General features: G+C 42.1%; 3 protein-coding genes across 5 annotated transcripts; 1 reads left to right on the forward strand and 2 right to left on the reverse strand.

The window, feature by feature from the left end:
- The first annotated feature begins 1,654 nt into the window (after positions 1-1,654).
- On the forward strand, positions 1,655-22,432 carry prmt5 (protein arginine methyltransferase 5). Its single transcript, XM_059016857.1, has 16 exons — positions 1,655-1,855; positions 3,258-3,376; positions 4,540-4,625; positions 5,017-5,151; positions 7,080-7,192; positions 7,414-7,463; positions 8,160-8,323; positions 8,748-8,909; positions 9,644-9,721; positions 9,896-9,954; positions 10,158-10,280; positions 10,539-10,714; positions 12,997-13,200; positions 13,763-13,879; positions 20,217-20,281; positions 21,267-22,432. Exons 1-16 carry the CDS (start codon positions 1,764-1,766, stop codon positions 21,417-21,419), a joined length of 1,896 nt encoding a protein of 631 aa, XP_058872840.1. The 5' UTR covers positions 1,655-1,763; the 3' UTR covers positions 21,420-22,432.
- Positions 22,433-23,878: 1,446 nt separating this feature from the next.
- Positions 23,879-30,126, reverse strand: rem2 (RAS (RAD and GEM)-like GTP binding 2). Of its 2 annotated transcripts, none has more exons than XM_059016858.1 (5): positions 28,933-30,126; positions 27,170-27,502; positions 26,938-27,011; positions 26,642-26,819; positions 23,879-24,867 (listed from the first exon to the last, which is right to left on the reverse strand). In XM_059016858.1, the coding sequence occupies exons 2-5, from the start codon at positions 27,498-27,500 to the stop codon at positions 24,596-24,598; spliced, it is 855 nt and encodes a 284-aa protein (XP_058872841.1). In that variant the 5' UTR covers positions 27,501-27,502; positions 28,933-30,126; the 3' UTR covers positions 23,879-24,595. The 2 variants fall into 2 exon arrangements, with proteins under 2 accessions (XP_058872841.1, XP_033852980.1); XM_033997089.3 differs by having other exon boundaries at positions 28,781-30,125.
- Positions 30,127-43,476: 13,350 nt separating this feature from the next.
- LOC117398052 (transcription factor MafA-like) lies at positions 43,477-53,912 on the reverse strand. 2 transcript variants are annotated; one of them, XM_033997046.2, is made up of 4 exons: positions 53,456-53,912; positions 51,547-52,197; positions 49,046-49,273; positions 43,477-47,835 (listed from the first exon to the last, which is right to left on the reverse strand). In XM_033997046.2, exons 2-4 carry the CDS (start codon positions 52,195-52,197, stop codon positions 47,671-47,673), a joined length of 1,044 nt encoding a protein of 347 aa, XP_033852937.2. In that variant the 5' UTR covers positions 53,456-53,912; the 3' UTR covers positions 43,477-47,670. The 2 variants fall into 2 exon arrangements, with proteins under 2 accessions (XP_033852937.2, XP_058873038.1); XM_059017055.1 differs by having other exon boundaries at positions 51,547-52,200.
- Between the last annotated feature and the right edge of the window lie 18,177 nt (positions 53,913-72,089).

A 72,089-nucleotide genomic window follows, 5' to 3' on the forward strand; every position in this document is an offset into this window, starting at 1 on the left:
GTGACTGTGGCTGAAAGTATCGCCAGGCTCCGGGTTTGACTGCCTCATCTCATCACCCTCTAATTCACGACAGATTGTGACCCTGAAGACAGAACACATCATGTAATAATACACCAGAAATAATACACATACACTGTATGATAAGAAATATTTGTCGTGTCAAAGTGAACAGGATTGTGAGGCACTGTCTGTCTGACTGTCTGTAGCTTTAATGAAACTAAACTCTGCAAGAATATATTAAACTAACACAGCCACCAAAAGTGAATTATATTGTAGTATCAAACTGAACTGGATTGTGGGGCTCTGTCCGTCTGTAGCTTTAAGTTCACAGCACAATGGCGCCTATTTTTTTGTTATTATTAACTCAACAATGACACTCGTGGTCTAACTGGGAACTGCACCACTAAATTAAGTAGTACAGCGCTGCCACCCAGTGTATAAAGTTGGAATTACACCATTCAAATTCAAATTCAAATCTGCTTTATTGGTATGACATGAGTATTGCCAAAGCAATAGTGTTAGATAAATAAACAAGCAAGAAAAAAACAAGAAAAAACATAGAAACACAATAATGTTTTATACATAGTAACATCCCCCCAATTAGCTAAACACTCCTCACCATAATTAACCCCCTTCCTATGTTATAAAAAGAGGCAGCATTTTCATTTCTGTCATGCTATTCTGTATTCACCACCCTTCTCTGTGAATTCGACATGCATCTTTGTAGATTCGCCTGCACTTTTTAAGATGACACTGACAGCACTTTTCCATACTTGCCAACATTTGGAAACTGTTCAGCTGGACGCTCGTCTACGCATCACACACATGGGAGGAGTCATACGCAAAAAAAAAAACACTCATTATCATATAATAGATGTAATAGCAGTGTGGAGTAGTGATTAGGGCTTTGGACTCTTGACCGGAGGGTCGTGGGTTCAATCTCAGGTGGGGGACACTGCTGCTGTACCCTTGAGCAAGGTACTTTACCTTGATTGCTCCAGTAAAAACCCAAATGTATAAATGGGTAATTGTATGTAAAAATAATGTGTGAAAAAACAATGTAATTGTATGTAAAAATCATGTAATATCTTGTAACAATTGTAAGTCGCCCTGGATAAGGGCGTCTGCTAAGAAATAAATAATAATAATAATGACAGTAAACACAGACATAATGAGGCGTTCTTTGTATAACTTATACTATAAGTTAGTGATCTTATCTGCTGATAACGTATACTATAAGTGATCAGCAGATGCGTCAGCCGCACGAAGAGCACAGGGTGTGGTTTTCACTAACTCTACCGTGCAGAATAAATTATTTTTTGTCTATGGGTAAATATCGGGACTTTATGCCTATGCATCGGGACGCGGGACATTTGCTAGGAAATCAGGACTGTCCCGACAACATAGGGACTGTTGGCATGTATGCTTTTGGGGCACCGTATTGCAGTTATACCCATCTCATATAATTACCCTTAGTTGTACCACAATGGGTTACTGTCAAGCTGCCTTTCCTATTAATACTGTGATTGGATAATATAAGAACGGGGAGGGGCAGGTATACTGACAGCAACTCTCCAACGAATGGGTTCTCCAGCTGTCAATCTTCTTTTCCTGGACGCGGATTGGTGGCTTCCCCCATACGGGACCCGGTGCGAGGTGTCTGCCATTTCGGCTCTGGCTCTGGTCCGGTTTACCACGCGAAGGCTCACGCGCTGCTGTTTGAACCTCCTGAGTCGCCGGCTGCGCGTGTGAGTCTGAAGAAGATGGCGTCTAGCGGGAGTCGTGTGTCCAGCGGCCGGGATTTGAGCTCTGTTCCCGAGGTCGGAGACACGCTGGGAGCCATAGCCAGACTCGGGTAAGCTTGAACCTGTAATGCGTTTAAGGTAATTTCGAAAGCGCCAGTATTTAAAAAAAAAAATACAGCGCCGTTGATTTCACAGAGTAACGTTAACATTAGAGACAGAAGGCCCGTCGTAGTGTAAACACATGTGCATCACAAATTCTATGATTATTAGTCTTACTCGTAAGTAGTTTATGTGTCATAGTTTTTTAAAATAAACAAGAACCATTTGAAGGATTTGTGTACAAAATGGGTCACATTTAATCGCCGCTAGATAATCTTCTTATCTGCAATGGTGTTTAAGTTGCATATAAATTACTAGTAACATTGGGTTTATATATTTCTGTACTGTCAGTATCAAGAGATGGAAATAATACTCCCATGTCATAGAAGTTTGATCTCTTCCTGGGTTTATCATGAATTTAAGAAGATACACCAGAGCTTGTTAACATAGTACACTGGCTAATCAAGCGTGTACGCATACTAAAACTAAGAAAATCTGGAATGGGGGGGGGGGGGGATTTCCATTCCTGAATACTATTGTAATGAACTATTACTGTATATGTCTGTTTTAATTATACATAACATTTTATGTATTTATTTTTTCAAACAGGTATTCTATAATATTCGAGATACTGATTAGGGTCCTCCTACATTAGTAATGCATGCGCTTTATTTTAAAAATTAATTGTTTTGATTTATTGTAATATATAATTATCACAGTTTGTTTCTGTAATCATATAACATTGCAGGACTGCAACGTGTTTTTATATTTTCTTGATGCTATTAAGATTATTATTATTATTATTATTATTATTATTATTATTATTATTATTATTATTATTATAAGTATTAAGTATTATTTAATATTGCATAGCAGTTTCGCCCGTTCCAGGTTTTAATACGAGCTTGATAGGTAACAAGCTTAGGTGTGTCTATTAAACTCATAGTAAAAACCAGCAATGGAGCAAGCCTCTATGCAACGGGAGTCATATTTCGATCCATCAATATTAATAATTTGTTTCAAAACAAATGTTTACTTGCTTTAATTATATTAAGTGCTAAAATGTTAACTTGGCAAAGAATGGTCCACATGTGACATTATTTTAAAATAATTCTAATTATAATACTCTATTTATTTGTATTATTGTTATTATACATATTAGCAGTAGAAGTAGTTGTGTTACAGGAGTAGTATAACTACTAATAACAATATTAATTAATAATACAAGCATACTAAAAATACCATTGAGGATTTTTAATTGGCTATTTGAAATATTCAGTGCGATTTATGACTACTGATATTTGAGCATTGGTCTCAGAATCACAGCTACAGTATAACCCTCTTGGGTTTAGTTTCAGTTCTTGCCGCGCCGCACCCTCACTCCTGTCGGCTGTGCCTGTTTTTCTCCCGCAGGTTCGATTTCCTGTGCATGCCGATCTTTCACCCTCGCTTCGGGCGGGAGTTCTGTGATGAGCCGGCTCAGTCTCGACCCGGCGCACACACACGGTCGGATTTGCTGCTGTCTGGACGAGGTGAGCACAGGAAATAACGTTCTTAATGAAGTGACTGTAGCTAGCAATGATTGCACATGACTTCCATGCCATCTATTACAGGTCTCGCATGTGCAGTTTTGAAAGAACCACGTGTTTTAGCCGACGCATGTATTTTCATTTTAAAACATCTGGTACTACAGTAGGTTTCAAAAAAATCTGTTTCTTGGCCTTAGATTCCGTTAGTGTTGCACAACAACTAGTGTTGCGTTTTTTCAAAACTTGTAATCTGGACAATAGTGATCTGGATTTTGATCCTGGATTTTGTGATCGAAATTACTTTTAAGAAAATTGATTTCGTAATCGTAATTATTGTTAATCTGGATAAGTGTAATCCAGCTGTGACATTTTCTGACAAACCGGATCAAAACGATCTAGATAAAAGTAATCTTGATTACAAAATCTGGATCACTGTTATCCAGATTGCAAGTTTTGAAAAACCGGCCCCTGATTTTACCCAGAACATGGCATAGAAACTGAGAACTTTCTTTAACCTAAAGTAATACCAGATATCCAGTTTTAGGACTGCACATTTGAGATCTGTGTAGCTAAAGGAAGTGCAGAGATATAAATAAGACTCCTGTTGCATAGCAGTTTGATCCATGCCTGGTTTCACTGAGTTTGACACACCTGAGCTTGTTACCTATACACACTGTGGTTAATCAAGCTCATAGTAAAACCTAGAATGGGTGAACTGCTTTGCAATAGGAGTCTTATTTCCAGCAGTGTTCTCAATGCATCGATTTAATAAGGTGCTTTGACTGAGTTCAGGAGTTGCTGTTCCGTTCTAGTTTCCTGCCATAAACATATGTAGGCTAGATCAGCAGAAGTGTTGTGGGTTTTTTTTGTTTCAGCGCCATCTAGTGCACAGCTATTGTACTGCCAGCAAAACAAACCTGATTCAGTGGCAGATCACTAGGTGGCGCTGGCTGTTCTATAAAGACACTGACTGATCTAGCCTGCTTTAGTCAGTCACAACTGAAGAGCAGCTCCTGAACTCAGACAAAGCAACACAGACTTATCAACAACAACAAAAGTGTGAGTAATTATAATAATGAGAAGCACTTCATAGAAAGGTAAGGGGACAGCAAGAAAGCTGAATCTGAAGCAACTGCTACAGTAACTTGTTGTTTCTCTTATTCCAGATTGGAACACTCTGATTGTGGGAAAACTCTCCCATTGGATCCAAGCAGATTCTGAGGTGAAAACCATCCGCAAGAATTCAGAAGCGGTGAGTCTTTCTGTCCGTTCCTGGAAAACTAAAGTAACCCACAAAACCAAGGTTTATACCAAAAGCAAAATAAAAACCTGAATATTATGAAATCTACCCACTAGAATTTGTCTGAATGAAATTCAAAAGCATGGCCTTCCTCATGCCATTTATTGGCGTGAGGATGGCCATTCAGTGCCCGGCACTTAGGATTCTCCAGACAAACTCAAAGCAGCTCAGTGCAAGGTACAGCAGATTTACAGAACAATGGTAACTCAATATTATATAAAAGTAGAGTATGCAGGCTGGCAGAGTTTAAATGTCACATTGTTTATTGTCAGCTGCAATCACTTTTAAGGACCCTGGGGAACCCCTAACCTCTTTCTCTCTCTCGCTCTCTCTCTGTTGACAGGCTCTAGTTCAGGAGCTGAACTTCGCTGCCTATCTGGGTCTCCCAGCCTTCATGATCCCGCTGCGACAGGAAAACAATGCCAACCTGGCCCGGATACTGCTCAACCACATTCACACTGGCCACCATTCATCCATGGTAACTGGGAGGAGCCTTGAGGGGGGTGGGAGGTGGGAGTAGTCTTGAGGGGGGTGGGAGGTGGGAGGAGTATTGAGGGTGGTGGGAGGAGTCTAGATTAGGGGTGAGGGGTGGGCGTGTAACTTAAGTGTTACAGAACATCCTGCTGTGTCCCATGTTGTGCGTATCGCAGCGTTCTGTTATTTTTTTTTTTATAAATTGTCATTGCCAGTTATTTAATATTTTCTCCCCAATTTGGAAATGGCCAATTATTTTTAGGCTCAGCTCACTGCTACCACCCCTGCGCTGACTCGGGAGGGTGAAGACGAACCCAGGCTGACCTCCATCAGCCGATCGCTTTTTTTCACACACCATGCAGCCACCCAAGAGCTACAGTGTTGGAGGACAACGCAGCTCTCGGGCAGCTTACAGGCAAGCCCGCAGGCTCCCTGCCAGAATACAGGGGTAGCTGGTGCGCGGTGAGCCAAGGACACCCTGGCCGACCTAACCCTCCCTCTCCACGGGCGGCGCTCGGCCAATTGAGCGCCGCCCCCTGGGAGCTCCCGTCCTCGGTCAGCAAAGGAATAGCCTGGACTCAAACTCGCGACGTCTAGACTATAGAGCGCATCCTGCACTCCACGTGGAGCGCCTTTACTGGATGTGCCACTCGGGAACCCATACAGCGTTCTATTTTTAAACATGCTGCCAACTTTTGTAGTTGCACATCACGGTTTATAAATCAGTCAACCAGGGAATATGTTTCTTAACATTTACTTGTTCGCCAGGAGAGACATTTCTCCAAAGGATCGCAGTGCACCCAGGTCACGCTCCGCCCTCCTGCAACAATGCTGGTTTTCTTTTTGTGCATAAGCATTGTTGCAGGAGGGAACGTGAACTGGATACGTGCCGATGTTTACAAGGAAAAATCTCTCTCCTTGCAAACATTCAGGAGTAAAAATTCCCTAGTTTTATTTTCCCTTTGTGTTAAAAAAAAACAAAACAAAACAAAAAAACAAAACAAACACTGGATACAATTAAGTTAAAGCGATGTGTTCTAAGCACTGCAGCGTGGAACATGTTCACTTCTTTCTGAGCTCTGTGTTCTTCAGAGGGTAGTAGTAGTTTCCACAGAGACATTGGTACATGTTCTACAACACTGATTTTTACGTTGTGAACGGGGGATTTTCAAAAGAAAACGTTTCATGGTAAGCTTGTCTTTGTCTATTTCTACTACCATTATTTATATTGTGTACTGTTTTGCATGTTAACTTTGTTTTTTGTTTATCTGAAATAGTTTATCTGAAATACACAGGAAAATAATGTAACTGTTTATGCAATGTGTAAAAACCGCAGATGTTATGGTTGAAAAACGCTGATTTTGAGATGGTATGCTTTTTAAAAATGCACATTTTTAAAAGGCTAGCGCGACTGCATCTCATTAAATGGTATTAAGATGCAATGCGTGATTCTGCAGCTGTCACTAAATAGACGTTTTTCATAAACTCATGTCTAGTTTATATAGATTACATTCCAAAGTACTGTAATCTATTTGTAATAAATATTTTAGTAACAACCTTTTACTTAACTGCAATGATTATGGGGGGGGGGGGGGGGGGTGGTGGAGCGAAAATGTATTTGAGCAGTACAATCATCCTGTATTTATTCAAACGATTATATACAGCTCTAATACACACTGGGGTTAATCAAGCTTGCATGGGTGAAACTGCTGTGCAATAGGAGTCTTATTTTCATCCCTGAGTTACGCTTACTTAATATGAATTTAAAGAATCGGTAACGTAAAAATCGAGTCTGTCTATACATCTAGAGAAGCGCTTGTCCAATTTGTGATGAAACTTGCTAAGGATCTTCTTTAGCACAAGCTATTGAGAGTAAGAATCTGGGGGTGAATTTGTAGGATATTTTATTTTGTGATTTATTTTTAATTTCAGTTTTGGATCAGTGTTCCACTGATGGCGGCAGAAGATGTGCGTGATGACATCATCGAGAACGAGCCAATCAACCGCAAGGATGACGGAAGTGAAGATGAAAGGACCTGGCAGTGGTGAGTTAGACATCACAGTACACAAGTGTAGTAAAGCACAGAGAAGATGATGAACCAGCCCCTTCTAAAAGTGTAGTGCTTTGGTATCCCCTGGTAAAAGCACAGAGACGTATGTAACACAGGCCAGCCAAAGCGTTTTTATGGAAGAGCCAGTATGTGCAGTTCAGAAAGATGCAAATTAATTTATAGCACACATTTAATGTCTTTTTTTTTTTTTTCAGGTGGCATTCCTTTCGTACTCTGTGTGATTACAACAAACGCATCTGTTTGGGTAATAATGATGAATATTGATGTAATACGAATAATGAGTGTAGATGTGTCATTTATAACAACTAAATACTCAATACTGCTGAGTTTTTAGAAATAGAAAAAAAAATTTAATGTCTTCATTTGAAAACATTGAGAGACTTCTAGTCAATGTGTCATTGATTTTATTACATTTCTTTTTAATATATCTACATAGCTTCAATAGTTCAATAGGCTCCAATAATCTTGCCTACTGTACACTTCAGTTCATTATATAGGTCTCCAAATGTTCAGGTTAGCAGAGAGCTTTCATTTTAAAATAGCTGGTACTACACTAGGTTAAAGAAAGCTTGCTTGTCCTGCCTTCCTGGAAATGTGTTACACTTGCACTTCCTAGTTCACCCCAGCAATGTCTTCTGGGTCACTGGCTGAAAGCATGTTAGTCAGTTAGGGAAGCAGCAGCTGGTTGGCTATTGAAGGGGTGGGGATAAGTTCACCCTCCAGGTGACCAAGTAAGTGCAACACTATCTGAAAGCACGGCTTGTGCAAACAAAGAACTAAGTGTCTACCATGTTTGCTATTTGACTAACGAATGGAAGTGTGCAGCAGGTAAGATTTATGGAATTTTGTCAGCTACAATCACCAAGTAAATAAAATGTTATGATCCATTTTATTTCTTTTTTTTTTAATCGTTTGTTGAATTGAATTCAATTTTCCCCAGCGATCGAGATTGGTGCAGATCTGCCCTCTGAAGCTGTGATTGACAAGTGGCTGGGAGAGCCAATCAAAGCGGCCATCCTGCCCACCAGCATCTTCCTGACCAATAAGAAGGGCTTCCCGGTGCTGTCCAAGCTGCACCAGCGAATCATATTCAGGCTGTTCAAGGTATGCAAATGAATTTGCTCAGAACTTCAATCAGGAACTGGAAGATATTGGAAGTGTCCTTTTTCTTCTAGTTTCTACCTTTGCAGTGTTTCCGATTGAAGTTCTGGATGACCGTCATTACTCTGTCTCTGTACAACAGTTCAATTTTCACATGTCTGTGGGTGTCACTTTCTTTCCTTTCTAGTTGCAGCTGATATCTTAGGCCACTCAGTGTGTCTGTTTGTGTGTCTGTGTGTCTCTCTCTTTCGCTCCAGTTGGAGGCTCAGTTTATCTTCACAGGTTCAAACCTCCATTCTGATAGTCTCTCAGTGTGCGCCAGTCTCACTCAGTGTCTGTCTCTGTTTCTCTCCATTTGGACGCTCAGTTCATCTTCACAGGTTCGAACCTCCACTCTCATAGTCTCACAGTGTCTCTTTCTCTCCAGTTGGACGCTCAGTTTATCTTCACGGGTTCGAATCGTCACTCTGATAAGGAGTTCCGCTCCTACCTGCAGTACCTGCAGTACCTCAATGAGAACCGCCCCGCCCCCAACTCCTATGAGGTCTTCGCTAAGGGCTACGAGGACTACCTGCAGTCTCCACTACAGGTCAGCACCACTCTTTGTGTGATCTGGTGGTTAAAGAAAAGGGCTTGTAACCAGGAGGTCCCTGGTTCAAATCCCTGCTCGCTCACTGACTCATGTGACCCTGAGCAAGTCACTTCACCTCCTTGTGCTCAGTCTTTTGAGTGAGACATTGTTGTAAGTGACTCTGCAGCTGATGCATAGTTCACACACCCTAGTCTCTGTAAGTCGCCTTAGGTAAAGGCGTCTGCTAAATAAACAAATAATAATTGACAGATGAAATGAGAGCCTTATCAGTTCAGATATGATAGACAAAGAGAAGGAGATGTGATCCCTTTTATTGGACTAACTACACAATTAATCACAAACTTTCAAGACAGAGGTCCAGTAAAAGGTATCACCTCTCCTCTTTGTCTATTAATATCAATAACATTTATAGAAAGAGCCAAGTTAATACTGTGATCCATTTTACAAAAGGTACCAGGTTTGTGTGTTGATTTTTTTAACGCTGGAGTGGGTTGTGGTGTTCGGTGCACGGGATGACATCTGTGCTCAGGACAAGATGTACTGGAATTCTGGCTACTTAGCTGTGATTGTGTGATTTGTAATTGCTGATGTGGGAGAATTTATTACTGGCTGTTTGTTTAGAATATTCCCCCAAAACGTCACTATTTTACACCTTAGTTCTGTACTAGTTGCTAATTGTCTGTCTTTTCTCTGTCTGTCTGTGTGTCTCTCTCTCTCTCTCTCTGTCTCAGCCTCTAATGGATAACCTGGAGTCCCAGACATACGAAGTCTTTGAAAAGGATCCCATCAAATACTCCCAGTACCAGCAGGTGAGAAACCAGTATGGACCAGTTAAAAATAAGTAGAACACTTTTTTGATTTCAGTTCCAGTAACAAACTTGTGTTCTTTCATTTTCCTTCCTTTTGTGTCACTTTATCCTTTCCTTTGTCATTTTCTTTCTTTTTTCTTTCTTCTTTTTGTGTCTTCCCCTGTTTTTTCTCAGGCAGTCTACAGATGTCTGCTTGACAGGGTCCCAGATGAACAGAAAGACACCAACACACAGTAAGAGAATCCGTCTCTTCCCTTGTATTTCTAGATTGATTCATTAACGAGCATACAGCTTCAGTATACATCTAGCCTACAACACATGTATCTATGGCAGGCAACTAGAACTGAAGAGCAGCTCCTGAGCTTATTGTCAGTGCTACATAGACTAAAAAAATAAACACAGTAATTGAGTATCTCTCCCTCTCCTCTCCTTCCAGGGTGCTGATGGTTCTGGGGGCTGGTCGGGGCCCCCTGGTCAATGCTTCTCTCCGAGCCGCTAAGCAGGCAGAGCGACGCATCCGAGTGTACGCCGTGGAGAAGAACCCCAACGCTGTCATCACGTGAGTCTGGTTGTCTGTTTGTACGTCCGAGTATCTGCGTCTATCCTGCCGACCTACGCCAAATTACAGGTTTAGGTGTTGTATTTCAGTACAGTACAGTCACCTGTCTGACTGTGTCTAATGTCCATGTTAACAGTATTTAGTGATTTAGATGGGCTCACTTCATTAAAATCACAAACTGTATTAAATTGAAGAAAGAAAAAAAATACTTTGACATGCTTCGGTTACACTCATTGAAGCTCTCTCTCTCTCTCTCAGGCTGGAGAACTGGCGCTTTGAGGAGTGGGGTGACCAGGTGACCGTGGTGTCATGTGACATGCGGGAGTGGGCAGCGCCCGAGAAGGCTGATATCATCGTGAGCGAGCTGCTGGGGTCCTTTGGGGATAATGAGCTGTCTCCGGAGTGCCTGGACGGAGCGCAGCACTTTCTCAAAGGTGAGCTGACCGGCCACTTAAAATCCAAGAGCCAGGTTTCCGTACTAGCGAGAGGAGACTGTACTCCCTAATAATGATTAGGGGCTCACTGGGAATCGATGAATCATTATGCTTTCTTTACACAATATATCGTAATGGAGATCTGTATTGTTTGTATTGTGATACCAGACCACAGCATGTCTCCTTGTAGCTCACCAAGTGCTTCTTGAATGAAGTGGGTTTTAGAATTGATATGAATACATGCTCTCCCTGTCATCTAATTTTTGTCTTAACAGAATGCCCAATTTAAATTACCGTTTGATTTTACTGTGCATCATGCAAGCAGACCATCACATGCATTGTGATGTGTGTTTCATTCTCTTGCACTCTTTACTGTGTCTGTCATACAAAGAGTGCAAGAGAATGAAATACACTCAACTTCAGGGATGGAAATAAGACTCCTATTGCACAGCAGTTTTATTATTATTTGTTTATTTAGCAGACACCTTTATCCAAGGCGACTTACAGAGACTAGGGTGTGTGAACTATGCATCAGCTGCAGAGTCACTTACAAATACTTCTCACCCGAAAGACGGAGCACAAGGAGGTTTAGTGACTTGCTCAGGGTCACACAATGAGTCAGTGGCTGAGGTGGGATTTGAACCGGGGACCTCCTGGATACAAGCCCTTTTCTTTAACCACTGGACCACACTGCCTGTTTTACCCATTCTAGGTTTTACCATGAGCTTGATTAGCCACAGTGTGTATACAGGGTTCTAGACTGCAACTAAAATAGTTGCCAGTGTGACTTAAAAATAATTTTGGCGACAGTATTTTTTGTTATGGGCCGTTGGCTCATAAACCAACATTGGGGAAGAAAAAAAAAAAAAAAACTTAAACACCAACAAGCAGCACCTGTTTGTTTTTTTTGTTCTTTTTTTTTCGCTCATACGCAACACATAAATACACCAACGTCTTAACGTGCAGTGCATGTGTGAGAGACGAGAATTTGTTGATGATGATTCTATTGCACGGCAGCTTATAGACGATGAACCGACGGTTACCTAGTTACGTTAAAACATGTATTGTGAGTTTTGAACTAAAGCAGGGCCAGAAAGCAGAAAACACAGAAGCGCTAGGGACTACGTTATTGCAAAGAGTTATGCCAACCCAGACACCAATAGCCAGGTTCATGCTGCTGAAGAAAATGAAGAAAAAACATTTAGGGAATTAAATGAAGTTCAATGCTACTTACAGATTCTGAATATGAGATGACACTATATCAGGGACACGCAACCCGCGGCCCGTTTTATCATCTGACTGCAACCCAGTGGATTTATCACTTATGAATAGATCGTAAATATTTTGGCTTTGACTTGTTTTTTCTCATTTTTTACACAAAAAGCAACACACTGTTTTAATTTGTACAGCGGAGCTAAAATTAAAAACGGCTTCAGCAAGCAGCTATTTAATTTGCTTTGTATTATTATGCAATGCGTGTGTATGGTAATAGTACAATATTAATTCTTCATTTTTAATTGTTTTGTATTTTTTTTGTGTCTCGTGCAGTACGAAAAAAAATTAACAGTAATTCTACGGGAAATTGCCTATTTATATGCCTATATGTATTGCAGCTAAGGGTTAAACTCTGATTATTCTTTAGTAATCTGTGGCCCGCTATAAACATTAGGTTAAACTAATTTCCTGTATATGCGGCCGGTAATAAGTTTGGTTGCGCACCTTTGTTGTATATTCTTCACTAGCATAAGTTTAGGCTAAATTTGAGCTCAGAGTACAGTTAAGAAAACACTACAAAAAGGAAACAGAGTTCACTTTTAAAACATCAGATATAAAATGACCCCATGAGGGTGAGGAAGTGTTACAGCAACACTTTGAGGACATTTGCAGTGGCAGAATAGCAGACTGGAAGACAGGCAAGGCAGAGCAAGTCCGCATCACAGCATAAATGAACAGTGAGGCAGCAAACATGTAAGTGCAAACATTATGTTTCTGTTTTGTATCATTTTAGTGCTATAACAAGCTTTTTTTTGTAATTTAAGCAGTTGAATATGGAAACAATCGGATCACTCAAAGTGGCACCCAACATTTGGAGTTGGCGCCTAGACTCTTTAGCCTAGGAAATGGATCAAACTGCTATGTCTTATTTCCAGCCCTGTACCAGTTAATGACTTGTGTTGAGTGGCTCCCTCTGCTCAAGTTGAGAGTGTGTTTAATTATTTTACACACTTTTAATGTGTCAGAGGGTCTGGAATGAAATGCACCCCCCTGCTCTGTCTCCCCAGCGGATGGGGTGAGTATCCCCTGTGATTACACCTCATATCTGGCCCCCATCTCCTCCTCCAAGCTCTACAACGAGGTGCGAATGTGCCGGGAGAAGGACCGTGACCCCGAGGCTCAGTTTGAGATGCCCTACGTGGTGCGGCTGCACAACTTTCACCAGCTGGCAGAGCCACAGGCCTGCTTCACATTCCGCCACCCCAACCCAGGTGAGAGAGACACCCCCAAACCCCTTAACCAGACCCTGACAGTACCCCAACACAGGTGACACACCCAAACACTGACTGGTGAGAGACACAGGCCTGCTTCACCTCTGCCACCCCACCCAGGTGAGATACACACCCAAGCTCTGACGGTACCCAACACAGGTGAGACACACACCCAAACCCTGACAGCACCCAACAGAGGTGAGACACACACCCAAACCGACAAGATGAGAGACTCCCAAACACACTTTCTTTGCTGATTCGATAATAACCGCTACTCCTCTTCTCTCTCAGATCTTGTGATTGATAATAACCAGTACACCTCTTCTCTGAAAGATACATACAGCAGAGCAATACACACGCAGAGACACACGCACACACACAAATGCAATGAGACACACACAGACACTGAGATACATGGATTGACAAAGACACACACTGGGACACGCAAACACACACACACAGACACACACACTCTCACTCTCTCTCTCTCTCTCTCTCTCTCTCTCTCAGATCCCATGATTGATAATAAACGGTTCTCTCTTTCTCTGTCTCTTTCTCCCAGATCCAGTGATTGATAATAACCGGTACTGCTCTCTCCGGTTCAATGTCCAGTGCAACACGGTGCTTCATGGTTTTGCTGGGTATTTTGAAACCAATCTCTACAAAGACGTCACGCTGAGTGAGTAAACACAACAGCACTTGAAACCTCCCTGTTATTAACCCTTTCAGGACCAAGCATTTTTCAGTGAGATGCTCCCACAGGACCAGCCGTTTTGTAGCTGTAGTTGACTCTCCTTCCTATAAAAATGCACTAAAAACCTATTTTTTTTACAGTAGCATCTTGGAAATTGTGTCTTTTTTTCAGAACACTGGGGAACATTATAAAGTACTTCAGACACCATATAAACTTTTTTTTGTTTTGTTTTTTTAGTATTATGTATTCTGCTTGGGGCATAAATAGACTGCAGCACAAATCTCAATATCATTTTTCTTTCAAGACTGCTGCAATTATGGACGCAGCGACCTTGAAGGTTAATGGTTACGTTTCTATTTCAGGGAACCAGGGTTATGATAATAACCTAACGTTCCCTATCAAGTACGAAATGTAACCATTACCTAATGAGTAGGAATACCAAAGATGTCGCAAGGCAATTATTGCAGACAACTGGAATGCCTCAAGCTCAGCCACCTTGTGTGTTATCATTAGGAACCCCAGTACAAGTAGCTGGAGCTAAAGAAATTTGAAGGAGAACTCCCCTCTGTTTTATGCTGTAAGGGTCAACCCTGAGGCCCCTTAACACTCTCGTTCCAAAACCAGGGGTTCTATCAGCCGATAGAACCACGTAAAAGTATGCGGAGTAGCCCACACCGCTGCATCGCAAATGTCCTTGACAGATGCACCCTGGAACAAAGCCCACAAAGTCACCATGCTCCTGGTGGAATGGGCAGTGAGTGTCTCTGGAGGGGGCAGGTTCGCTCACTCATTGGCAGTCTTAACTGTGTCTGTAATCCATTTTGTCAGCCTCTGTTTAACAGAGCTTTCCCATGGGACTTGGCCCCATAAGACGAAAAACTGTTCAGACTGCATCCATCTCTGAGTTCTGTCCACATAATACGCTAAAGCCTGCGCTTGGCGAAGTGTATGGAGCTGTCTCTCCTTGTTAGACTAGAAAGGAGGCGGATGAAAAGCCTTAAGCTCCACCATCTGGTTAATGTGGAATGCCAAGATGCCAAGATGGTTTTCGGCAAAAAAGCAGGATTGGTGCAACACGTAACTTTCGACCCTGGCTTCTGCAACAATTAAGCAGGCTTTTGCAATTGAAAATGCTTGCATCTCACCCACACGCTTAGCGAATGTGATAGACAAATATTTCAGCTCAGCTGAATGCAAGGGCTCAAAGAGAGGCTTCATAAGCGCTTCAAGCACCACGATTAAGCCTCCAATGAGGGACAGTGTCCTTCGTAGATGGAGCACCCTTTAAAGATTGCCCCTCCAGGAAGTGAGCTCCTGGGGAAGACTGAATTAGTCTTAGTATGGCAAGCCACAATGGCTGCCAAATAGACCTTTAATATAGAAGAGGATTTCCCCTCATCAAATACGTCCTGTAAAAATTGCAGTATCACTGCCATGGGACAGGTCTTGGGGTCAAAACCCTTGGGCCGGCACCATGTTTTGAAACACACCCCACTTGTACCCATACTGGGAACATGTGGACGCCGCTTTGGCATTCTGTAGGGTGTCTATGACCTTATTACATAACCCTAGATGGCTCAAATGTCGCTGTTCACGGGCCAGACCCAGAGCTACAGGCTCCATGGGTCTGGATGCCACAATGTCCCCCACGCCTGGCTGAGCAGGTCGCAGCATTTCGGCAATCTCCATGGATGACCGCTCACGAGCTGTATCAAGATTGAAAACCACAGTCTCCACGGCCAATAAGGGGCTACTAATAGCACCCTGACCCGGTCCTGCATTATTTTTTCCAAGCACAGCGGGTGCACGGCGAGGGGAGGAAAAGCATACAGAAGCTGCCTCGGCCACTGGTGTGCAAAGGCATCTATTGCCAGCGGGTCCCCGGCTCCTGTTATGGAGAACCAGAGGGGACAATGGGATGAATCCTGGGAAGTCCACTGATCTGTGAGACCGGTGACCTTTCTCCTCCTCTTTTTAGAAAAAGGGGGAGTGAGAGGCAGAGGAAGACCGTGCCATTCGTTCAGCTCTTCTGCTCTCCCTTGGCACAGCGCCCTCGAAGGAGGATGCAGCCATCCCCTTAAGAGATGATGCTAGAGAGCCCTGTCCTGGTCATGGACCGCTCCACGGAGCTGCTAAACACCTGTTTCTCTAGCATACATTTAGAGAAGGACGCATAGAACTCACAGAATCTGTGGTCTGTGAGTGCCTCCTTTGCATGCTCCTGTCCCGAACAGGAAGAGCACCTGCTTATCCTCTACTGGGAGATTGGCCTTGCGAGGTAAAAACCCTGGCATGATGCAAGCAGTGAACTCTGTGACAACTGCTGCCTCAATCTGCTTAAGCTGGCACTTTTATTTAATTATTTATTTATATTAGTACTTTTATAGGTGCAGTACACTGTACTTGCTGCTAGATGCCACTGTCAGACAGCACACGCAGCAAAGCTGCAGGCAAAAGTACTGTATTTAAAAAATATAAAACGGCGTGAAACTGAAACTGTCCGCTGGTCTTGGACCAGAGAGGGTATCACTGTTTTGTACCACAATACCCCTTTTTTAACCAAGTCTGTTCTGTGTTCAACCTTGGTTCATCACCGTTCAAACAGTAAAATGAACCGATCGGTCCCCAGTCGCACAGTGCCTGAACACTAGTGCTGCTGTGAAGTACCTTGCGGTTCAGTGATTGCTAGACTCAGTGGTGGTACGCTCTGTACAATACCGTTCGGTGGTGGTACATTCAGTCCGATACCTTAGGTACAGTCGGGTTCGGTGGTACCCTCGGTATGGTACACCTGGTACGGTTTGGTGCTACCCCTGGTGGTGGTTCGCCACTTGGTGATGGTACACTTGGTCCAGATAGCAAGCAATCAGACCCGACACAGAGCTAGCCTGGCAACTGCGTAGTGAATCGGAGTGGAAACCTTGTTCATTATACAGAATTTGCACCGGCGGGAACTGAATAGGCCTGGGCCTACAGTTACCACTTAAGCAGACTATAGGGGTGCCCACCTGTGGCGCTTCTGGGCCGACACAGTCCTAAGACTAGGGATGTAAATATCGTTTAATAAAAAATCTATTTTATACTATGATTTCTATCGGTTAAACGTAGTTTCATCGTCACACTAAGTACCCTTTAAATAAGTACCATTTCCACATATATTTATTTAGTGTCTGTCATGCATTGACGTTTGTTTACCAAACATAGTCAGCTTCGAGCACAAATCCTCTTTTAATTGCATCACGATTGTATCGCATTGACGATATGTGTACCGGAACACCTTCTAAGTTTCTATTATCTCCTTCATAATTAATCTCGATCCACTAGAGGAGACACTGGTTTCACATAAAATAAAACACCATTAAAAAAAAAAAAAATGCACGTTACCATCTCATAAACTTAGGGTAGCAATCAACAATTCATTTTTCAAGATTCTTGAATCCATGCTGTGAATCCATTTTAAAAGCAAGTATGTAAAATACTTTTTTTCGTTGCTTGAAATGACCACAGATAAACTGCGACTTTAAGAAACTGTGCCCACAACTGCTGAACTAAAACATCTTAGTTAAAAAAATAAAAAATAAATAAACCACTGTACTCCCCAAAGATGAACAAAAATGTAATCTGTTATCACAGAGCAGCGGTTCTCAAACTTCGCTGCACTGTGACCCCCTAGTTGTAGCAATAAAAATGACTGCAATATTTTACAGCCAGCAGTAAAAAAAAAAAAAAAAAAAAAATACAAGTGCTTCTAGGCTGCCACAGTTTACGTGATCGTACCAGAAGGACAGCTTCTTGATCCAGTTTTCAATTTTGTCAGTGACAGAAAAGATAAATATATCTCGTCCTTGGAGTGATGTGTTGAGAATATTTAAGCGATCAAAAATATCTGCCAGGAAACCAAGCAAAGCAAGCCGTTTACAAGCTTATCAGGGATTTTTTTTTTTTTTTTTTTTACTGCTGATCGGGTCATTGTTGTCGGCACTTGTATTTTTATTTCGCAGGTATTCGACACATAACTTTGTTTTGACCGCTCCATCTTTACACTCTTCCCTTTTCAATTTTGACGCCAGCTGCTGTGCTCCGCGTACGAACACCGGAAATCGACAGCTTGAAACTAGTTTGGTAGATTTTTCAGTCGACTAATCATGCCTAACCTGACATCATGTGTTGCCAAATAAAAAAGTTACAGGCAGAGGAGTTGCAGAGTTCAGAGGCAGTGCGTAAAGAGCACATGTTTCTTTTGGATATTTACTTTTAAAGTACAAAATGCTGGACACTGTCATTTAGTATTCTATGTTAATTATTATGTAAAAACGGTGAGCATTTAGTTATCAGTTTAACCGTTTTACCTATTGCATCCCTACCTAAGATTGGGGAAAACCATGACAGCCTTCGCAAGGGCACTGCATGCAGAGACCAGGGCGGCAAAAAAACACTACTGGAGAGGCTGCGGGCAGCCAGACCTGAAGCAGAGCTGAACCCAGAAACTGCTATTGAATAAGGATGGTATCCCCGTTCGATGTACAGTGTACCGGCAGGAACAGGAGCAGATCTGAACCCACAGTTACCATGGAAGCGATCTATAGGGGTGCCCACCTACAGCGCCGTTGGTTAATCCAACAGTCCAAAAACTGAGCCCTAAAAGTCTTCACAATAATTCTGCAAGCAGAACTAATGTGACAACGAGACACTGAGGGAGAGAACTACAAGCAGTTTTAACCCAAAGCACGCGTCTCGGTCCAACACGGAATTTCTGTGAAAAGAAACCGAAAAATACACACCGAAAAACAATTTTTGCTCACACAAAACAGTAAACACTTGATTACCCTTTAATTTATGTATAATTTTCATAATAAAAAACAATTTTTATTTTCAACTTCAACGAAGCTAGCAGCCTGAGAGAACACAAGTAGCCGACTTAAGGTATTCGATCCCAGGGAAGGGGGGACGGAGCCGCCAGCTTCATGCGGAGCACAAGGCTGCTGAGGCACTACCAAAAACCACGGCTGAGTGCACAATACATGTGAACAGCAATTACTATAGTCACATAATATAATGTAATTATAATCGCGTTAACAGTAATTACACAAGCGAATAAGCAGGTAAAAGTGTATTCAACACTTATCTGTTCGTAGACTCTTGATCAGGTCAGATAAAAGGAAAAATGATATTGAGATCTGTGCGTGCAGTTATTTATGCTGTCGGGGGCGGGCTTGACCGCATCACGGGCTCTGCTGAGCAGTCTGTTATATCTATTCAGATTACAAGTTCTTTAAAGATAAATACCCATTAAGTAATGGTTGCATTTCGTACTTGATAGGGAACAAAAAACCTGTTCTTTTACTAAGTTTTGTTGAAAAATATTGATGTTTGGGCAGATTACAAGACATTGTTTCACCCGAGTGATTGCAATGACATAATACACGTTTTATTCTCTGGGTCTTTATAAGCAATAATGGACACTACTCCTTTTTTTTTTTTCTCAAAATAAATATTTATAAATAAAATAGTAGTTATTCGTAATAAGGGGAAAAAAACGTACCTGATACATTTAGTTCATGAAATAGTATATACTTGTATCCACTCGTTTCTTGGTATTTAAAAATGTAGTCAAAACATATATTAAACACGACAGAATAAATATTCTAATATAATAAGTCCTATGTCAGATTTACAGTGTTTCCCTTTTTTTATTATTAGCTCTAAACAAGTTCCTGTGATGTTTTGTTTATGCTTATGTCTCTGCCTGGCTGCTGTAAACTGTCCTTTAGACACTAAATGCCCCTCTGACGTCGCACGAAAAAAAAAAAAAATCATGAAGTGAACGTCAGTCCCTCCCCTATGCAGTGATATGCGTTTCAAGCCTGTACTGCAAAGTACGCTGGTCCTGTAAGTCATCAAGTGCTTTTTTATCGTGTTTACACGATCGCAGTCCTAGAAGCCCACTTCAGTATGATCGTGTTAAAACACGATCCTGGTCCTTAAAGGGTTAAAACAGATCTATAGATGTTTCCATAAGTTGAGTTTATACAAGTGAAACAGCCTACATGCTATTTTTTTATGTTGGTCTTTGCAACAGGATTCAGAATTACTGTAGTCTGCATCTTGCGTTTCAAACTACTTCCCACCCTTTTCCAATCATTCGATTGCAGGTAGTTTAAACTGTAGAGTGAGTTTTATGTGCCCTCTAAAGCCTGTAATGGATGAAACTGCAGTATGAGTCTTATTTATATCCCCGATATTGTGTGTGTCTAATATATGTGTGTGTGTGTGTGTGTATATATATTTTTTTCTTATTGTATTTTCCCCGACTCTCCCTCAGGTATCCGTCCACAGACTCATTCCCCAGGCATGTTCTCATGGTTCCCCATCCTCTTCCCTCTCAAAGTAAGTGAAAGATTAAACGTCACAAAAAAAAACTCCCTTTTGAATCGGATGTGTTATTATTGTGTTAATCGAGGCAGCAGTGGTGACATATTTGAAGAGTCAATGCTGTTTGAGTTAGATTGACGACTTCAGATAGTCCACCCACTCCTGATGAGGAGACACTTGAGGTCTTGAAACTCAACTTGCTTCAATTCTACAGGCAGATGTGCTGCTGGATTTCAATTAATGTTTGCGTGTACAGCTATGACTATTATGACCCTATAGAATTAACTCATTTTGCTTCATAAAGTCGAATGAAACCTGCTTTATAATGTTCTTTTAACATCTTGAATTGCATACCCATTGTAGTTTTCCATGTACATGTACAAATTGAAAAATGTGACACTTTGAAATCTAACATGAAATCCTGTACAACTCTTCTGGATTCCGGCAGACACTTGTGATATTATTTTGTAGTTTCTTTGATTTACATAATGTTAAATAACTACACACACCCCACCCCAGTTGTCTCAATCCTAAAATTATAGGTGATGCTAAACTTTTGGCAATAGCTATATGTGTGTGTAGGTATGTCTTTATGTATAATTTTTAGCTTTGTTTATTAGTGTTAAGGACCCCCCCCCCCGTATTCAGTGTTAAGCCCCCCCCCCGTATTCAGTATTGTCCCCCCCTGTATTCAGTGTTAAGTTGCCCCCCCCTGTATTCAGTGTTAAGGCGCCGTCCCTGTATTCAGTATTAAGGCGCGTCCCCCCCCGTATTCAGTATTAAGGCGCCCCCCCCCCTGTATTCAGTATTAAGGCGCGTCCCCCCCGTATTCAGTGTTAAGGCGCCCCAGTATAGTTTGTATATAATCGGTTTTAAAACCCCCATCTGCACTCCTTGAATTCAAACATGTTTTCTTAAGTCTCTGTAAATCCTTGCTGCCTGTCAGTGTGTGACAGGCCAGTGTTGACACTCCAGTTTGTGTGTGTTCTGCCTCTTGCAGCAGCCGGTCCTCCTGGCCCGCGAGTCTGAGGTATGTGTGCGGTTCTGGAGGTGCAACAACGGCAAGAAGGTGTGGTACGAGTGGGCCGTGACCGAACCCGTGTGCTCAGCAATACACAACCCGGCAGGGCGGTCCTACACTATCGGACTGTGAGACCAGAACCACGACCCAGTAACAAGAACACACCCCATCGGACTGAGACCAGATCCACGACCAATGACAGCACGCATACCATCAGACTGAGAGGGATCAGAACTAGAGCCGCACAAACCAATTCACATGATTCGGATGGAGTTCTCCATAGAAGTCAGGTGGGAGTCATTGGTGTCGATCAGGCTGATTTTACCATTCAGAGTGAAGAAACAGCTGCCTGGGTTTGTGATTGATCACTGCTTTTCTTAAGACTCTGGAGAACAGCGATCCACACAAACCTAAGCAGCTGTTTCTTCGCTCGTTTCACTCTGAATGGTAAGCGACCCTCCCCTGATTTGTGTGGAGAACTCCATCCCAATAATCTAAGAATTGGTTTGTGCAGCTCCAGCTCCAACAGGATAGGACTGTCAAACAGAACCACTGACCCAATATCAACAACACATCATCGGACTGACAAGAACCACAGTTCTACAAAACTGAACTGTTCACAAGAAGTTGGGCACTAAGACCCATTCACTCACTCACTGTCAATACAAACAGAACCGAAAGTATGACAATCATAGCTCACTCATTCCTAAGCTAGCAGGTGGTATCCAACACTAAAACTTGGGTCAACAAGACAAACTTTTCGGTCAGTGCCGCCTTCGGTACACTGATGAAGCATTAGAGCCCAAATGCTGGTCTGTCCCCTGTAGTTTTGCTTTAGAATTGAGATTGAGTTCTGAAGTTATACAACTGGACTGTGAGACCAGAACCTCCAGTCCAATCTTCTCAAACTTAGTGGTTCCGTTTGTATAAATCTGAGGAGAACTTGTTTCATAGCTTAGTCCCATTTGCTTTTTGTGTCTGCAGCGATTATGTTATGAAAGAATTCAAAAGTTAGTTTAAAATCATATTTGATCAGATCTGGGTGTTTTTCTGTTTAAGAATGTTTGTTTGTTTTTTTTTCTAGAAAATAAACACAATTAAAAAAAAAAAAAAAAAAGTTTATGCGTTGCATTATTCACCTACCATAGCACTGTCAAAAGGGTGTCCACCATGGGACTGATTCACCTGCCATAGCACTGTCAATAGGGTGTACAACATGGGACTGATTCACCTGCCATAGCACTGTCAATAGGGTGTACACCATGGGACTGATTCACCTGTTTAAAAACTATAACAAAAGGTTACCAGAAATCCTAATCTAAAATTACTGTTAAGTTTCATGCTCTTTATTGGCGACAGTGTGTGTTGTAAGGGAGGATGATATACAAAGGAAAATGTTGCGGGAATTATGAATCATTGCTCTCTTCCTTCCTGTTACTCTAACATCATCTGTGACTAGGCGTAGTAAAAAAAAATAAATAAATAAATAAAAATAAAACATTCATATGTGTATCCCTTCTTTCTCTGTTTCTATAGTAACACACTCCCCCACTCATTTCCTCCGAGTCTTGCTGTCTCTGGCTCTGCAGTGCCCCATGGCTACATTCTAGATCCACCAGGGGAGTTTTACTCTGTAGGTATCTGTGTATCTTACTCCGTATGTGTGTAGCGTTCTTTTCTCTTGGTCTCGGTGTGTGTGTCTCAGTCTTTGTCTCTGTGTGTGTGTATGACCGTCTAGCTCGCTCGCTCTCAGTGTGTGTGTGTGTGTATCTCAGTCTCTAAGTGTGTGTCTGTCTCAGTTTTTGTGTGTCTTTGTGTAAGTGTGTGTGTCTCGGTCTCTCAGCGTGTGGGTGTTCCGTGGGTTTTGAAGACTTGTCAAAAGTAAATTGCTTCGGAAGCAGGAACACAATGCACTCCCCTCCTCACTGCAGGAAGATGAATAATTACAGCGAGCAGCTGTCACCAGCAATAACTCTCCCCTCTGCACCTTTCTCACCCCCCTCTCTCCATCCTACCTCTATCTCTCTCTCTCTCCCCCTTGAGCTTTTTTATTTATCTAAAAATCCTACTGACTCAAGTTCTCTATCTCTTTTCTCACCCTCAAACTCAGATGGTTTTTATTGGCATAATTATTGCCAAAATTAATATAGTAAATGTACTGAAATTATATATATATATATATATATATATATATATATATATATATATATATATATATATATATATATATATATATATAATCTCAAATAACAGTACTTTCTATTCTCTGTTGAACTCAGTTATGAAGGTGACATTCCAATGGCATTAGTATTCTGTCTCCTTGACGATGGTTGCCAAGCGACTGTCACCTCAGCCTCTCGCAACATTCTACCTTTCTTAAAGATGCGGAATTAAAAAAAAAAATCGAACTAAAACAACAAAAAAAACATGTATTAGTCACCCTAAGAAAGTAGGACAAGAGGAATAGAGGAAAAAACAGATTCAAGAGAAAGAATGTGGGAGGGGGGCTAGCTGATAGAAAATTAAAGGATGGGGTTGATTAGAGACACTTCTATTAGTTTAGTGAGGAGACAGACAGTAGTCTTGTACCATAAGAGTTTGAATTGCATTTTTATTAAAGATTAATGTTTTGTGAAATGCAATACAGTATTTTTCATATAGACACCTTTTTTACATGCAAAAGAATTGTGAATTACCTCTAGAACAATTTAATACGTTTTTTATGAGGTAAAGTGCTACATTATAAATTCCACTGCACGTTTTTATTTCTGTTCAGTAAAAAGATACATTTATACATAAATTACATACATTTGCAAAACTTATTTTATTAAAAACCATGTCTGTTGGTCACGTTGACTACACTGCATTTATTGTGGTGTGTTGTCTTAGTTCTGCATTAGCATTTACAAGATAATATATTGATTTACTTATCTTGTCTTTTTAAAAGTAAAATGGCTACATACATTTTTTCTTCACATACAACACGTTTTTAAAGGCAGAAAAATCATTGAAAGTCTGTCTAATACTGCATGTGGTTTTAGTACAGTGAAGAATATGGAGACATGTGAATGGACAAAATATACATCTGCCATACACAACCCACACTTTCTTTAGGAGTTAGAGGCTGGTATTAGTCATCAAGGAATCAACAGAATGGATTTTAAAGATGGTTAGCTCTCCTTTAAAGGGGCCAGTGATAATGTTGCCAGTGCTAATAAGAGATAAGAGAATGGATTTTAAAGAGGCCTTGGTTAGCAGTCAGTGATTGTGTTGAAAGTAATTTTAAAGTTTCATTGTAGGCCTGTGTTCTAGGTTGCGGTCAGGTCGTGGCAGGATCTAGATTTCTGGCGGAAGAATTTGCCCCCCGAGGGGTAGTGCTTGGGCACCAGGCTCTGCAGGAAGCGCCGGGCCTTCTTGGTGAGGCTCTCCCTCCGTCTCCGTGGTGACAGGCCCGGCCCGGCCCCTTCGGATCTGCGAAGCAGCCTCACAGCGCCTTCTAGCAGAGCGGAGGTGTTGTGATCCAGAGCAGCAGAGACCTCGACGAAGCGACACTCGAACAGAGCGGCGTGAGAGCGGGCTTCTGGAGAGGGGGGGGGGGTTAACATGGTAATAGAGAGAGGGGGGTTAACATTAATATAGGGAGAGAGGGTTAAACATCGTAATATGGGGATGAGAGTGGAGTTACCAGTATTATAGGATTAGCAGGGGTGACTTAACATTAATATAGTGGAGAGATATAAGAGGTGAGGATTCAACACAGGAATATAGGGAGGGGAGAGAGGATTCAACACAGGAATATAGGGAGGGGAGAGAGAGGATTCAACACAGGAATATAGGGAGGGGAGAGAGAGGATTCAACACAGGAATATAGGGAGGGGAGAGAGAGGATTCAACACAGGAATATAGGGAGGGGAGAGAGGATTCAACACAGGAATATAGGGAGGGGAGAGAGGATTCAACACAGGGATATAGGAAGGGGAGCGAGGATTCAACACAGGAATATAGGGAGGGGAGAGAGGATTCAACACAGGAATATAGGGAGGGGAGAGAGGATTCAACACAGGAATATAGGGAGGGGAGAGAGAGGATTCAACACAGGAATATAGGGAGGGGAGAGAGAGGATTCAACACAGGAATATAGGGAGGGGAGAGAGAGGATTCAACACAGGAATATAGGGAGGGGAGAGAGGATTCAACACAGGAATATAGGGAGGGGAGAGAGGATTCAACACAGGAATATAGGGAGGGGAGAGAGAGGATTCAACACAGGAATATAGGGAGGGGAGAGAGGATTCAACACAGGAATATAGGGAGGGGAGAGAGAGGATTCAACACAGGAATATAGGGAGGGGAGAGAGAGGATTCAACACAGGAATATAGGGAGGGGAGAGAGGATTCAACACAGGAATATAGGAAGGGGAGAGAGGATTCAACACAGGAATATAGGGAGGGGAGAGAGAGGATTCAACACAGGAATATAGGGAGGGGAGAGAGAGGATTCAACACAGGAATATAGGGAGGGGAGAGAGGATTCAACACAGGAATATAGGGAGGGGAGAGAGAGGATTCAACACAGGAATATAGGGAGGGGAGAGAGAGGATTCAACACAGGAATATAGGGAGGGGAGAGAGAGGATTCAACACAGGAATATAGGAAGGGGAGAGAGGATTCAACACAGGAATATAGTGCCAGGAAGGAGTGGAGAGGTTAGGGCAGACAACCAGTTTGACCTGAGAGTTATTTCCCAGTCCTCAAACCCATTAGCATTACTACAGACACACAGACAGACAAATTGTACTGTTTTGAATTACAATATCCTATGTAGTCAGCAGGATCTATAACTAGATAGACAGATACTTAGAAAGATAGAGTGCTTTCTAATGAGTGTAGGAGGTGGTTGTAATGAAGTGAGAAAAAATAAACGATTTACATAAAACTCGTTAATAGCTCAAAATAAGACCCGAAAAAAGAAATTAATAAAAACCAAAAGACAGAAGCCCTAATTATAATGTAATCGCTAGTTAACTATCATTTTTCGGTTTTTATTCATTTATTTTTTAGGTGCTTATTTTTAGCTATTTTCAAGTTGGTGAATACTCCCAATCATACTGTCTTATAGCTTTAAATCTCACAAGCACGAACATCTTTTTAAATCTCGCAAGCGTGTTACAATCCTGTAATAGAAATGTAGGAATGTGCTGCCACTCAGTAGTTGGGGTGGGTTTAAAGTATTCGGAACGAATCAATGCGAGATACAAGTCAGGAAGGAGGGACATTGCCCAACTGAGTGCATGAGTCAGCAGGATGTGCGGTTTACTGTAACGACGCTCTCTCAGACAGACAGGCTTCGTACCCTCGTGGTTGACCTCTCGTGACCTCACCAGGTCGCTCTTGTTCCCCACGAGGATGATGGGGGTTTGTGGGCGGGACTCCCGGACGAGGAGGCGGAGCTCTGAGGCGCGCTGGAAACTGCGTCGATCCGTCAGAGAAAACAGAATGAAACAGAGATCGAAGGAGAGGAGGGAGAGGTCCTGAGAGAGAGAGAATTCATTACAGACATAAACACTGAGACACACAGACAGACAGACAGACAGACAGAGACACAGACAGGCAGACACAAAGAGACAGACAGACAGATTTTAGTCGTACCTTTTTCCAGTTATCGTACAGGATAATAGTGACTTCTTCATCATCTATAGTTACTGTCCTCTCATAGCTGTCTCCTGAGGGAGAGGAGAGGGGTGAGAGAGAAAGGGAATACAGGAGACAGGAGAGAAGGGGAGACAATTTGTTTAAGTTTTGTCCTGGCAATGCTGGCGTATTTGATTGAGGTATAATCAATAATGGATTAACAGATCTCCATTTATTGATCTCGGTTTACCTTCAGTGGTTTCCGAGTCCACAGACGCAGTTCTCCCATCTCCCCCTGCAAGGGCGCCAGCGAGCACAGTTTTTCCCACCCCGCTCTGCCCCAGCAGGAGAATGTGGATCAGCCCATCTCCATCCCCCTCCCCCCCGGCTTCCCCCCGCCCGGCAGGGGCGATGGACTCTTCCGAGGCCGAGGAGAAGCTGATTGGCGGGGGGGCGGGGCCTGGCAGGCCCGGCGTCCAATCGTAGTCTTCGCAGACGATGGCGCTCTCCCTCTTGAGCTGGTGCTTGATCGGGACGGGGGTGCTGCCGCGGCGCACCGGGGGGGCGCTGGAGAGGGTCATAGCTGAGGGGGGAGGGGGGTGTTAAAGTGTTTGTAGTTGGCAAAGTAAGTCTGTAAATCTTCCCTGTTTTGCATTTCAGTCAGCTACACGGGTCTCAGATGTGCAGTTTTGAATTAAACACATGTTACATCAAACATATTTTAATTTTAAAACATGATCACCCTCTCCCACCCTTTAACCTCTCTCTCTCACACTCCCTCTCCTCTTGCTCCCCTCTCTCGAACCCCTCTCCTTCTCCCCTCTCTCTCTCTTCCTATCCTTTCCCTTCTCTCTCACTCCTCTTCCTCTCCCTACTCTCTCCTCATCCTCTCTTCTCACTCCTCTCCCCTCTTCTCTCACTCCTCTCCCCTCTCTCTCCCCATCCCCTATCCTCTCTCGCACCTCTCTCCTCTCGCTCCCCTCTTCCCCCTCTCCTCCCCTCTCTCTTTCCCCACACTTTCCTTTCTCTCTCACTCTTCTCCCTATTCTCTCACTCCTCTTCCTCTCCCTACTCTCTCCTCATCCTCTCTTCTCTCACTCCTCTCCCCTCTTCTCTCACTCCTCTCCCCTCTCTCTCCCCATCCCCTATCCTCTCTATCCTCTTGCACCTTTCTCCTCTCACTCCCCTTTTCCCTCTCTCCTTCTCCCCTCTCTCATTCCCCACACTTTCCTTTCTCTCTCACTCCTCTCCCTTCTCTCTCTCCCCTCTCCCTCTCCCCTTTCCCACTCCCTCTCCCTCACCCTCTTCCCACTCCCTTCTATCATATTTAGACTAGCGGTCGCTAATTACAGATACCAATACAGTATAGAAGCTGTATGGAAAAAAAAAAAAAACATAATTCAATGAAATCCACGAGTTCAAATGATCAAAACACATAATGAGAGAGCGTTACAACTCAAATACAGACAACAATACACTCAGTTAAATAATAAATACAAGGATAAAATGACGGAACCATTTTATTAAAAAAAATAAAATAAAAAATGCTCAGTTCTGTATCACATATGAGGCAATGTTTAGCCACCACATATTATTATTATTTAAATCCTGCCTCACAAGTCAGAATTTTTCATATGCAGTACATTATTTGTTGCCGGACAAGGAAAAAATGCGTTTTGTACAAGAAACGGAATCTAGTTACATAAATAAAGTAGTTTTTCTCATGTCAAAAATGCTTGGTCATGACAGGGTTATATATACATAAATAACGTGTTAGACCTCTGAAATCACATTCTGGAAACGAATACAATCTAATCCTGTAATATTGCACAATATGGAAATGCGAATAGGTTTGCCTTACCTCGCCCCCCGTCAGACACAGCGTGTTCCATTGCTGACTGACTGTAAGTACTCGTTAAATCGGATTTGTCATCTTAACTCTATTCTCTGATTGTGCCCTCTGTTAAATGATGTAACGACGGCTTTAGGAGCGGAGAGAGCTGCGAGATTTACCTTGGCGTGAGCCGAGTTCTTCCAAGGAGAGGGAGAGAGAGAGAGAGAGAGAGAGAGAGAGAGAGAGAGAGAGAGAGAGGGAGAGAGAGAGAGAGAGAGAGAGAGAGAGTGTGTGTGTTACGTAAAGCAGTAACGACACATATAATGACAGTCCCCGAATTGCACTATAGACAAACAGACGACAGGCAGACGCGATATCGATACATAAGTAACTGTAGATAGATAGATATACAGACAGATCGCGCAGTCTCCAGCTTCTGTCAGTCCATCCCTCACCTTTCACATACAGACAGAGGGACAGTCTCTCTCTCTCTCTCTCTCTCTCTCTCTCTCTCTCTCTCTCAAATTCAAATTCAAATTGGCTTTATTGGCATGACAATAAAAATAATTGTGTTGCCAAAGCACATACATGGCATAACCAACTCAAATATACAGACAAAGAATTTTTCTTAATACTAACAGTATCCCTCCTCCCTCTATATTAATACAGTAAACAGAATCCCTCCCTTCCCCTCTATATCAAACAGTACCCCCTTCCCCCCTCTATATTAAACAGAATCCCCCTCCCTCCCTCTATTAAACAGAATCCCCCCTCCCTCAATTAAACAATACCCCCTCCCTCCCTCCCTCCCTCTTTCTATATTAAACAGAATCCCTCCCTCCCTCCCTCTCTCTTTTCCCTCTCTAGTGTGACGTGTTCACGGTCTGTCCCTCAGGCTATGACAGGTCTCCACGTATTGACCAGCCAGTCTGGCTGTGTGTTTGTCTTCCCCCAGCAGGATTGACAGCTTCTGGGTATCACACATTTTTGGGAATTCTGGGACTAAATCACAGAATTTGGGGAAGAAAATGTCCCTTATGTTTTTATATTTTTCACAGTGTGTCAGGAAGTGAATCTCTGTCTCGACCTCTCCTGTCTCACAGTGACCACAGTGCCTGTTCTCCCTGGCCAGCCAGGTTTGCCTCTGTCGGCCTTTTTCAATGGCCAGGTTGTGGTCACTGAGCCGGTATTTGGTCAGGATCTGCCTCTGCTTTGTGTTTCTGACAGTTACCAGGTATTCTGCCAGGGTGTAATTTCTATTTAGGGTTCGATAGCACTCTAGTTTGTTTTGTGTTTTAGTGTTTGTATCCCAATGGTCCAGATAGGAGTGTTTCAGGTGTTTTATAATTTGGTTGACACTAATTGGAATTGTTTTCTCTCTCTCTCTCTCTCTCTCTCTCTCTCTCTCTCTCTGTTTGACTCACCCCTCTGCAGGTAATCCGTAGATTTTTTTAAAAAAACGAGGTGGGGCTTGTGAAAGGAATCACCCTTATTTATTAGAAACTTTAGGATAAATATTTATTTCACAATGTGTCCCACAATCCAGCAGGGGTTTCTCACAGCCGGAGCCGACCCCCGTAGCACGCTAATTCTTTCTTCTTGGTGTCTGTCTTCGTTTGTTACATTATTTCTGCTGGTAACAAAGGGCAATCCATTGTTGATAGGACAATGGTAGGCAACATTTAGAGGTTATAAAATAAAGTGACCAGATTTTTTAATCCTTAAAGTGGGACCATTATCATTGATTGGTAATGAAAAATGTTATATACAATTAACATGTTTTTAAAAAGTAACTTTCGTGTTAAAAAGGGACATTTGAAAATAAAACTATTTGGAGAAACTTAAAGGGATCGAAAGAAATTGAAAGAAATAAACTATTTAAATAGTGTTAAAAACAACATACAATGTATACTTAAGAAATAAAAATGAAACTTTAAACAAATATTTTTTTACAACATTTCTACATCTGCGAAACTACCTAGTTTACAAATTATTTTGTATTATTCACTAACATACGTTTCTTAGAGGGTACTTGTGGTGAAAGTGAATATAGACTTACGTCAATAGAAAATGTGTTGTTGTCACATTTTACAGCCCCTCCTATTGTTGTGATGGGCTGTTTTGATGCACAAAGTGTTCAAACCACGACAAGCTTCAGTGCGCCGCGTTGTAAACATGTCAGGATAGTGTGACATGACAGCGTTGATTTCCGCGATTTCCGCAATTTCCGCCCATAGCTACACACGAAGCAAAGCCATTTGCACGCAGATATCCAAATATCATGGACGAAGAGAATAATTCCAACACAATACAATGTACCTACGAGCCGTTAATGTTAGACTACCTTAGTCACTCTAACCTTTTCAGAGAGCGAGGATGATGACTCTGAGGAGGATAGCCGCCAGTTCTTTCAGCAGAAGTCAGTGGACAAACCAGCCCACAATCCTCTCTGATACAATATTCTATAACAGGTCTTCTGACAATCGGAGCTACCCAGAAGTTCTTTCAAAGGCAGTACACTATACCCTGATAAGCTTGCAGTCTATAGTGTCTATACATTTTTATTGCGATGTGTCTTTGAGTTAATGACTGTGGATCAGAGGGCGTGTAGGATCTATCTCATGGGGGGGCACTTTTTCATGCTACACCAATTTTGGACAGCTCATACATGCTTTCCTATCTCGAGCAGCAGCTGCCTCCAGCTGCTGTTTAGTCGCTTCATAGACAGATTTAAGCTTTTCCTGATGTGTTTCCACCCAGTCTGTGACTCTGCCCCTCTACAGGCTGTTCATCACCTGCTCCCAAAAGGAGGTCCACCGGCAACTGAGGATCCCTGCAAAAACATAAGGAAATAATAGGACTGACCTGTAGATTGATGTTCAGTTGTATTATATGCAAACAATACCTGCGGAAGATAGTCAGTCCAATGCCTTTTTTCAGGCGGAAGGGTGCGCAGCAAATCCTGGAGGGTCTGGTTAAACCATTCACATGATACGGTGTGATACGGTGTGGTGCGGCTCTTCTTAACCGCATAAAGTTGACAAAGTTGTTTAATCAACTCACTTTCAAAATTTCGTCCTTGGTCGGAGTGGATCCTCCCCGGCACCCCAAATCTATAAAATCAATCATTCACCATCACCCTTGCCACAGTACTTGCCCGCTGATCTCTGGTGGGCACTGACTGGGTATATTTAGCAAATACATCAGTAAGGACCAAAACATTCTCCATACCGTCACTTGATGGCTCCAGAATGTTAAAGTCGATGGCAAGAACCTCCAATGGCTGGAATGCCAACAGCTTCCCCATATAGGTGCGGACCTTAGGCTGAACAACCTTAGCCACAGTACACCTTTGGCACTCCTGGCACCATCTCACGATGTCTTTACCCATTCTTGGCCAATAGCACCTCCGGCACACCAAAGTAGTGGTACGTTCAACACCTTGGTGCCCATGGTCATCATGAAGGCTAGTCATTAATTCAGAATGCAATATAGCTGGCAAAATAAGTTGACAAATTTCTTTACCCCCATCCGGCATGTAAACCCTCCATTGTCGAAGGAGTTCCAGTACCTCAGGAGGATCACCCTCTCGCTCTGCTCGATCAGGCCCCTAACCTCTCCTCCAATAGTATAAGAACCTTCCAATCACTGGATCCAAGGCCTCTAGTGATCCCATATCCTTTCTTGGACGGATAGGTAGGGCAGTCACGGTCTCCTGCACAATTACAGCCTGATATGAAGTCTGAGGACCCTCTGCTTGCTGAGTACTTGTGGCACCGAGTCCCTGGCACTGCACCATCTATTGCCTGTTGAGCAGAATCACAAACATACTGGCGGTAGAGAGAATCTGCATTACCATTAACTTTACCAGGCCGATATTTTATATCCAGATTAAAAGATGCTAATTGAGAAGCCCAACGCTGTTCCACAGCACCAAGTTTAGCAGTATTTAAATAACTCAGATTATTATTATCTGTGTGAACAGTGCATGCATTCCCAAACAGATATTCCCTACATTTTTCAGAAACAGCCCACTTCAGGGCCAAAAACTCCAACTTCATGAAGCTGTATTTGTCCATATTGAGTTCTGTTGGTCTTAACCCTCGACTAGCCTATGCAATATTAAAGAAGGTAGACTGCCTTCTCCTGGCTCCAAGAGTGCTGCAGAAGGGGACCAAAGTTACAGTCCCTGCCGAAATAAGCATGGGTGTCTTACCTTGCACTTTAAGTTTACCAAGGTTCTCTTTCCCCGCTACCTCCCCCAACCTGTGACACTGAAGCAAAGCCTTCCTCTAGCTCACACTAGCCTGCTGCACCAAGGAGACCTGAAACAATGCATTTCTGCTGGTTAAACAATTCACGGTAACATTCGCTGACAACATTTATACCCAACAACCCAGGGATAAGCTCTTTCCGGTAACGTACTTATCAGGGGGATCTTTAACAATCAGCACCCCTCGACGAGGGATAGTTTTCCCCAGCACCTGTACCTCAAGCTCCAAGTACCCAATATATGGAACTTCCAAGCCATTGGCGGCTTTAAATTGCAACCACCCACAATCATTCAGCTTCCCCCTCCCCCAGAATTGGTTAAATTAACTTTCCGTGAAGGTAGTGACCATAGAGCCGGTGTCCAGAAGACAAGGAACCTCCACCCCACCCATAATAACATAGACTATAGGGCACCAACCTATCAATCGCTGGAGTACATCAGGGCACACTGGGGCTACATTACTGGAGCCAGAAAAGGCCCCCACCTGGTATTTGACTCATCACACCAGAGGGCACTATTTTACCAACCTCTCATTAGACTGGCTAGATACGGGCCTGGCTTCGGAAACACCCCTCGATGGACCGGATTCTATTTGCTGACCCTGTCGGCACTGCCGTGCTATGTGACCTGCCTGGTTGCATCGCCTACAGATTTTTCTGCGCATGCGCCAACGAACGGGACAGTGCTCAGAAAATAGCATTTTTGATAATAACTACGTACTGTCATCATTTGCTGTTTTCTTCAAAAGGCCTTGGGCAAATGTGAAATCTACTTCAAAAGTTTTATGCATTTTTTTAACATGGCGAAAACCGGCAACATTTCGTACGCCTGCATTGACTCTCCATAGAATTTTTTGGCCTAACTCTCTATATACCACAATGCTTTGCGTGCAGTGAGACAGGAGTCTCCATTGAAAATCATCAGAGTCGAGTATCTTGTTAAATAGAATATCTTTTGAAAGATGGATTGAGGCTGGATTTGGAGTGAGGCTGGATTTTTATGGATTAAAATATTAGTGTGTGCTCCCATGGCTAGAAAGGTTGCAGTGTTTTCGGCACAATGCGAGATTGACAGTTGGAAGTTTGTCTGTTTGTTGGGAAGTTTGTCTGGTTGATTGGAAATTTGCAGGTCCGTACAGCCTTTCGTATTAATGAATTGACAAATTAATGAATGAATTATTAGATGAATTAACAAATACGTTTATTAATTACTGTATGAATTGACACATTTATGGATGAATTGCTGGACAAATTTCACGAATTGACAAACAAATTAACAAATTGACAAATTCACGAATTGACAAACAAATTGACAAACTAACGGCTGGATAGTTTTGGTACAAATGGCGCTCCATACAGACAGGTTAGTTCCATATTATAATGCCTCTGGGAGGCACTATCATACAGGGAGGCAGTGTTGGTTGCAGAGGTAGTACAGCGGTATCGGCGCTATGCTTTAGTGCGAGAGGTCCCGGGTTCGCGTCCGCCCTCCGCCTGTATGTGGATTGCCTCGCCTTGGCCTGCGTTAACCGAGATCGCTACAATACGGTATTACAGTAGTACAAATACTGCAGCTCCCTGAACTTAAGGCTACTGTTTCATGCCTCCCTCTAATCAAGTTCAGACAAGGTATGGTAACGCATATTAAATTAATTAACATTGCAAACCAAGGTAAACTATGGTACATGTATAGCAAAACAATGGGGGGAAACTGGAAAAATACCGTCACTGGGGGGGTCTGTCTTACAAAGAGTGCAAGAGAAGGTACACTCTCAACTTGATTAGAGGCAGCCACTGGAACCGTTTTAGAAGTAATTACACCTGAATAAAAAACAGACAAAACGCTTATATTAACATGTGTAATCTGTGTGTGAGCTGAGTGTGGAGTTGTGTATTGGGTTAGGTTACACAAGTGTAATGTTTAAAAACACAACATTCTGCCAGACCATAGCATTTGCAGAATATAAAGAAATTACAAACATTTTTACAAAATATAGCGAAATATAATCTAATGTACCACAAAAGCAGCAACATGTTTGATGACTTCCACAACAACCCCCCCCCCCCCAAACCAGAGATAAAAAAAAAAGGTTGAATGAACAATAGGGTAAAAACTCGACACGACAGCTGTTCTGTCATCCCTTAAAAAACGGAAAATTTCTTCAAAGTTATTACATCAATTGAAACGAACGCCATTCGTGCTTTCAGTCAGGTTTACCCAGTTTTGTTTTCCCGCCTAGACAACAGCTGGCACGCGCGTCTTCTATGTACAGAGCCGCCAGAGATCCGACGTTCAGCAAAGGTAAGCTTGAAAAAAATCCTTTATTTTATAAATATCTTCTTTTTAATCGGCATATTTTGTTCATTTAATCGAGCTAATAATGCCAAAGCATGAGAATTCTGGCAGAATTTCGTTTTTGTTAACATATTTTAATTTAGTACGTTTTCAGACACGTGTTATGTATGTAAGGTTAAAAAAAAAAAATCCTGTATGAAAAGTCCAAAAATCCAACACATTTTTATTAATCCAAATAAAATCTCATTTTGAGAAACTTTTTTTGTAAATACAGTTTGTTTTAAATGGTAAGCAGTTCAATAATACGCCACCAGCTCATCCCCATGGCGATGACTAGCTATGATGAGGACACAGAGGTCGTGTCCTCGGTTGTTTTTTTACATCATCAATGCTAATGTAAAAAATCTGGTAAAGTAATTTTCTTTGTTGTTTTGCCGTGTAACATAGATTTGGAGGGTGAATAGTAAATACCAGGCAGTCATATAAATACTGCCAGCTATAGTTCAGTTTGACGTCGGTAAATTTAGTTTCAACACTAAATTTCACGACATTAGGTAAAAAACAACACAAATGTATACACACCAGCGGTATAAAAATTGAATTTAATGAGGTAATAGCGACATTTAGCCGAACTGAACATTATGTATTTATTTTTGTTCCAAAGCAATAACTTTCTTAATTGCATATACCACAACTCAAGAGTTGTCACATTAAAGCTCTCGTCTTTGCAAACATTTTTAGTTAGCGCTAGTTTGTTAATTGCGTGGTTCGATGGCTTAATTATACCAAGTGTCGTTTGTCTCAACCCTAATTTCTGAAGCGTAAATTACAGCAGCAACAACTACTGTTTAAATGCCTGAGTCGACAAGAGACAGATACGACCTGTACGTGTTTCCCTTTACTTCATGCCTGCAGTCTCTAGGCATGACCAGCAGATGGCAGCAAAAGAGCGCCGCTCTTACTTTACATCACAAATTGACTATAGCTATTTATTTGCTGATTTAGCTTGCATACATTTTTAATATCTATCTATCTATCTATCTATCTATCTATCTATCTATCTATCTATCTATATATCCATCTATCTATCTATCTATCTATCTATCTATCTATCTATCTATCTATCTGTCTATCTATCTATCTATCTATCTATCTATCTATCTATCTATCTATCTATCTATCTATCTATCTATCTGCCTTTTTAAATAAATGTGTCTGTTTCCACTTTTGTAATTACATCATTTTCTTTCTCCAATATGTAGAAATAATATTTCTTAATTATCAACATGCTTTCGCAATGTTAACATCTTTATGACCCCAGAAAAGTCATGTTTCTATTCTTGACTCAACAAAATATTTCCAGAATTACTGTAAATGCAGTTTAAGATCACTAGACTAGATTGCACTAGAATTACATTGTAAGTAGGGCAGCAGTGTGGAGTAACGGTTAGGGCTCTGACCTCTTGACCGGAGTGTTGTGGGTTCAATCCCAGGTGGGGGACACTGCTCCTGTACCCTTGAGTAAGATACTTTACTTGGATTGCTCCAATAAAAACCCAAATGGATAATTGTATATAAAAATAATGTGATATCTTGTAACAATTGTACATCTCCCTGGATAAGGGCGTCCACTAAGAAATAAATAATAATAACTGTAGTTTGAAATCACTAGAATGACATTGTAACTGCAGTTTGAGATCGCTAGACTTCACTGGAATTACATTTGAGATCACTAGGCTGTACTAGAATTACATTGTAACTGCAGTTTGAGATCACTATACTACATTGTACTGGAATTACATTGTAATTGTAGTTTAAGCCAATAAGAGGTCAGAGAATGGATTTTAAAGATGGTTAGCCCTCTTTTAAAGAGGGGCCAGTGATTAATGTGCTACAATAAGAAGTAAGAGAATGGCTTTTAAAACCTTACTTACTGCATTTTAATATCACAAAAGTATTAATTTGTAACATAATTTCAAATACTATCCTGAATTAGAAAGAAAAGGTAGTTTTGTTCTGGATGACAAATGAAAGCGGTTTTCGTCCAGAATAGCAGCTGCAAATAATTTGGTGACGTCAAGCCGATAAAAAGATGAAAAACAAAAACATGTTTGAGTTAGCTGGCTGCGTCAGAGTCAAGGACAAACCCATTATAAACAGAGTTTATCCATTTCTTGAAATGTATAACAAAATCCCACTAACAGTGTATTACCCTGTTAAAACTGTAGATAGCAAACTGCACAATGGCTTGGGATATAGTTGCACAGTAGAGAGACACAGACAGATACTGTAGCATACTGTTTGCCTGTCTGCATTGCCATTGAAGATAATTTGGGAAGGGTATAGTTAGCATACCGTGGTCCCATTCTACCAGCCTCACCCCATTGTAGCTGCCCTATACTTGTGCTACCATTGCCCCTCAGTATAATACAGAACCATTATAGCATTGCCATTTAGTCTCAGATACTGTGCTATTATTACACCACTATAAGGACCCTCTGTATTATTGTGTGTTTAAACCGGATTTAAGGCTGAGAAGGAGAGCGGAAATCATTTGAGGAAGCTCGAGTGTAAGTCAGGCTCATGTGACTCAGCATTTCAATCCAATTTTTTTTCTGACACTGCAAAAATGTACGCTATTTTAAGGAACTGTCGAGTTTTTTGACAGACACTGCAGCCCCCATGGTGGACACCCTATTGACAGTGCTATGGCAGGTGAATCAGTTCCATGGTGGACACCCTATTGACAGTTGCTTAAACAGTAGGTTTGTTGACTGGAACACTAAATAGTCAGATTCCTATAGTACTGTATTATTACAGTCCCAATTCATTTGACTTCAGTGTTACCAGACCTTCAGTATTAAGGTCATATGTTGGTTGCTGGACTGGTCTTAATATCGAGGTGTCATTGTATTATGGGTATGTGTGTGTTTATATATATATATATATATATATATATAAAGTAGCTCTTGAATTCCCTAATGAGTTTTAATCTTGTCAGTGCTAAGATAAGCAATATGTCTAATATTAGTGCTATGGCAGGTGAATCAGTCCCATGGTGTACACCCTATTGACAGTGCTATGGCAGGTGAATCAGTCCCATGGTGTACACCCTATTGACAGTGCTATGGCAGGTGGATCAGTCCCATGGTTTACACCCTTTTGACAGTGCTATGGCAGGTGGATCAGTCCCATGGTTTACACCCTTTTGACAGTGCTATGGCAGGTGGATCAGTCCCATGGTTTACACCCTTTTGACAGTGCTATGGCAGGTGGATCAGTCCCATGGTTTACACCCTTTTGACAGTTGCTTAAACAGTAGATTTGTTGACTGGAACCAGGGTTGGCGATTTAAAAAAAAATAAAATAAAAAATCTGTGATTTATTTGATTTAAATTTGATTTTTTTTATTTAAATCTATTTCTTTTTTTAATTATTGAGTTTTTTTTTTGTTTGTGGTACCGTAGTTGTAGCTCTACAGTACCTCCAAACTGTAAATTTAAGAACGTTGGAAATGGTGGTTTGTGAATAGTTACATACCCAACTAAATTACTCAATCTTAAATGAATACACAGATAAAGCAAATTGTTTATCATTGTGGCATCCTCTAAATGTGAACTACAATATGTGAACTATATTAAAATAGAAACTATATAAAATAGGTAGTAAATGAAACAATGATTTAAATCGGCCAACCCTGACTGGAACACTAAATAGTCAGATTCCTATGGTACAGTCCCAATTCCTTTGACTTCAGTGTTACCAAACCTTCAGTACTGTGTGTGTGTGTGTGTGTGTGTGTGTGTGTGTGTGTGTGTGTGTGTGTGTGTGTGTGTGTGTTTGTGTGTGTGTGTGTGTGTGTGTTTGTGTGTGTGTGTGTGTGTGTGTGTGTGTGTAAAGTAGCTCTTGAATTCCCTAATGAGTTTTAATCTTGTCAGCACTGAGATAAGCAATCTGTCTAATAATAGATTTTGTGTCCGGTGATTCAGCTCCTGTGTATTTTGTTTGAATTTCTCCGATTTCAAAACTCACTGTGTATAAATTAGCCAATACTGGAGGATTGAAATTGTGTTTTTGTGACTGTGTCTGTCTGCCACACAACCCAGTGACTGACAAACAGAACATGAGGGTGAAGGTTCTCTGTCTCTGTCTGTCTGTATCCCGCTCCCCCTCTCTCCCTCTCCCACTTCTCTCTCCCCTCTTCTTTCACCCTTTCTCTCTACCTGTCACCCTTTATCACTCCCTCTCTCTCCCCTCTCCCCTTCTCCACCCCTCTCTTTCCCCCTCTTTCCCTCTGTCCTCCTCTCACTCTTCCCCGCTTCCCTTCTCCCTTCTCTCACCTCTTCCCTTTCCTGTCTATCTGTTCAAATTGCCTTTCGGTTCAGATTTGTGTTCCTTTAGGAATATGATATCGGAATGCGGTATTAAAATTCAATACCTGTGCAGAATCTGAGGGTTATCAGTTTAATAGTTTCTCTTTTGATAAGTGCCTGTGAATAACATTGGATACCTAAAATTGATATTAACAGACAGCACAATTCAAATGTCACCTTCAGCGTTACATTCATCACTTTATTAATAAAGTCTTGTACAATGTTATGCAATGATAATTCTGTATTATACTGAGGGGCGATGGTAGGACAAGTATAGGGCAGCTACAATGGGATGAGGCTGGTAGAATGGGACCACAGTGTGCTAACTATACCCTAAATGATCTTCAGTGGCAGATAGTGTCACTGTTTGTGTCTCACTATGTGTCTCTGTTTGTGTGTCTCTGTGTGTGTCTCTCAGTGTGTGTTTCTCTCAGTGTGTGTCTTTTTCGGTGTGTGTCTCAGTGTGTCTATCTATGTCTTTCATAGTATGTGTTTGGGAGAGAGTGGGGGGGAGGGTAAGTTGAAAAGTTAATTTGTTTCGGAGCATGTAAATAGCTGACAGGGCTAGTTTGGCCCCCCCACGTGGGTCAGTCCTAGATTAGCCCCTCGGCCCCCCCTCTTCTCTCTCACAATAGCTAGGCTGATGCTCCTTCAATGGGGTTTTCAGAGCACTAATCCCTCTCATAGAGACAGTGCAGCCCGGGCTGAGTGAGGTCACAGGGACTACACAGAGAAATGCACTGCTCTCCGTCTGTCTGTCTGTGTCTGTCTGTCTGTCTACTCTGCACCACAGGGAACTGGACAGAGATCTACACTGCTCTTTCTCTGTCTGTCTGTGTCTGTCTCTATCTGGCTGCGTCTCCCCCTCTACCCTCTCTCCTCTCTCCCCTGTCTACCTCACCCATCTTTCTTTCCTCTCTCTTCTCCCCTCTCTTCCCGTCTCTCTTCTCCTATCTCCTTTCTGTCCTCTCTTTAGTGAGTACTTATTTAATTTTCACGCAGTTGTATTAAATGGAACCTTTTGTCCGTTCCTAAGTGGATTCGTTTTGAATTATTAATTTAAGGTTTCAGAAACTTAGGCAGCACTCTGATCACCTCTGAATGAGTAAAAAAATATAGAAACATTCATTTCCCTCCCCTACACCTTATTGACGTAGCTATGACAGGTGAATCAGTCCCATGGTCTACACCCTATTGACAGTGCTATGGCAGGTGAATCAGTCCCATGTTGTACACCCTATTGACAGTGCTATGACAGGTGAATCAGTCCCATGGTGTACACCCTATTGACAGTGCTATGACAGGTCAATCAGTCCCATGGTGTACACCCTATTGACAGTGCTATGACAGGTGAATCAGTCCCATGGTCTACACCCTATTGACAGTGCTATGGCAGGTGAATCAGTCCCATGTTGTACACCCTATTGACAGTGCTATGACAGGTGAATCAGTCCCATGGTCTACACCCTATTGACAGTGCTATGGCAGGTGAATCAGTCCCATGTTGTACACCCTATTGACAGTGCTATGACAGGTGAATCAGTCCCATGGTCTACACCCTATTGACAGTGCTATGACAGGTGAATCAGTCCCATGGTGTACACCCTATTGACAGTGCTATGACAGGTGAATCAGTCCCATGGTGTACACCCTATTGACAGTGCTATGACAGGTGAATCAGTCCCATGGTCTACACCCTATTGACAGTGCTATGGCAGGTGAATCAGTCCCATGCTGTACACCCTATTGACAGTGCTATGGCAGGTGAATCAATCCCATGCTGTACACCCTATTGACAGTGCTATGGCAGGTGAATCAGTCCCATGCTGTACACCCTATTGACAGTGCTATGACAGGTGAATCAGTCCCATGGTCTACACCCTATTGACAGTGCTATGGCAGGTGAATCAGTCCCATGTTGTACACCCTATTGACAGTGCTATGACAGGTGAATCAGTCCCATGGTGTACACCCTATTGACAGTGCTATGGCAGGTGAATCAATCCCATGGTGTGCACCCTATTGACAGTGCTATGGCAGGTGAATCAGTCCCATGCTGTACACCCTATTGACAGTGCTATGGCAGGTGAATCAATCCCATGCTGTACACCCTATTGACAGTGCTATGGCAGGTGAATCAGTCCCATGCTGTACACCCTATTGACAGTGCTATGGCAGGTGAATCAGTCCCATGCTGTACACCCTATTGACAGTGCTATGGCAGGTGAATCAGTCCCATGGTGTGTATCCTGTTGATAGTGGCTAAAATATTTACACCACCTGGAATTGTAGGATTGAGACCTAATTAAAAAAAAATAAAACTATATGAACATGATTTAGGTATTTTATTTAACATCATGTAATCAAAAAAAAAAAAACTACAAAAGGATATTGCAAAGGTCTACCAGAAGCCATAATAGTAATAAAGTATTTCATGTTAGATTTCTGAATGTCACATTTTTCCATTTTTGAAACTACAAAGCGGTATGCAATTCAATATTTGAACGTAACATTATTCAGCAGGTTTCAATTGACTTTATGAAGCAAAATTAGTTAATCCTGTAGGGTGATGCACAACTTTTGGCCATAGTGGTACATCCTATTGACAGTGCTATGGCAGGAAGATCAGTCCCATGGTGCACACCTTATTGACAGTAAAGATCTGCTTGGGTATAAAAATAAAACCAGACCCGAACCCGACCCGACCACGGGCAATCAGAACCCGACCCGAGCCCGAGACCTTTTAATTTTTTACATACCCGACTCGACCCGACCCAACCCGACCCGACCCGAATATCGCCATAAATAATATCAAATATGCTATTGAAATACAGAAAGCATATTTCGAGTCAAAATGCAAATTAAAAAGAAAACAAATACTCTCAGTGAAGCATCCCGTTAGATGAACATTTTACTTGGTAGTCTCAGATACAGACATATAGCATCATGTTTGGATAAACCTAGCTAAAAAACAGCAAAGTTAACGCAAAGATGAATTTCCCATCTTTTTGCTGTCATATTTAAGTAGAAGTTTGCAAGATTTGCACTGTACAATTCCACTTGAACTTTTACTTTCGTGGAAAACAACAATGTCGAAATGTTTCCAAACAGAGGATTTACCCTTTCCAGCGACAGAACTTTCCACTACTAAACATTCTCCAGTAGACAGCTTTCTTTTTATATCAACATCCTCCATACTTAATAATGCAGAATCACTTTTTGGCTGTATTTTTTACAGCATAAAAACGAGAACGCAGAGACGCCTCTCACTGCATGCTTTACGCTTTGCTCACGTGGGATGTATGATTCTAAGTCGGAAATAATTTTAGGAGGCATTTGCATTTGCAAGAGGAAAAAAAACACTCGCTTAAATGTAACAATGCATTTATTTATAAAACACTGAGCCAGCCCGACCCGAGCCTGAGTGCTTGACACAGAATATACACCTGTCCCGACCCGAACCCGACACATATAGTCAGGTCTCGTCGGGTTCAGGTCGGGTAACCAGGCTTTAAATGACAGTGCTATGACAGGAAGATCAGTCTCATGGTGTACACCCTATTGACAGTGCTATGGCAGGTGAATCAGTCCCATGGTGCACACCCTATTGACAGTGCTATGACAGGTGAATCAGTCCCATGGTGCACACCCTATTGACAGTGCTATGACAGCCGAATCAGTCCCATGGTGTACATCCTATTGACAGTGCAATGGCAGGTGAATCAGTCCCATGGTGTACAGCTATGGCCAAAGGTTTTGACAGACGTACAGATAGACAGATATATTTGAAATAGTTGTTTTAATACCCTATTGTCATATAGGTTTTTAAAATAATTTTATTAACACATTTTAAAACCTGAGAAAATAATACATTTAATCAATTTAGTTGCAATATATATTTTTTTCCCCACTTTTTTTTGTAATAAATAAGCAAGTCTAAAAATGACTTCTAATAAGCACTTATGATGACAATAAATCTGTATTAAAAGCTTGGTATTAATGCCAGGCCAGAGAAAGTGGTCTTACCCTTATACAAATTCACCACGATATAAGCGCCTTGAGGTTACTATGATAAAAGGCGCTATATAAATGTAAATAGATAAATAAATAAAAAAAGTGCATGGTAATTTTGCAGTTTTCCCCCATGCTTTTCCCCATGGCTATACAATGCATTTCCCATAGTTTACCATGGTTTGCCATGTTTATTAAAATACTTTACTTTACCTCTCTGTGCTGTACTATGTTTACCTATGCTTTAGCTTTCACTGGCTTTATTACACTTTGATGTGCTTTTACTATGGGGAACTATTATAAGGGTTAGTTTACCGTGGTTTGTTTTTTAATATGCAATACCAGACCTCTATGTGCTTTACAATGCTTCCCTATGCTTTACCAGACCTCTCTGTGCTTTACAGTGCTTACCTATGCTTTACCATTATTTCACTGTGCTTTATTATATTTTGCTATGCTTTTACCATGGGAAACTTTTTTCTCACAATGCAGTTGTTTCCCATAATAAAGAAGGGAAGTTCACACCGGTGTAGAAGACTAACTGTTAAATTTGTTTCATTACCTTTAGTCTCAGATTGATGGTGTAAAAAGCCCTTGTGTGGAACTGGCCTTTAGAAGATATTGCTATGACCTTAACTTTTAAACAAATGTAAAGATGTACTGAAAAACAAAATAAGAATTGGTAACCCAGTACCATGAGTGCTACTTATTTAATTCTGTACAGTACTGCCTATTTGTTCTGCCTTTCATTTTGACTTTACATTGCCTTCCATAGGAACAAAATGGGCTCTATTGATGAATATAGCAGAAGCAGCTTCATTGATTTACAATTCATAGTTTTAAAGTGTTCAACAGCATCATATGGGATTATTACTGTGCTTGAACCACCCTTAGAAAAGTTCACCACAGTATTTTTGCATGGTATTATAAAAGTTCACCATGGTATTTTTCCCCCATGCTTTTGCCATGTTTATTAATGTGCTTTACCACACCTCTCAGTGCTTTACAATGCTTCCCTATGCGTTACCATGCTTTCACTGTGCTTTATTACACTTTGAAGTGCTTTTACTATGGGAAACGTTTATAAGGGCAGCGTCACAACTATTAGGAGGCTAGTTCGGATTTGCTGACTACAAACTTTACATAATTGCAAACTGAACGAAATGTTGGTAGTAACAATAATAATAATAATAATAATAATAATAATAATAATAATAATAATAATGATGATGATATAAAACTTTAAACTATAAGCTTCTTCAAAACCCTTTATTTAAGAGACTGACAGCTGTCAGAAAATCAGATTCCTTTGATATTTGTATCGGTTCTTTCTTTCTTTCTTTCTTTCTTTCTTTCTTTTTGCTGCAGAGGTTATTTCCTTGCATGTCCGGCACGCAGGGGGCATCTTTTGGTTATATTTAGGGATAAGGATGGGGGTTGAATTTGGGGTTTTAACCAGTGCTTGGAATTGTTTTATTGTCTATTTTTTATAAGTCACGATTCTGATGTCAGAGTTTAGTTTTTGTCCATACAAACCAGTTTCATCCAGTTTGCGTCGTCCTTTGAATGGGAGTCCAGTGGAACAGTGGGTAGTCCAACAAACTCTAAAGTCTTTCTAGGGATGGAGGTGATTTCGTAGATTTTGGGATCTTTGATTCATTTTTAATATATATATATATATATATATATATATATATATATATATATATATATATACAGACATGCTCAAATTTGTTGGTACCCTTACAGCTTATTGAAATAATGCTTCATTCCTCCTGAAAAGTGATGAAATTAAAAGCTATTTTATCATGTATACTTGCATGCCTTTGGTATGTCATAGAATAAAGCAAAGAAGCTGTGAAAAGAGGTGAATTATTGCTTATTCTACAAAGATATTATAAAATGGCCTGGACACATTTGTTGGTACCCCTTAGAAAAGATAATAAAGAATTGGATTATAGTGATATTTCAAACTAATTAGTTTCTTTAATTAGTATCACACATGTCTCCAATCTTGTAATCAGTCATTCAGCCTATTTAAATGGAGAAAAGTAGTCACTGTGCTGTTTGGTATCATTGTGTGCACCACACTGAACATGGACCAGAGAAAGCAAAGGAGAGAGCTGTCTGAGGAGATCAGAAAGAAAATAATAGACAAGCATGGTAAAGTTAAAGGCTACAAGACCATCTCCAAGCAGCTTGATGTTCCTGTGACAACAGTTGCAAATATTATTAAGAAGTTTAAGGCCCATTGAACTGTAGCCAACCTCCCTGGGCGTGGCCGCAAGAGGAAAATCGACTCCAGATTGAACAGAAGGATAGTGCGAATGGTAGAAAAAGAACCAAGGATAACTGCCAAAGAGATACAAGCTGAACTCCAAGGTGAAGGTACGTCAGTTTCTGATCGCACCATCCGTCGCTTTTTGAGCGAAAGTGGGCTCCATGGAAGAAGACCCAGGAGGACTCTACTTTTGAAAGAAAAACATAAAAAAGCCAGACTGGAATTTGCTCAAATGCATATTGACAAGCCACAATCCTTCTGGGAGAATGTCCTTTGGACAGATGAGTCAAAACTGGAGCTTTTTGGCAAGTCACATCAGCTCTATGTTCACAGACGAAAAAATGAAGCTTTCAAAGAAAAGAACACCATACCTACAGTGAAACATGGAGGAGGCTCGGTTATGTTTTGGGGCTGCTTTGCTGTGCCTGGCACAGGGTGCCTTGAATCTGTGCAGGGCACAATGAAATCTCAAGACTATCAAGGCATTCTGGTGCGAAACGTACCGCCCAGTGTCAGAAAGCTCTGTCTCAGTCGCAGGTCATGGGTCCTCCAACAGGATAATGACCCAAAACACACAGCTAAAAGCACCCAAGAATGGATAAGAACAAAACATTGGACTATTCTGAAGTGGCCTTCTATGAGTCCTGATCTGAATCCTATCGAACATCTATGGAGAGAGCTGAAACTTGCAGTCTGGAGAAGGCACCCATCAAACCTGAGACAGCTGGAGCAGTTTGCTCAGGAAGAGTTGGCCAAACTACCTGTTAACAGGTGCAGAAGTCTCATTGAGAGCTACAGAAAACGTTTGATTGCAGTGATTGCCTCTAAAGGTTGTGCAACAAAATATTAAGTTAGCGGTCCCATCATTGTTGTCCATGCCATTTTCATTTGTTTTCTTATTTACAATATTATGTTGAATAAAAAATCAAAAGCAAAGTCTGATTTCTATTAAATATGGAATAAACAATGGTGGATGCCAATTACTTTTGTCAGTTTCAAGTTATTTCAGAGAAAATTGTGCATTCTTCGTTTTTTGTGGAGGGGTACCAACAAATTTGAGCACATCTGTATATATATATATATATATATATATATATATATATATATATATATATATATATATATATATTGGTTGATTTGAGTTTTTTAGTTATTCACCTATATCCAACTGATTTCTGGTAATCTTTGGTTAACTTTTTTTTTTAAGATTTAAGATTTTGGTGATTTCTGATTATTTGTATGGTGATTTTCTTTTTTTGGTTGTATTTGTCTTCTCTCTCTGTCACTCCCTCACAAGAACAGTCCTGTGGTGAGGTAGGTCTGTGTGATTTTTAGTTGATGAATTAGGATGATTTTTCAGGTGATTTCGATGATTGATATTCCACTGTTCATAAAAAGTAGCCCTACAGAGAGGTGGTTCAAAGTGATTAACATTTTTATTATTATTATTTTTCAGATTGTTCATGTGATTTCAGATGATTTTAAAGGTGACTTAATGTAATTTTTCAGCTGATTCAAGGTGATTTTTCTGGTGATTATACATGTGATTTCTGTGGATTTCTTCCAGGTAGAGAGGTAGGCAGGTTGCGAGGTGATCCCAGAGCCTCTTCTTGTTAAGTGATTTTGTCATGTTATTTTGGGAGACAGTTCAGGTGATTTTGGAGGGGGGAGGGGAGTTGATTCCTCACAGGAAGTAGTCCCGTGGGGAGGTGGGGTCAGGGTTGCCTTGCCCCCCCGGAGTAGCCTCGGTGTTCTGGGAGAAGCTGCTCGAGACAAGCTTCTCGTAGCGGGCTTTGTACGCATCTCTCTCCCTCAACACTCGAGCAAGCTCACACTGCAACTGATCCAGCTAGAGACAGAGACAGAGAGAGAAACCATCAATACTGTGCACTAGCAGCACTGTGGAGTAGTGGTTAGGGTTCTGGACTTTTGACCGGAGGGTCATGGGTTCAGTCCCCGATGGGGGGCACTGCTGCTGTACCCTTGAACAAGGTACTTTACCTAGATTGCTCCAGTAAAAACCCAACTGTATAAATGGGTAATTGTATGTAAAAAATAATGTGATATCTGTATAATGTGATATCTTGTAACAATTGTAAGTTGCCCTGGATAAGGGCGTCTGCTAAGAAATAAATAACAATAACTACAGATATACAACTACAGAGAGTGGAACAATCAATATTGTGTACTACAGATAAACCCAACTATGGAGAGAGACAGAGAGGGAGGGAGAGAGAGAGGACAGAAACACACATTACTGTGTATTATACTTCAAGTCATGTCTCCATTAGAACCTGTTAGCAGCAGCTACACTTATAATGTCTTTGAGAGTGTAGCGCTGCACTCAGAGTGTCAACGACAAAGAATTAAACATGTTTAAACCACAACAGGAGCTATAAAAACAGATTAAGTGTGTTGATGTCAGCTTTTTGTGTGTTTTTTTATTAGATTGAATGATTAATAATATGTTTCTGAGTGTCTGAGGAGTTACTGACTCCATATATTCCAAACCGCACTCTGAGATCACAGGATGCAGGGCTGCTGATTCCTAGGGTCAACAGAAGCAACGGGAGGTAAGGCTTAAATTATGGAATGCTCTGCATTCGTTGTCAGGGAAGCTGGGACCGTTACAGTTTTCAAGTCAAGACTAAAAACACACTTTTATAAAATGGCTTTCTTATCTTAGTGGGTTTTAATGTAACTTTAAAATTGCTGCTTTTGTATTGTGTGTATACTGTTATTTAAATCTGTTATTTAAATAGTCTGATTGTGGCAGTTGTATGTGTGACATGCTATACAAATTTATTGTGTGTTTTTTCTGCTATGTACTGTACAGTGCTTTGCAATACTTTTGTATAAAAAGCTCTTTATAAATGCAATAAATAATAAATGAGGTACTGTTGTGTAGCTGTGTGTATTGCTGTGTAGTTATGTGTTGTGTAGCTGTGTTGTGTTGTGTAGTTTGTATGCGAGGTGCTCCTCTCTGACTCCAGCAGATGTTTCGGGTGTGTTGTGTTGTATTGTTGCATTGTTGTGTAGCTGTGTTGTGTAGTTTGTACCTGCTGTGCCAGGTGGCTCTTCTCTGACTCCAGTACGTGTTTCTGCTGCACTCTCTTGAAGCGGCAGGACTGCGCGTAGCCGCGGTTCTTCAGTGTGCGTCTCTTCTGCTTCAGCCTCACGATCTCTTCCTTGCTGAAGCCACGCAGGTGACGGTTCAGCTCGCGCACAGACATGCTCACCAGCTGGTCATCTGAGAAACGCTCCTCCAGACACAACTGTGCTGCCACCTAGGGGCAGGAAGAGGAACACACACCGTTATGTAAATGTTTACCACGGTAATTGTGCATGTTTTTTTTAATATGCTTTACCATACCTCTCTGTGCTTTACAGTGATTACCTATGCTTTAGCTTTCACTGTGCTTTATTGCACTTTGCTCTGCTTTTACTATGGGGAACTTTTAAAAAGGACTGTAAAACGCATGCAAGATACAAACTGTGAGACAGACAATCAGTAACATACAATACAAAACTTCAAAATGTTCAATCACAGTAGGAGCAAACTAAGAAACTAAGTCAAGTACACAGGGCAGTGCTGGCAGGACCACACTATATAACACTAATGTAAAACCCTGTACAGACCTACAGCAGCTACCCAACATGGTGTCTATATAAAGTTGTAATCTAGTGGCTGGCGTTGCCTGCTGTGTTCTGGGCAGAGCCTCGCTGGGCTGTACTGTACACAGGGCAATCGTGGCAGGACCCAACATGGTGTCTATAGAAAGTTCTAATCTAGTGGCTTTAAGTACAGCTGGTACACCTCAGTGTAACCATTAACCTGTCTCCCCCTGCAACACTCTGCCCCTGAGTGTATGTAAAAACACTTCCATGTGGTATTTCTTACAGATGTATTTCTTCTATCCACTAGGGGGCAGAATGTTGCAGGAGGGGGCAGGATAATAATGGCTCCACTCTGATGTACCTGACGTAATTTAGACACGATTCTGAGAACTCTATTGAGGCCACAGGGTTTGCTTTCTACTTTTCAAAAAGTCCCCAGGATGTGACGAGTGAAACAGAAAACGATACAAAGTGAAACAAGAGTAAGACTCTATCCTTCCTGTGTCACATGTAAAGGGCACACATGCACACATACATGCAGTCACACACAGACACACTCACACACACAGACACACTACAGATGAGTCCTGTATGTGTTTAATTTTTCCACCCTCCCCCTTCCTTCCTTCTTTATAATCTTGGTGTCCATAGCTGACAGTAAGCAGGCTTATTGGTCACAGTTATAGCAAAATATAATCTGCAGATCCAATACTGGTTATGAGATTATGCAGCTCATGGTAATTCACGGGAGTTCTACCCAGAGCATACAAACATGTTTACCGTGGGCCACATTCCGGAATGAACTGGAAACAGAATTAGAGATAATAAATACAGTCACCCTTATAAAAGTTTAATAGTAAATTTGCACAGTAATTTAGCAGTTTTCACTCATGCTTTTCCCATGGTTAGACAATGCATTTGCTATAGTCTACCCTGTTTTTTCTTTTTTGTTTTTTTAACATGCTTTACCATACCTCTCTGTGCTTTATTACACTTTTGCTGTGCTTTTTTGTTTTGTTTTGTTTATAATTTAGTGTGCCCAATTATTATAACCCCTGATTTTCTCCCCAATTTGGAATGTCCAATAATTTTTTTCTGAATCTTTTCTTATGGGACACTTACAAAAACATAAATTTCTATTTTTGTATTCATTCCAATCACTGTATCAAAAAGATATAAGGAATCAATTACAGATGCAATGATGCAAGACTCTGTCCAGCACGCAGCAGGCAACGACAGTGCACTGGTGCGTGGGTAGCTGCTTGGTACAATACTAAACTATTATTGCATTGACATTGAAGATCATTTGGGAAGGGTATAGTTAGCACACTGTGGTCCCATTCTACCAGTCTCACCCCATTGTAGCTGCCCTATGCTTGCGCTACCAATCGCCCCTCAATGTAATACAGAACCATTATTGCCATTGTAGCGCCACTGTCTGCCTGCATTGCCATTGAAGATCATTTGTGAAGGGTATAGTTAGCACACTGGTCCCATTCGTCTAGCCTCATCTCATAAATAGAGGTTACTTCTAGTAGATGTTTATTCCCTCTGTGCTAGATTCCCCCTGTGCAAACTGTTCTAATGTTATGTTTTAGTTTCTAATATTCTAATCTAAATCAGATGTGCAAATTAGTTGAATCATGATGCCTCAATGCTTTCAGTGGGTTGGGTAGTTTTACAGACTGTTGGTCTCAGTAGAGAAGTGATTGAACATAGGTTTGATATGTTTGGGACTGCAGATAGTCACTGAATACAGGGGTGGTCGTAATACTGAATACAGGGGTGGTCTTAATACTGAATACAGGGGTGTCTTTTATACTGAGGTGGCCTTTAAGCAAGGTTTCAATGTGCTTACATTTTTAAAAGAAAACACTAAAACACAGTATTTGAGTAAGTACAATAAAATCCACTCTGAATAATGGTAAACATAAAAACATACCTGTTGGTTGTGATGGTGATGTGTGAGGTGGTGATGCGCCTGACTAACCAGCTCCTCCGCCGACACCGGAGAAGTCCCGGCCACTCCCAGGTACCCTGGGGGCCCCATGCTGCCCCCCGTGGCGGGATGTGTGATCTGCAGGCCGGGGTGGTGATGGTGTGGGAGCTGGGCGGGGTGACCTTGCTGCGGATGGGCCCCGGGCCCCGCTCGGAAGGCGTCCAGGCTCTGGAGCTGCGTCACGCCCGTCACAGCTGCCGCTGCTGCTGAGTTGATGAGAGCCTCGACTGCGTCCTCGGGGCTCAGTCCCAGCGAGTCCGAGCCCAGCTGCTGCTGCAGCGTGGCCATCCAGTACAGCTCCTCCAGCGAGCTGCGCGACTCCGACCCCAGACTGGCAGAGCAGGACGCCCCTGACCCGCTCAGGTCGCTGAAGGTGGGGGAGGGGGGCACGGAGCTGCAGGGGGTGGAGTTCAGGGACCCCCCCACCACCACGCTGGGGAGCCTAGGGGCCGTGCACCCCCGGGGGTTCGGGGGGAGGCTCTCCGAGGGCGGCTCACGCTTCACGTCGAACTTCATCAGGTCGAAGTCGTTCACATACTCCATTTCCAAAGGGCTGGTGGGGAGCGAGTCTGGCAGCTGGAGAGAGGCAGACATCTTCTAGAGGAGGAGGGAAAGGGGGAAGAACCTTTAATGAGCAATGAGTTGAGCTGAGTTTACTTTTAGTGTAGTGTAGTATAGCATAGCATAGTTTAGTATAATTTAGTAAAGTATAGTAAAGCATAGTATAGTTTAGTATAGTATTGTAGCATCTTACAGCATATTATAGTTTAGTATAGCACAGCATAGTTCAGTGTACTATAGTTCATAATTGTGAGATGAAGATGTCCTCCGGGGTGGCACAGCATTTCAGCTGCTCTGACGTCATCTTCTAGCTGAAACCAGCGCACGCACGCACGCACATTATGGAGGAGTTTTCAGTTTATCAGTTACTTTTCTTTTTAGTTAAGTATTTGCTGAATATTCTGTTGGATTCTGATTCTACTACAACTAAATATACGAATACATTTGAAAAAAAAAACTAGTGTTATATATCGCGTCTGTCAATCGCAATAAAACCAAATGTCTAAAAACGAATAATCATATGTATATCTATATATATCTATATCTATATATATATATATATATATATATATATATTTGTTACACGCTATACGTTACACGTAGGCTATACCTAAATACTAGTGTTATCAAAATGTAAATCCCATCTGAATATTAACATGTTTATAATCTGTTGCAAAAGATTAATGTAAAACTTAAAATTTCAAACATGTTTTTCTGTCCATATTTTTTCTTTTTTTTATTCGATTATGAAATTAGCGGTTCAGTATTAAAGTTAAAAAAAAAATATTTCGAGATTAATGTAACATTGAGTAACTAGTTTGAACTCTTGTAATAATAATAATAATAATAATAATAATAATAATAATAATATAACAGTTTAAGATATTGGAAAATGCGTTCTGTCTGTATAGCCTAAATAGATTTACATCATACAACTAAAGGTGCGTGTGTGTGTGTGTGTGTGTATACATACACACAGGGTGATTAAAAAGTAAGATTACCACATTAACGCACCATATCTCATGTGGTAACTTACTTTCTAATCACCCTATATCTACATATATGTATGTATGTATGTCTGCGTGTGTGTGTGAAATACAGGCAGACCGATAACTATTTAAATACCCCTTTAAACAGCCCCCTATCGCGTACCCTGTATACACCGAGCGATTACCACAACTCCTTTTAAACTTCTATATTTCTATATTGCAACTGATGCTATAGCATAAACACTGCTTATTCTCTGTAGTTAATCGGTAAATGGTAAAAATACAGACGCACTGATACTCACAGTTAGCTGTTAGTTTGTTGTTCGGGCCAGTTAACTTTTGCCAGCACCTTCTGTCTTCAATAGGAGCTCGATTCAACCGTGTGACAACTCCGCAGCGCTGTCATGTATTATGAAAAACAAAAAACAAAAAAAAAAACAAAAAAAAAAAACAATACGCTGTATCCGTTTAAAGACACTGACACATATTATAATAATATATATGTATATATAGAAAATATAATTACAAGAAACATATATATATATATATATTATAATAATACAATTAGTAATAATAATAATAAAAAGTTCTGAAGAATAACATTAAAAATACATTTTAATGGAAAGTCGGTTATAGGTTATGCAAGTAACAAATCGCTTGTCAAAAATAATGTCTGCATAACGTTCCGTTTGTCTTTAATTAGATATACTGTTTAATTGTTTTTCAAACTCAGTTAAAAAAAAATGCTGTTCAACGAATCTGACAGTCACTCTACTTAGTGTGAAATACAAACGGGGACGATGATGTCACCAGATAGTATTATAATACCGACCAATAGACGCTAAGTTCTATGGGCGGGGTCATGTAGCAAGTTTACCTGAAGCGAGGCGCCTGGATGTTGGAATATAGTGTCGAGTCTTTCTCTTCCATATCTAAACGGTTTTGTTCTGTTCAGTTCAGTCCTGTTCAGTTTGACATTATAATATAATTAATTCTCCTTGGTGTCTGTGTTAGTTTGTTACATTCTTCCAGAGTTTAATTTCATAAAGCTGCAGACACGATTATCACTGCATCACTGCATTGTGCTGTAGGTCAAACTCACTGCAATCAGACCGCATGACCTACAGCTAACAGGAAGCAGCAAGTACAAACCAAAAGATTCAGTAAAAAGGGGGCCAGTGATACTGTTACTACAGCTAATAAGAGGTGAGAGAATGGATTTTAAAGATGGTCAACGCTCCTTTGGGGGGGGGGGGGGGGCAGTGATAATGTATTGTAACTGATATTACAGTAGATCAATACAATACTTTTTTATTTTTTACTGTAGTTTTTTACCCCTATTAAGCTACAAAACTAATGTCTGTCCTCTTTACTAAAATAATAGAAGAGTCCAGTTGACCCCCCTTTACCTCTCTCTTATGGTTCAAGGCTACTGTCTATCTCCTCACTAAACTAATAGAAGTGAATCCGTGCAGTTGACTCCCCTTTCCCTTTCTCTTATGATTAATACTTCTACTCCAATTTAAATGTTAGTTAAAAGGAGTTTTGAATTTGCCGTTGTGTCTACTGCCCCCTGGTTGCTATATGAGAAACTACAGAAATAACTTTTTTGATGCTTTAGCCAATAATACTACCATAACTTCTTTAAAATCCATTCTCTTACCTCTATTAGCTTTATTAACATTATCACTGGCCCGCACTTTAAAGGAGCGCGGACCATCTTTAAAATCCATTCTCTCACCTCTCATTAGCTGTAGTAACATAAGAACATAAGAACATAAGAAAGTTTACAAACGAGAGGAGGCCATTCAGCCCATCTTGCTCGTTTGGTTGTTAGTAGCTTATTGATCCCAGAATCTCATCAAGCAGCTTCTTGAAGGATCCCAGCTTGTCAGCTTCAACAACATTACTGGGGAGTTGGTTCCAGACCCTCACAATTCTCTGTGTAAAAACGTGCCTCCTATTTTCTGTTCTGAATGCCCCTTTATCTAATCTCCATTTGTGACCCCTGGTCCTTGTTTCTTTTTTCAAGTCAAAGAAGTCCCCTGGGTCAACATTGTCTATACCTTTTAGTATTTTGAATGTTTTAATCAGATCGCCGCATAGTCTTCTTGTTCAAGACTGAATAGATTCAATTCTTTTAGCCTGTCTGCATACGACATGCTTTTTAAACCCGGGATAATTCTGGTTGCTCTTCTTTGCACTCTTTCTAGAGCAGCAATATCCTTTTTGTAACAAGGTGACCAGAACTGAACACAATATTCTAGGTGAGGTCTCACTAATGCATTGTAAAGTTTTAACATTACTTCCCTTGATTTAAATTCAACACTTCTCACAATATATCCGAGCATCTTGTTGACCTTTTTTATAGCTTCCCCACATTGTCTAGATGAAGACATTTCTGAGTCAACATAAACTCCTAGTCTTTTTCATAGATTCCTTCTTCAATTTCAGTATCTCCTATATGACATTTCTAATGCACATTTGTATTGCCTGCGTGCAGTACTTTACACTTTTCTCTATTAAATGTAATTTGCCATGTGTCTGCCCAGTGCTGAATGCTGTCTAGATCATTTTGAATGACCTTTTCTGCTGCAACAATGTTTGCCACTCCTCCTATTTTTGTGTCGTCTGCAAATTTAACGAGTTTGCTTACTATACCAGAATCTAAATCATTAATGTAGATTAGGAATAGCAGAGGACCTAATACTGATCCCTGTGGTACACCACTGGTTACCTCGCTCCATTTTGAGGTTTCTCCTCTAATCAGTACTTTCTGTTTTCTACATGTTAACCACTCCCTAATCCATGTGCATGCATTTCCTTGAATCCCTACTGCGTTCAGTTTGTATCAGTATCACTGGCCCCCTTTTTACTGAATCTTTTGGTTCGTACTTGTTTTCACATGAATTCAGGAAGTGCTAATATTCCAAATCCGACGCTGTGAATAGACTGCTGCTTTCTGTTAGCTGTAGGTCACGCGGTCTGATTGCAGCTCGACCGTGGGAGTGAGTTTGACCGACAGCACAACAAAGTGATGAGGGACCAGGAATCAGCAGCAGCTTCTCATCCAGAGTGTTGTCTTTCAGATACACCCTGACAAACTGACAGGAGAGAAATACCAACAAACAACCAAGAGATCAACAGGAGAGAAGGGGGCAGCGATAATGATACTAGCACTCCATTCTGCCAATGGCAGCCTTATCCCATTGTTGCTGCCCTATACTTGTGCTACCAGTGTAATACAGAACAATTATTGCCATTGCAGTGCCACTGTCTGTCTGCATTGCCATTGAAGATCATTTAGGGCATAGTTAGCACACTGTGGTCCCATTCTACCAGCCTCACCCCATTGTAGCTGCCCCATACTTGTGATACCATGGCCTCTTTGTGTACTACAGAACCATTATTGCATTGCTATTGCAGTGCCACTGTCTGTCTGGTGCATCTTAACTGAATATGCAAACAGTAGTATGATAAATAATGAGTTTTAATAGGATTTGACAGAATTAGTGAAACACTGCTCATTAATTAAGATGTGCTGCTTCAGCATTCCTAAATCTTAATACAGAATTAGGAGACTTACGAGTTCATACACTGAGACGCACACATTGAGTCACACATACTGAGAGATACACACTGAGACGCACACACTGAGTCACACATACTGAGAGATACACACTGAGACGCACACACTGAGTCACACACACTGAGACGCACACACTGAGTCACACATACTGAGAGATACACACTGAGACGCACACACTGAGTCACACATACTGAGAGATACAGACTGAGTCACACACACTGAGACATACACACTGAGACACACACACTAAGACACACATCCTGAGACGCAAACACTGAGACACACACACACTGAGAGATACACGGTGAGATACACACACACTAAGACACACACACACAGTAAGACACACACACACTGAGATGCAAACACTGAGACACACACACTGAGAGATACACACTTAGATACACACACTGAGAGATACACACTAACACACACACACACACACACACACACTGAGACACACACACTGAGAGATACACACACACTAAAACAAACAAACGCTGTGTGGTCCAGTGGTTAAAGTAAAGGGCTTGTAACCAGGAGGTCCCCGGTTCAAATCCCGGCTCACTCACTGACTCACTGTTTGACCCTGAGCAAGTCACTTAACCTCCTTGTGCTCCGTCTTTCGGGTGGGTCGTAATTGTAAGTGACTCTGCAGCTGATGCATAGTTCACACACCCTAGTCTCTGTAAATCGCCTTGGATAAAGGCATCTGCTAAACAAACAAATAATAACACACTGAGAGACACATACAGACACACACACTGAGAGATGCACACTAAGAGATACACACTGAGAGATACACAGTGAGACACACATACTGAGAGATACACAGTGAGACACACACACTGAGAGACACACACTGAGAGATACACACTGAGATGCACACTGAGAGACACACTGAGAGATGCACATTGAGACACATACTGATTGACTCACACTGAGAGATACAAAGTGAAAGATACATACAGCAGAGCAATACACGCAGAGACACGCACACACACACACACATGCAATGACACACACACAAACACACATGCAATGAGACACACACAGACACTGAGATACACGGATTGACACAGACACACTGAGACACACACACACACTGAGATACAGATCCACTGAGATACACTCTCTCTTCCCCTCGCCCTCTCTCTCCTATTATTATTATTATTATTTATTATTATTATTTATTTCTTAGCAGACACCCTTCTCCAGGGTGACTTACAACTGTTATATTATTTTTTACATATAATTACCCATTTATACAGTTGGGTTTTTACTGGAGCAATTTAGGCAAAGCACCTTGCTCAAGGGTACAGCAGCAGTGTCCTCCACCTGGGATTGAACCCACAACCCTCCGATCAAGAGTCCAGAGCCCTAACCACTACTCCACACTGCTGCCCTCTCCTACCTCTCTATCCCTCCCCTCCCACTATCCCCCTTTTTCTGTCTCTCTCCAGCTCTATCCAGTGGGATTATGCCTGAATCAACATGACCTCACTGCGGAGCGAGGGACAAAGAGGGAGGAATGCCACTTCCGCCTCTCCCTCTATCCCTCGATCCATCTATCCACCCGGCTATTCACACCATCACAACACTGCCTAGCCATCTCTCCATCTCTCTCGCTGGCTCTATCTCTCCATCTCTCTATCTGTCCATCTCTGTATTGGTGATGGAGAGAGAGGGAGAAAACGAAAGAAAGAAAACTAAATTGCATTTTTAATATATAAAACCATTGGGGGAATTACGTCTGAATTATGTTTTGGTGCCACTACTGTATATAATACATAAAACTATGGAGATTGAAACTCAGGGGGACTGTTTGAATCATGTTTAGTGTTGCTGTATAATATAAAAAATGATGGAGATTGAAACTCAGGGGGACTATGTGAATCATGTTTAGTGTTGCTGTATAATCTATAAAACTATGCAGATTGAAACTCAGAGGGACTGTCTGAATCATGTTTAGTGTTGCTGTATATATAAAACTATGGAGATTGAAACATATTAAGACAATAGTCTTGTACCATTAAAGGGGGTAAGGTGAGGGTGAGGGGGGTGTTAACTGGTTAGATTATCTGATAAATTACACATTGAGAGCTGTAGACACCAGCTAATTCAGTTAGACAGTTAAGCCTACAGCTTTGGTGTCAGTCTGATGGAAATGTTTAATCAGATTAAGACATTTATCCAAAAAATCTAGTTAAATTCCCTATCCTACCTCATCAGGGCAGATTAGCAACCCTGACACCAGGATTTCACAGCATCTGTTAAACACAAAATACTAGACAAATCTCCATAGTTTTATATATCATACACCTTCACCAAAACATGATTCAGACAGCCCCCCCCCCCCCCCCCAGTTTCAATCTGCATAGTTTTTTAATATTAGACAACTTCACCAAAACATGATTCAGACAGCCCCCCCCCAGTTTCAATCTGCATAGTTTTTTTATATTAGACAACTTCACCAAAACATGATTCAGACAGTCCCCCTGAGTTTCAATCTGCATAGTTTTCTAAAAACGTCACTACATGTATGTCACTCTGTGAGCAAATAGAATGGAATGGAACAGAATAGAATGGATCAGGCATGCTCCTGACAGTACTTGCTGCAGTCGTGTAGGAGGTTAGAAGAGAAATGATATCTTCAAGCTCTGTTAAAGCTCAAGATGAAAAACTAATACAGGGTTTTAGAAAAATATCATCTTTCTTTCTTTCTTTCTGAAAGTGAACTGGCATTAGTGTAAATCTTCATTGATTCAGCCTCGCATGACTTCGCCAGTGCAGCTGGACCTTAAAGTAGTGTGAACCATCTTTAAAATCCATTCTCTTACCTCTTATTAGCGTTATTAACATGATCACTGGTCTTCTCTTTAAAGGAGTGCTAACCAAGATTTTAAAATCAGTTTTCTTACCTCTTTTTAGCTTAACATAATATAAGTAACAACAATTAGTTTAATGATTGGTTAGGGAAGGCAGTGATCATGTTAATAAAGCTAATAAGAGGTGAGAGAATGGATTTTAAAGATGGTCAGCACTCCTTTTAAAGGGAAGACCAGTGATCGTGTTAATAAAGCTAATAAGAGGTGAGAGAATGGATTTTAAAGATGGTCAGCACTCCTTTTAAAGGGAGGGGCCAGTGATCATGTTAATAAAGCAAATAAGAGGTGAGAGAATGGATTTTAAAGATGTTCAGCGCTCCTTTTAAAGGGAAAACCAGTGAGCATATTAATCAAGATAAGCGTTTAAAGAATTGAATGTGCAACAATAAGCATGTTTTCAGTTGTATTTGAACAGTGATGAGTCCACACATTTATTTGTACTTTTTGCTCTTGATTAATGATGCTTCAGTTAGTGTAGATGATCACCTGTGCTGTATTCCATTATGACCCTGGGTGGCTTATTGCCTTAATTGGCCGAGTTTGAGCAGCTTCCAGCTTGTTCAGTATCTGATAGAGGGTGTGTGTGTGTGTTGGGGACGGGGACTAAGCTGCTATCCCCCCTCACACCCTCACACATGGCTGGTGTGAATAGACAGACTCTGTCAATCTGTTTTAATCACGATGTTAGCTGCTCCTCAGCCTGGTGGCAGGGGTTATAATGAAGGCTTGTAGGTTGTCAGCCTAATCTGGGATCAGATCAGGACTTAGTCTAGCTGCCAGAATCAGAGACCCCCAGAACGGGACACCCTGTGACAGATGGAGATTAGGAGGGGGGTTTAGAAGAGAGGGGGGGGCTGTGAGTGACACAATTAGCTTTTTAGTTGCCAAGGAAGAAAAACAGTTCTATTGGGTTTAAATAGCATTGTCTTGTGTACAGTACAGCACAACATAGCACAGCGAGGCTCTGCCCAGCACACAGCAGGCAGTGCCAGTGCACTAGATTACAACTTTACATAGACACCATGTTGGGTAGCTGCTGTAGTTCAGTACAGGGTTTTATATCAGTGTTATACAGTGTGGTCCCGCCAGCATTGCCCTGCGTACAGTGCAGCACAGTGAGGCTCTGCCCAGCACACAGCAGGCAATGTCAGCGCACTAGATTACAACTGTATATAGACACCATGTTGGGTAGCTGCTGTAGATCTAGTGATAGATGGACACACAGATCAGAGAGATTTTCATTAAGCTGTTTTGAAGCTCTCCTCTCAGCAGCAGAGAGAAGGGAGGGAGGGCGGGAGAGAGGGATGAGTGTCACTCGTTTGTCCCTTTATTCCCCATCATAGTCTTCATCCTACTCACTGTCACAGCACACGTGTGTTAGCATGTAGCTTGTGAGGCAACACGTGTGCGTAGGTATGACTGTCTTGAGGTAAACTAACCATTATAAAAGTTCCCCATAGTAAAAGCACAGCAAAGTGTAATAAAGCACCGTGAATGATAAAGCATTGTAAAGCACAGAGGTATGGTAAAACATATTAATAAACAAACCATGGTAACCCTTATAAAATGATGACTCAAAGTCCTCGTCCCCTATTTTTATCCAGTTTATTTTATACTTATAACACAGATTATTTGACCCAATATGCAATACTTTACATTTCTTAACATTAATATGAATTTGACACAAGTTTGCCCAGTTACAGAGCAGGTCCAAATCCCTTTGAATGAGCTGGGCTGCGGATTCAGAGTCCACTTCTCCCCCAAGCTTGGTATCTGCAAATCTGGCAATCATGCAATGTGTACCTTGGTCCAAGTCATTTATATAAATGAGGAGCAGTAACAGTCCAAGTACAGACCCTTGTGGTTGTACATACCCCAATCTTATTTTACACCTCTCACAATTACTCTCTGCTTTCTGTTTTTCAGCCAGTTCTGTATCCAGTTACATGTCATCCCCTGTATTCCTTTCATGTGGGATTTTGTGAAAAGCTTTTTGAAAATCAAGATAAATAATATCAGAAGCATTGCCATAATCTAAATTCGCTGTAACATCCTCAGAAAAGTAGTTTAGTTAAGCATGACCTTCCTCTTCTGAACTCATGCTGACTATCCCCTCTATACTATTGTTGTATAAATAGTCTTCAAGCTTGCCCCTTAATATTTCTTCCATCATTTTGCATGTTACAGAAGTTAAATTAATAGGTCTATAATTACCTGGGTCTGTCTTATGCCCCTTTTTAAATAATGGCACAATATTTGCAAGCTTCCCGTCTTCAGGGACCCCCCTGTTTCTATAGAACTATTCATGATAGTAACCTTTATAAAAGCTTCTCATAGTAAAAGCACAGCAAAGTGCAATAAAGCACAGTGAAAGCATGGTAAAGCATATGCAAGCATTGTAAAGCACAGAGAGGTCTGGCAAAGGATATGCAAGCATTGTAAAGCACAGAGAGGTATGGTAAAGCATAGGGGTGCATTGTAAAGCACAGAGAGGTATGGTAAAGCAAATGGAAGCATTGTAAAGCACAGAGGTCTGGGAAAGCATAGGGAAGCATTGTAAAGCACAGTGAAAGCATGGTAAAGCATAGGCAAACATTGTAAAGCACAGAGGTATAGTAAAGCATAGGTATGCACTGTAAAGCACAGAGAGGTGTGGTAAAGCATTGTAAAGCACAGGTAGATCTGGCAAAGCATAGGGAAGCATTGTAAAGCACAGAGAGGTCTGGTAAAGCATAGGGAAGCATTGTAAAGCACAGAGAGGTGTGGTAAAGCATAGGGAAGCATTGTAAAGCACAGAGAGGTCTGGTAAAGCATAGGGAGGCATTGTAAAGCACAGAGAGGTATGGTAAAGCATAGGGGTGCATTGTAAAGCACAGTGAAAGCATGGTAAAGCATAGGCAAGCATTGTAAAGCACAGAGAGGTATGGTCAGGGACGGACTGGGACTAAAAAACGGCCCTGGACTTTGACCCAGACCGGCCCACCACAACCGGCCCACGGATACTCCACTGCCCCTACCCCTCCGACACACGCACGTTCACACACCAGCCCCTCATACCACCACCTAGCTGCATCACAGCTATTGTTGTACACTAAACAAACATTTGCTGAGCTCTTGAAGGGCTGTCTGGGGCAGACCACTGGATGTGACTTGGGAGAAGTTTCTGGGGTCCAGAAGGGCTAGGTCAGCATATAGAGTGCCATGAGTTAGAAATCGCCTGTGGATACTCTCTGTGACAGTATCCATGATTTGTATAAATATAGCAACATAGTGGAAACAATAGCTTATAGTCAGGCTGAATCATCATGAATTTAATTAATAAAAGGCGGCTGTGCTGTGTCAAGGACTGACTAATGTAAATAGTAGGGCTTAAAAACAAACATTAACCTGTTGAATGTAATGTAAAAATGCAGATTTCCGCCTAAATAGACATACCCAAAAGTAATTATTTATCATGAGAGGGCCATACACAATAACTAGTAATGCTGCATACTCCAAAAAAGATTAAAATCTCACCTTTCTGGTAAAAATAGTTATAAATTGCTGAGGTGTACTCACTTTTGAGGACACAAGCTCAAGTACATAGTAAAAATATGATGAAAATATGAAATATCATATATGGTGTAATTCCTATTCAACAAAAGTTGAGGAATAGGGCTTGAAATGACTGATATGGCTGGCATGTACATTAATCAACAAACTGTCTGGCTGGAATCATGTTACTGGTACAGTTAGTTAGCCTAGTTAGCTAGCACAATATTGATGTTGTGTTATCTGTCTCCCTCCCTGCCCTGGCTCCCCATTGCCTACCGCTTCGGATGCAGCCGCTGCACTGACTTTGCTTGTGCTAGACTCACAATCGTCGTCGGCTATGCTGTCGCTGTCTCCTTCTTCTGCTACTACTCTAGTTTGAACCGGGGCTGCGGCATCCTCCTCGGCATGGACTACTACGTGCACGTTGTTGGCATTGGCACTCTAGCAGCACTACTACCGAATAAGTCGGTTAACTTCCTACATTTGGCTGCATCTGACTCAAGGGGCTTTACTTTTTTCTCCCTTAACTTTTCAGCCCCACCTTTGCGTTTTTTACTGTGTTGCTTTTCCATGATGTTTTCCAAAACTGAAGCGGACTTCCGTTGATAGCTAGCTACATCAACGTCTTGTGGCTATGTCACTGGCAGTGTGTGTGTGTGTATGAAGGGGGCGGGGTTAGGGGCTGCAGCCGCTGCACAGAGGGAGAAATGGACCAAAGGGCCGGGGCCCGCTTGTAACACCTCCCTGTCTATGTCAATATTCTCTATTATCATTAACCTATAATGACATCAGGTGTGTTATTCTATTTATTCTTTATTAACTTAACCCTGTTACTTTGATTATTAAGTGGCTTACTTAATAATAAATCAAGGAGTTAATGCCAAATAAACAATTTATTTGTCTGTGTGTGTGTTGGTTCAGAGCAGAAACTGGGAGTCACAGGTTTAGACTTAGTTACATTCCATGAGACATTAACCCCATAAAATCCCACTAACCTAGTCAGTGCACTGATATCCCCAGTAAGCCTTATCATTGAAAGAGAAATTACATTAAGAGTTTCACTTGTTTAGACTGTTTCCAACTTGCAGTTGCCCCTGATAATTATTTCTTAATTTTATTTAGAACTTTACAGCAAAACTGCCCATTTAATAATTCTAAAATAAATTAAACAAAAAGACACTGCTTCTTAAAATCAGTCTATGTTTCCTATGCTTTACACAACAACACAAAATGTTTGCAAATAAGCATATAACTTTAAATAAAATCAGTTTAGTCTCTGTAATTTCACTAAATCCAGATTTAGCCTTCTTCCAGTGTAGAACGCGGTTAATTCGCAGTCACAACAGTCCATGAGCTCATTGAACGTTTTAGTTTAAGGCCTTCTTAAATAAAGCAAACTGTCTTTCTCAACTCCTGGTTTATTTAGTTACCCGACTCCTTAAGCTGTGGCTCCTGGACTTCTCTGCCGTCTAACACTGTCACTGGAACCTTCCTAGCTTCCTTTTTGGGTGTTTGATAACCTTTAGCTGAGTTGGTTTGTTTCACCTGGTCTCTGTGACTAGCTCTCCTGCACTGCTCTGCACTGCTTTTCTGCTGAATCAGGAAGAGAGAGTGCACCGACACACACATTCCTTTTGTGCTGGTAAAATGACCTCTGCACTCTAGTCTGTAAAGCACAGATAGGTCTGGTAAAGCATAGGGAAGCATTGTAAAGCACAGAGAGGTCTGGTAAAGCATATTAAAAAACAAACCATGGTAAACTAACCATTATAAACGGTCCCATAGCAAAGCGTAGCTTTTTGTTCTCGATTCAGAGTGTATTGATAACGAAATTCCACTTGGTGGCGCCAAAGCATTAGCAACTATAATTGTTTTGAGTTATCAAGACTGGCTGGCCAATTTATGAGATCTGTGAAATCAGATTGTAGCTTACACACTGCACCCTATATATATAGTTATATAAGAAAAAATAAAGAGTCTAGCTAATTTTACTGTGACATAATTTCCATCTGTTACAAAGATATTTCAGATGGCTCAGCTGTATCGCATCAATACAGGGTCTGTTATATAATATACTATACAGTGTATGTATATATATATATATATATATATATATATATATATATATATATATATATATATATATATATATATATATATTGATTGTCAATATTTTGTTTGGTTTAATTGCCCCACTTAGAACTGAGGTTTATTAGGATAGCAATTAGCAGTGGAATTCCTAATTCATTATGTTTTGGGTAATTAGCACTATCAACAGACTGCAATGCAGAGTGTAGATATGCAAACCAGGCTGAATTCATTACTGAATTCATGTCTAACTGGTTTATAATTTGGCTTCAGTCTCCCTTGCCTGAAATTAAACCAGTTGTTAGGGAGGAGACACGAGAAGGGAGAGAAGGGGAGGGAGAGAGAGGAGAGAGGGAGCAATGAAGGGATGGAGAGAGGAGAGAAAGGGAGGGAGAGAGGAGAGAGGGAGGGAGGAAAGGAGGGAGAGAGAGGGGAGAAAGGTAGAGAAAGGGAGGGGGAGAGAGGAGAGAAGAGGAGAGAAAGGGAGAGAGAGAAGAGAGAAGGGGAGAGAAATGGAGGGAGAGAGAGGAGAGAAAGGGAGGGAGAGAAAGGAGAGAGGGAGGGAGGAAAGGATGGAGAGAGATGAGAGAAGGGGAGTGAAAGGGAGGGAGAGAGAGGAGTGAAGGGGAGAGAGAACAGAGAGGGAGGAGAGAAGGGGAGAGAAAGGGAGAGAGAGAAGAGAGAAGGGGAGAGAAATGGAGGGAGAGAGAGGAGAGAAAGGGAGGGAGAGAAAGGAGAGAGGGAGGGAGGAAAGGATGGAGAGAGATGAGAGAAGGGGAGTGAAAGGGAGGGAGAGAGAGGAGTGAAGGGGAGAGAGAACAGAGAGGGAGGAGAGAAGGGGAGAAAGAGGAGAGAGGGAGGGGGAAGGGGTAGGAGAAAGAGGGCACAGAACTTCTGGGTTTGAAGGCAGTAGCTTCTCAGACCCTACCTTTAGGTCTCCTACACATGCGCCCTCTGCAAACCTGGTTCAACAGCAGGGCTTTTTTAGTCCACATTGACTGCCTATTGACGGTGTTTCATCACTGTCTAAAGGCACTCTCTTGATGCAAACATCCTGCCCATCTGTGCCTCTGCGTAGCGTTGGGCAGTGTCACCAGAAGGGAGGCCATCACCACGGACGCATCCAGCCTGGGCTGAGTCGCTGTGTAGAATGGCATTCCATATAAATGTTTTGGAACTGCAGGCAGTTTACCTAGCCTTGCAGCATTTGTTGCAGAAGGTTTGAGGGAGGATGTGCTTGTCCGAGCAGACGACGCAACAGTGGTGTCTTACATCAATCACAAAGGTGGCCTCAGGTCGCCCAGTCTCCATCGCATGGCCCGTAAGCTTTGCTGTGGGCACACGATAACCCACTCTCACTGTGGGCTGCACACCTGCCCAGGGTGAAAAAAACTGGGCAGCTGACCTCCTCACAAGGAAGGTCCCAGCGCCTCAGAGTTGAGGTGGTAGCCTCATTTGGGAGAGGTTCGGGAAAGCAGAGATATATTTCTTGCCAAGGCAACTGTTATATGCCTTCCCACCGCTCGCCTTGCTCCCACTGTGTGTGGAGAAAATCAGGCAGGACTGGGCCAAGGTGCCCCTAGTAGTCCCTTATTGGCCCAGGAGACTCTGGGTTAAACCCTGATGCAGCTCCTGAGCGTCCAATAGGGTTATTGACACCTTGCTAAATGCCAGAGCAGCATCCATACTTTCCCAGTACAGGTACAAGTGGAGTGTCTGCCTCGTAGGTTTGACCCCATGACTTGTCCCATGGCAGTAATACTGCAACTTTGCAGGACCTGTTTGATGAGAGGAATTCCCCTCTACATTAAATGTTTATCTGGCAGCCATTCGGCTTGCCATGTAAAATTGACTCGGTCTACCCAGGAGCTCAGCTTCCTGGCGGGACAACATTTTTGCTTTGGCTGCCTATGAAAGACATTGAAAGACATTGTTCCTCGCTGGAGGTTAAACATGGTGCTCAATATCCATCTCTCCAACCCCAGCCACTCTGCTGGATTCCTCCCTCTCCTTCACTCCTTCGACTTCTGTCTCTCTCCATCCTGTCCTACCCACAAAGCTGGCCGTCAACTGGACCTCACCTTCTCCAGGGCCTGCTGCACCTCCATCCTCTCTGTCACCCCCCTGGACCTCTCTGATCACTATTTCATCTCTTTTTCTCTGTCTCTCCCCCCTCTCCCTGCTCCTCCTACCCCCACTGTCACCTCTCGCCATAACCTCCGCTTTCTCTCCCCCTCTGTCTTTGCCTCCACTGCTCTCTCTCACCTCCCTACTATCGACTCCTTTTCACAACTCTCCGTAGACTCTGCTACCTCCACCCTCTTCTCCTCCCTCACTTCCTCCCTCGACTCCCTCTGTCCCCTCACCTCCCGACCTGCTCGCCCCTCCCCTCTCCATCCCTGGCTCTCTTCTGCGCTCCGCTCGGCAAGAATCACACTGCGATCTGCTGAAAAGAAATGGAAGAGAACCAAACTCCCTGCTGCCCTAGACCTTTACCGCACTCTCCTCTCCTCCTTCTCCTCTTCTCTCTCCTCTGCTAAATGTACTTATTTCCAATCTGTAATCCAAGCCTCCACTAACAACCCACGTAAACTATTCTCTACCTTCTCCTCCCTCCTAACCCTCCCCCCTCTCCTCCTCCCTTCTCTATCTCCCCTGATGACTTTGCCTCCTTCTTCTCTTCTAAAATCTCAGATATCCGCAAACTCTTTAACACCTCTCCCTCCCCCGCACCCCCTCCTGCTCCAACCCCTACACCCACTGCATCCCCTACTAACTCACCCTCCTTCTCCACCTTCTTGCCCCTCTCAGACTCTGACCTCTCCTCCCTGCTCCAGGGTCACAAACCCACCACGTGTGCCCTGGACCCCCTCCCCACTCACCTCTTTCAAGCTGCTGCTCCTGCTCTACTTCCCTTCATCTCCTCCTTTCCCAACACCTCTCTACTTTCTGGTCTCTGTCCCTCTGCCTTCAAAAAAGCCTCTATCACTCCCCTCCTCAAAAAACCTACCCTCGACCCCACCTCCCTCCAGAGCTACCGTCCTGTCTCCCTCCTACCCTTCCTCTCCAAAACCCTTGAGCGGACTGTACACCGCCAGCTCTCTGCTTTCCTGTCCAACCACTCTCTGCTCGACCCTCTCCAATCTGGCTTCCGCTCTGCTCACTCCACTGAAACCGCCCTCCTGTCTGTCACCAACTCACTTAAGTGTGCCCGAGCTGCCTCTCTCTCCTCTGTCCTAATTCTCCTCGACCTCTCTGCTGCCTTTGACACTGTTGATCACTCTATTCTATTATCATCTCTTGCTGACCTGGGGATCTCTGGCACTGCTCTGGCCTGGTTCTCCTCCTACCTCTCCAACCGCACTTACCAGGTAACCTGGCGGGGAGCAACCTCCACACCTCACCCTCTCTTAACAGGAGTCCCCCAAGGGTCAGTCTTGGGTCCTCTCCTGTTCTTTCTCTACACCCGCTCCCTGGGCCCCATCATCGCATCCTATGGTTTCTCATACCATTTCTATGCTGATGATGCTCAGATTTTCCTCTCCTTCCCCACCTCTGACTCCACCATCTCCTCCCGTATCTCTACCTGTCTGTCTGCTATTTCGTCCTGGATGCACTTGCATCACCTCAAACTCAACCTCTCTAAATCTGATCTCCTTTTCTTTCCCTCCTCCTCCCCCTCCTCTGATCTCTCTATCTCTGTTCCTCTGTAATCTACCACACTCTCTCCCTCTTCCTCCGCTAAGAACCTTGGAGTCACCCTGGACCCCTGCCTCTCTTATTCCCAGCACATCTCCACTCTGGCACGCACTTGCCGATTCTTTCTGAGCAACATCCGAAGAATCCGACCCTTCCTCACCAACTACGCCACCCAGCTCCTGGTCCAGGCCTTGGTACTCTCCCGCCTAGACTACTGCAACTCCCTCCTGGCTGGCCTCCCTGGGTCCGCCACCCGTCTGCTCCAGCTCATCCAGAACTCCGCTGCCAACCTGGTGTTCTTTCTGCCTCGCTTCTCCCATGCTCCTCCACTACTCCGCTCACTCCACTGGCTACCGATCACCGCTCGCATCCAGTTCAAAACTGTTGTACTAGCCTACAGATGCCTTGACCAGACTGCACCCAGCTACCTCCAGACCCTCATCTCTCCCTACACCCCCACTCAACCTCTCCGCTCCGCCTGCACTAGAAGACTGGCTCTACCTCCTCTACGCTCCCCTGCCTCCAGAGCCCGCTCCTTCTCCACCCTCGCTCCGCTGTGGTGGAATGACCTTCCTACAGATGACAGGACCGCCCAGTCTCTGACCACATTCCGGCGCCTCCTTAAGACTCACCTCTTCAGACAGCACCTGTAGAACTCCTCTGTTTTTCCCCTGGGACACTATCACCCTTCCTGAAATGCGTTTTATTTGCTCTTATCTGCCCCCTATTTTACTGGATTTAATCCTGTACTTCAGAGTACTGTAATCTGCCAAGTGTTTAATCTGTAGTATTTTGTATTTAATCATATCTTGATGTAACTATCACTGTCACTGTTATCTGCTGTATTATTGAATTGTATTGTCACACTTGTACTTGCTTGAACCAAAGTCATTGTATTTATTTTGCTCTTATTGTATTACTTGTACTGTAACACTTGAAATGTATTTGCTTACGATTGTAAGTCGCCCTGGCTAAGGGCGTCTGCTAAGAAATAAATAATAATAATAACAATAATAATGCACTCTTGAAGCCTCCATTTGAGCCCACACATTCAGCTGAGCTGAAATGTTTTTGCACAACTGACTGTTTGCTTGCTACCACCTTTGCAAAACGGGTGAGCGAGATGCAGGTTTCTCCTTAGTGAGAACCTTTTTAATGTTTATAGAGTTTATGTTTATAGAGTCCAGGACAAGGACCAATCCTGCCTTTTGCCGAACATTATCTCATTATTCCATGTCAACCAGTCTGGGGAAATGGAGGCTTCCTTCCACCTCCTTCCAGTCTGACAGGGAACTGCAGCTCCATACGACGATGTGTTGTCTGCTCTGGGACTGTCCCATGGTCAAGCCCTGTCTAGGCAGAGGCTGTCCAAATGGATATCAGACACATGCAGGACTGCCTATGAGCGAGCCAATTTGCCCCCTTCAGAAAGCTCACTGCCCATTCCTTCAGGAGCATGGTAACTACGTGGGCTTTATTCCAGGGTGCATCTGTCAAGGACATTTGCAATGCAGTGGTGTGAGCTATTCCCCATACCTTTACTAGGTTCTACAGACTTAGGTTGTCGATCCACAAAACCCTGGCTTTGGAACTAGAGTATTAAGGGCAGCTAACAGGTCAACCCTTACAAATAGACATAGCCCTAGCTACTGGTTACTGGGCTTCCGTATGGTAAAGTCGTTCTGCAATATTGCCCTCGCAACAGCTCTGGTACACTCACCCATACAGTAATGGTTACATTTCGTACTTGAAAGGGAACGTTAGGTTATTATCATAACCCTGGTTCCCTGAAATAGAAATGTAACCATTAGCCTTCAAGGTCGCTGCGTTCATGATTAAGAACATAAGAATATAAGAAAGTTTCCAAATGAGTGGAGGCCATTCGGCCCATCTTGCTCGTAAGCAGCTTCTTGAAGGATCCCAGGGTGTCAGCTTCAGCAACATTACTGGGGAGTTGGTTCCAGACCCTCACAATTCTCTGTGTAAAAAAGTGCCTCCTATTTTCTGTTCTGAATGCCCCTTTATCTAATCTCCATTTGTGACCCCTGGTCCTTGTTTCTTTTTTCAGGTTGAAAAAGTCCCCTGGGTCGACATTGTCTATATCTTTTAGGATTTTGAATCCTTGAATCAGATCACCGCGTAGTCTTCTTTGTTCAAGACTGAATAGATTCAATTATTTTAGCCTGTCTGCATACGACATGCCTTTTAAACCCGTGATAATTCTGGTTGCTCTTCTTTGCACTCTTTCTAGAGCAGAAATATCCTTTGCAGCAGTCTTGAAGGAAAAATGATGCTGTGATCTGTGTCTGCAGTCTTCTTATGCCCTCGTGGGCGGGCATGACTGCATCACAGGCGCTGGCGCGCAGTTTTGGTATAATCTATTCAGGTTCGGGTTCTGTAGCAGGTAAAACACCCATACGGTAATGCTTACATTTCTATTTCAGGGAACCAGTTTCCTGGCCTCCAGTTGACCACGCTAGCATTGAGAGCGCTCTCTGTTGCCCTGTATCAGTTCAATGGTGAATCAGTCATTAGGAAGCCATGGAGCATGTTGCTCACAATTAATGACATTCAGTTTAATTCAGGATTAAATCCTCACTCTGATTCTAATTAACCTCATTGTATCAGATAATTATACTTCCCCATGCCTTTATTTTTACATTTTTATACTTAATTTATTTTTTTATTCAAGATTTCTCAATTCAGTTATTTCGCAGGATAAAGAGCCGTCTCTATTGGGGTCAACTGACAGAGTTTTATTCAGAGTGCCGGTGTGATTTAAATTGAATTCCTCTCTCTCTCTCTCTCTCTCTCTCTCTCTCTCTCTCTCTCTCTCTCTCTCTCTCTCAAATGTAGTGTCTAATAAAGGTTTAAAAGTCTCTCACCCTTTTTTTACTCCCTCTTTCCTTTCCGCCCCCTCCCTTACTCTCACACTCTCTCAAATATAAAATTATTTTTCTTATTAGTGTGTCTCTTTCCCTCTTTCTCTCTCCCTCCTCCTTCACCCACTGTATCTATTCCTCTCTCTCAAATTCTAATTCAAATGGTCTTTATCATACAAGCAAAGCTAATGTAGCAATTGCACAGAAATATATAACATTTATACGTATACATACATTGATATATCATAAAAAACAG

This window comes from Acipenser ruthenus, chromosome 54 (genome assembly GCF_902713425.1).
Source record: "Acipenser ruthenus chromosome 54, fAciRut3.2 maternal haplotype, whole genome shotgun sequence".
Classification (NCBI taxonomy): Eukaryota; Metazoa; Chordata; class Actinopteri; order Acipenseriformes; family Acipenseridae; genus Acipenser; species Acipenser ruthenus.

What these genes read in the sequence shown, in the direction of transcription:
- prmt5 (XM_059016857.1), top strand. Translation starts at nt 1,764, where the DNA reads ATGGCGTCTAGCGGGAGTCGTGTGTCCAGCGGCCGGGATTTGAGCTCT. An exon ending in GGAGCCATAGCCAGACTCGG is followed by an intron (nt 1,856 to 3,257) that starts GTAAGCTTGAAC and finishes TTTCTCCCGCAG; the next exon opens with GTTCGATTTCCTGTGCATGC. An exon ending in AATACTCCCAGTACCAGCAG is followed by an intron (nt 9,722 to 9,895) that starts GTGAGAAACCAG and finishes GTTTTTTCTCAG; the next exon opens with GCAGTCTACAGATGTCTGCT.
- rem2 (XM_033997089.3), bottom strand. Translation starts at nt 28,811, where the DNA reads ATGGAACACGCTGTGTCTGACGGGGGGCGAG. An exon ending in TGTACGATAACTGGAAAAAG is followed by an intron (nt 26,820 to 26,937) that starts GTACGACTAAAA and finishes TCTCTCTCTCAG; the next exon opens with GACCTCTCCCTCCTCTCCTT. An exon ending in ACGAGAGGTCAACCACGAGG is followed by an intron (nt 24,868 to 26,641) that starts GTACGAAGCCTG and finishes CCCCCTCTCCAG; the next exon opens with AAGCCCGCTCTCACGCCGCT.
- LOC117398052 (XM_033997046.2), bottom strand. Translation starts at nt 52,197, where the DNA reads ATGTCTGCCTCTCTCCAGCTGCCAGACTCGCTCCCCACCAGCCCTTTG. An exon ending in ATCACCATCACAACCAACAG is followed by an intron (nt 49,274 to 51,546) that starts GTATGTTTTTAT and finishes TCCTGCCCCTAG; the next exon opens with GTGGCAGCACAGTTGTGTCT. An exon ending in AGAGCCACCTGGCACAGCAG is followed by an intron (nt 47,836 to 49,045) that starts GTACAAACTACA and finishes CTCTGTCTCTAG; the next exon opens with CTGGATCAGTTGCAGTGTGA.